Genomic DNA, 70,899 nt, shown 5'->3' on the forward strand with positions numbered 1-70,899 from the left:
TGGATTTCGAATTTTATCCGAATAACTTTCATCCCTAAGCTAAGCGTGATAAGTTAGAGTGAATTCAATCTCAAGTCTTGGATACTATACAACACCCATACAAGACTTTACCTTCTAAACTAAATACATTCATATTTTTTCTGTATATATTACTTTCTCTTTTTCTCTCCTACACTATAGAGATTTTTTTTTTTGTCTCACAATAATTTTCTTATTTTTATTCACATTTTAACGCTACAAGTGTAAAAAAAATAAAAATATTTTAATTAAACAGAAAAAAAAGAGTCAGAATGTGTGAGTCAACTGCCCACGAGGCTAATCCTTGTAGACAAAGGGGAGCAATACGACAAGAACAAGTCACATTCTGTTTTGTCTGTGACTATAAGTTACGTGCCAGCACCAGTGACATTATCACTGACCGTAAAAAACTACCCGTTCTGCCCAACAAATCTGCCCGGATTTACGTTTAACCCAAACCCAGTTACGCCTTTCCTTTTGCCGCCTAGTGGGTCCTCCTCACGACCCCATTTTTTTCTCCTTCAATTGTTTTTTCCCATTTTTCTGTCTCCTCTTCTTTTCCTCATTTTCCCAAACTTTCTCTCTCCTCCAAATTTCACTTTCTCTCTCCTCGATTTTTTTTTTTCTGCTAGATCGGAGTTTTCTTCTTGCCGTGTGGCGTAACCTCACTCGTTACTGCGATTTTCTCTCTCCTCCCGGATTTTTTTCTTTCTCTGAAATCTCTCGCAGATCGTCGATTTTCGCAAATTTCGTCTTCAAATCTACGGATTTTCTTCACTTACTTGCTGTTTCACTGGATCTGAAGCTGTCTACTTTTTTCAATCCCTAATTTGTTGGGGAAAAAAAGGAAGAAGAAAAGTTAACCCTAATTTTTAATCGCGAGAAGAGTAAGTTAGGGTTTTGTGTATCTGAGATTGAGTTTATTGAAGATACGGTTGATTTTTGCGGAAATTAGGGTTTTTCAGTGGAGAAATTAGGGTTGAAATTGATGGTGGAGGGTGAAGAAGGAGAAAATGCAAGGGTATTATGCATGGGCGGGAAGGCGACGAGAATAGGAAATTGAGTTGGCATATGTTGTCAGTCCCTTCTACGACGACTGTAGCAGGTGGTGTTAGTGATTCTAATGGTTCTTCATCTTCTTGTTTCGTTAAGGTATTTTTGTCTCTTTTTTGAAGTTTTTATTGCTTTTTTTTACTTTAGAAGATTCGAGGTTTGTAGATTTTCCTGTGTATTTTTGTTTGAGGAGTTGTTTTATAATTTGTACACTTGTTGGTTCTAGTTACAGGCTTGTTTGCAGAAAGTTGTACTGTAACGAAATGAATTGAATTGAATTGATACTGTGTTAATGTTAGAGGTGTCGATTTTTGTTTCGCAACGGAAATGGCAAGAAACTACATTCTCTGTTTGTCTACTACTATCTTGAGGGCTTATTTTCTTGGGGAAGTACTGAATTGTGTTTCGTTTCGTCCGTATTGGAATAAGTCATTACTGATGAATGGTGTCACTAAATTTTGCGGTTTATCGTTTCAGTTCCGTACTTTTATATTTGTATGTCCTGATAATTAGTTTCAGAAGGTCGACAAGGAGTTCTATGACTTAAAGGGGATGGTAGTTTTTGAAATACAAAAGCTGTCGAGTGTTTAGCTACAAGTATAATGCACATCAACGCTGTTGTAAGCTTGACATTCAATAGGTTCTGGTAGAGCGTCTGTAGAATGTTCATATCAAAAGCTATGAAGTTCATATCCAGGACATCTCTCTCTCCTCAATCTGATTGCCTGTACTTTGTAGCGCCAGGTTTTATATGGTCAGAACTCCCAGGCATGGCTAATGTTTCCATATCATACATTGCTGTCATATTAATGTTTGTGGTGAAGTTGCAACAAATCGTTTATGTACTGTAACAGAGAGGCTGATTTTGTTGGATACGGGGTTGAAAGTTGTGCTATTTTGTTGCAATTTCCAAGAATTAAATACAAGAGAATGGACATACACAATGAACACTTTTGCTCTTTTGTTAGTGGCTTTTGCTATCGACTGCTAGATTACTTTGTGGGTGATAACAAGATGAGAAACATGGAGATGCCATGGCAGTTGTGGATGCATTTGTTATTTCTTTTGATACAGAATAGATCCAGAAAACGTCTACAAGGAAACTTTTCACATCATATATATTTTTTTGTCACGTTTTGTTTGGAAGCCTCTAGCTTCAAGATGGTGTGTTTGTGCTTAGTTTGGGGGTATGAGTAACATATGATACGCCGCATATTGGAAGATGACATAATTCTATACCAGTTTTATGTGTTCATTACAATAGTGGAAAGGGATAGAGAATTTTTGCATCAGAAGGCTGCTCTTTGTGGCTTTTGTGATATGATTCCTGTTGGAGGTTCAGTTGTGCTCTTCTTAGCAAGGCGCCAATGAAACTAAGCTCTCTTGGATTGAATGGACCCTTCATGTCACCTCAGGTTGCAGCTTCTTCAGGGGTACCAGGGTATTGAGGGGAGGAGCCACCCCGTGGAGTATCTTATGGGGAAGCATATTCGTTATTGGGTGTTGTAACTTGTAAGGAATGAAAGTTCTTTGGCGTATGCCGTTATTTTTTTCGGTGTTCGTTGATGGGGAAAAGAATTTCAAGAAACAATTTGAACACTATCACCTATTTGGTTGTTTTGCTTAACATTCATTATTTGGTTTCTTGGCTCTTTTTGAATAAATTATTGAGTGATTGTGATGGATATCTATATCAATAATTTAATATTCCCCCTCCCTTGACACAAGCGCTCGAGGGCTTTAATGCCGTGGAGTTTATTGGAAATTAGTATCACAGATGAAGCTGAACTATGACTAGTGACTATAACATGCACAGAATTCTGCCCGACATTACTAACTGTAGAGGACTAAAAATTCAAGCCGCTTTTAGATTTACAAAGTCTTGATTTTTTTTTTCCTGTCTCTCACCTATCATGGTTAACACGCTTGGAGAACAAGTTGCCTGCCCTATGTCTCTCGGCTTGCCCCTTAGGCATCCTTGTGTACGAAGTCGTAGCTTGTGATATATGCTACCATTATTTTATAACCTAGAGTCTCACTTTGGTAATTTTAGCGCAAGCATATGAGTACAAAGTAACAAGTGTCTAGAGCTATGATTGAGTAATAGACATAGGAAGAAGCACACTTCTGTTTGTTCCTTTGCTATGTTTAGCATCATGTACAAGTCGTGCTAAGCTTACGTACTATGATTTCTTTCCCCATTTGGTAGCTAAAGAGACCCATGCTTCCTGCAGTGCTAAGCTTTGATCATTGGAATCAAGGTTTAGGGAGTCGTAAGTTTTTTCTTTAAAAGAATTTATTGTGAACTCTAAAAGCTTCTTCTTTTACTGTGATGAGTAATACATCTTTTTTGTTGGTTTTGCTATAAAATAGGTTTTCTTAGCTTTGATCTTTTTTTAATAGTGTTTGTTGCATTCACTCTTTGTCGAGGATTTTCATACCTACTGTGCTATTATGTATGTTTTGTACCTCTTTGAGGTGTTCAATCTTATTTGTGCCTGTTTCCACCTTTAACCGTCTTCTGAAAGCCACCTTGTAACTCTTTTTGGCTTCTGTATACCTTCCGCAGCCTAATCCTACCTTGTTGTTGTTTATGTCTAACTATTGAGATGCTGAAAATCATGAAGCTTCGTTTGGAATGAGAGCTGGTTGACCGGTTACAACTTACACGTTTGACCTCCTATCTATCCGGCACAAATTTGATTCCTACTGTTGGGGGGGGGGGAGGTTTCCTTGAATAGGCTGTGCTCTAAGTTCTAACATCAGGTAGGTGGACTCCACCGAGGGCCAGGTCTATCTATTCAATAAATACGAATGATGAAGATTATTTTTTAGGTTTGCCGTTGGTTCTGTGACTTAAGGAACCATATATGGGCTTTTGGGATAATTGATTTCCATTTTATTTTGGGTTTTCAATCTTGTCATCCTTTTTTCTTGGCGATCTTTTAGTGCTTTTCAAGGTTTGACCCATGTAATTGCAAATGTCAATTAGGTTTTTTAGTCTTCTATCAAGGTGTAATAGTGATCATATATGATTTGCCACTGTGAAATCTGCATATACTATTAGCACATAAAACATTGACTTCTGGATATTTTGGTAGCCAAACTTCTCTGATTTGCTGCTGTGTTAATTGTTTGATGCTTTACGAGTTGCATGAGTGGAAATTCTTGATGGCAGTTTTTATATGAAAGACCTTATTGTTTCTAACTTTTGTAGGATGGTCGCAAGATCAATGTTGGTGACTGTGCTCTTTTCAAGCCTGCCAAAGACTCTCCACCTTTTGTAGGTTTAATTCGTTCTTGGACATCTGAAAAAGAAAGTAACTTAAAGCTCCGTGTGAATTGGCTTTATCGACCCGCTGAAGTTAAACTTCTGAAAGGCGCTGCACTTGAAGCTGCGCCGAACGAAGTTTTCTACTCATTCCACAGTGATGAGATTCCTGCTGCATCACTACTTCACCCGTGTAAAGTTGCATTTTTGCCTAAAGGTGTTGAACTCCCCCCAGGGATTTCTTCGTTTGTTTGTCGGCGAGTTTATGACATTACAAACAAGTGTCTGTGGTGGCTGACAGATCAGGATTATATTGATGTAAGTTCCTTTGTAATGCTGTTTGACAATTTGGTTGAACTGCTCCTTTTCTTTTTTGATGTTGTGTTTGCTACCTCTTGCTTCTGGCATTAACTTGTCCTGGATAATTTCGCCAGGACCGGCAGCAAGAAGTAGATCAACTGTTGCATAGAACACGTATAGAAATGCATGCATCGGTAGAACAGCAACAAGATCCCCGTTCTCCAAAACCAGTGAATGGTTCAGCAGCAACATCACCATTGAAACATAGTCCGGACAGCGTGCAGAATAGCAGCTCTAACCTTTCTTCTCATAGGAAGGGAAAAAAGAGAGAACGAGGTGATCAGTCTTTTGACGCTGTTAAACGAGAACGATCGACGAGACCTGATGATGGGCACTCTAGTTTGTTGAGATCAGAAAGCATGTTGAACTTAGAAATTGCTAAACTTACTGAGAGAGGAGGACTTGTTGATTCAGAAGCTGTAGTGAGGCTGGTTCGACTCATGCAGCCTGAGAAATCTGAGAAAAAGATAGACTTGACAGGACGATCCATGCTCGCTGGTATTATAGCTGCTACCGAGAAGCTTGATTGCCTTAATCAGTTTGTTCAGCTTAGAGGTTTACATGTATTGAATGAATGGCTCCAGGAAATTCACAAGGGTAAAATTGGTGATTCAGGAAACTTGAAAAACAGTGATAGATCTGTGGATGATTTCCTCTTAGTGTTACTTCGTGCACTAGATAGGCTTCCTGTGAACCTTAATGCATTACAGATGTGTAACATCGGCAAATCTGTTAATCATTTGCGTTCTCACAAAAATTCAGAAATTCAGAAGAAAGCAAGGAGTTTGGTTGACACATGGAAGAAACGTGTTGAGGCTGAAATGAGTGTCAATGAAGTAAAACCTGGTTCAGGTCAAGCTGTTCCATGGCCAGGCAAATCCCAGCACGACAGTTCTCATGGTGGGAATAGGCACCCAAGTGAATCTGATGCAGCCGTTAGGAGTACCGTCACACATCACACCTCTTTGAAATCTGCTCCAGTGAAACCTGTGCCTGGGGAATCCAATCCAAAATCTGCATCAGCGCATCCTGGTGCTGGAAGATCAGCATTGTCACCTACTTCAGCTACTGATAACTATAAGGATGGACAATCCAGGATAACTGCTAATGGTGGAGGCTCTGAGCCTCAGACAGTGGCAAGGGAGGATAAAAGCAGCAGTTCTAGCCAGTCCCACACAAATAGTCAGTGCTCCAGTGATCAGGGTAAATATATGGTTCCATGTGGAAAGGAAGACACTAGGAGGTCTACTGCTGGGTCTGTGAGCTTGAATAAAACTGTAGCAAGTAGTACCAAGCACCATAAATCAGCTAATGGTCCTACTTCTGGTGCTCACAGAGAACCTGCATCAAATAAAAGCTCATCGATGCCCAGAAATTCAGTTGTAGAGAAGGTATCACATAATGCTATTGATGCTTCCGGTCAAGAAAGCAACAACCATAAGCTTATTGTCAAGATCCCTAACCGAGGCCGGGGTTCTGGACAAAACAATACTGTAGGCTGTATGGAGGATTCCCCCTGTAGAAATAGTAGAGCTTCTTCTCCCGTTCTCCCAGAGAAGCATGACCAGGCAGATGTCTTTGTGAGAGGTAATAAACTTGATTCTCATCAATCTCCTGTGGTTGATGTAACTTCAACTTCTGTACACCAAAGAACGAGTGACGCAAGGAGATCACCTAATATTTCAAAGATTGCTAGTTCACCCTCGAGAAATGAAATCAAGTCTAGAAAAACTTATGATTCTTCCTTCAGCTCCATGAATGCTTTAATTGAAAGCTGTGCTAAGTTTTCAGAAGCTACTGCGTCTGTATCAGCTGGAGATGATGTTGGGATGAATTTGCTTGCCAGCGTAGCTGCCAGAGAAATCTCAAAGTCTGATAATGTTTCACCTGCTGTCTCTCCTCACAGAAACTCCAAGAAGGTTGAAAAGTCCTGTAGCAACCATGTTGGAAATGAGAAGCAGCTGCATGTTGAAGATGTCGTTCAACAAGGTCAGTCAACTAATGTTGCTGACACTGAAAATCATATTAATATTGCAGGTCTTTCAAAAGTTGATGGGGAAAGTAATGAACTGTCTGTTATGACTGAGAATTTACATCAAAGTGTGGAAGGCTGCTTGAAGACTAATGGGACATTGGATGAAAATTTTGGTACTGCTTGTCCACCTGTGTCTGTCGCATGCAATGAAGGAAGGATTGTAGGTGATCTTCATGCTGAAAGTGTCACCGGAGAGCTTATAGCTTCCAAAGAGGAGATTCAGAACGAGCTTCTTGTTGCAAATCAGGGATCTGGTGGTTCTTTGGAAGCTGAAGATAAGGTTAAGGCTGCCTCTTTGGATGTTGAGTTTGAGAAAAAAGTTCACAGAGATATTGCATTATGCCCTGCTACTAATGATGATGATAGAAAAAGTAACGTTGGCCAAGGGCTTCAAAGCAACATTGCCTTGGAGCAAAATGCACTTGCTGTTGCAGTGCAATCTGATCCTGTGAATAAAATTGAAAAGCCGTTGATGGTTTCTTCTGGTAAAAGTCATCAGTCGGCTGCAGTAATTTCAACTGAAGTTAAAACTCAAAAACTTGAGTCTGTTGCTTCTTGTGACCTTGCCAGGCAGGCAGGCAATGGGTTATTAAAGAAAGAGACTGATCCTTCTTCTGCATCTGTGAAACAAGGTGAACCTGTAGTTTGTTCTGCTGATGTAGATCCGGACAGAATATGCAAGGATCAAAATTTAGAAAACACAGATGCACTAACGCAGCAGTCTGGCAGTTCAGCGTCACAAATAAGTTCTGCAGTTGCTGTTCCGGAAGCAGAGTTACATTCAAGTTCAGAGGTAACCAAGTCAACTGCCGTGGAAGAGAAGAGTCAAGAGAATAGTGGATTTGTTACAGAAAATGTTGCTCAGCCACCTGCTTCAGGGTGTCCAAATGTGGATGCACAACTTGGATTCGACTTGAATGAAGGCTTTAATGGAGATGAGGGGAAGAATGATGAGCCGATTAACTTGGCTGATCGTCCATGCCCAGATATTGTCTGTTCTGTCAGCCCCTTCCCCGTCTCTTCTACATCATGTGGTCTTCCAGCTTCAGTTACTGTTGCTGCTGCTGCCAAGGGGCCCTTTGTTCCGCATGATGACTTGCTGTGGAATAAACAGGAACTTGGATGGAAAGGATCGGCTGCTACCAGTGCATTTCGTCCAGCTGAGCCGAGAAAACTAATGGAGGGGCCTCTAGGTACCAGCAAAGCCCCTCTGCTGGATGCCCCTGCTTCCAGACCAGCTCGGTTTCTTTTGGATATTGACCTTAATGTGGCAGATGAAAGTTGTGTTCAGGAGTTCAATGCTAGAAATAATCCTGTTTGTGAGCTTATGTCTACATCGCTGCGTAGCTCTGGAGGACTTGACCTTGATCTGAATAAAGTTGATGAAGCTCCTGATCTGGCTCACGTGGGACGATACATGAATAGCAACATTCAGAGAGCTGAAGTTTCAACTCAGCATGTCAAACCATCGACATCCAATGTTTTTTCGACTGGTGCAGCAAGTGGTAAGAGAGATTTTGATTTGAATAATGGGCCTGCGACCGAGGAAATACCATTTGAGCAAATTCCATCAAGTCAACATAACCGTGTCAACATTCCGCTCCAAACTCCGTTGGGGCCCAGAATTAATAGCTCTGACACAGGGAATTGCTTTTCGTGGTATCCTCCAGGAAACAGCTACTCAGTAAGTGTGACACCATCAGCTTTACCTGATAGAGAAGCTTTTTCGATCGTCGGGATAGGTGGTGGTCCGCAGCGTGTTGTGGGCGGTCCAGCCTCAGCCTTAGCGTTTAATCCTGATGCTTACAGGGGTTCAGTGTTATCGTCTTCTCCTGCTTTGCCTTTTCATGCATCCCCTTTTCAGTATCCAGTCTTGCCATTTGGGACTAGTTTTCCTCTCCCTACATCTGCGTTGGGTGCTGGATCATCTGGGTACATGGATCCAACTGGTGGTGGGCGGATTTCTGCTATCCCTTCTCAGCTGGTTGGAAATGCAGCTGGAGTTTCTTTCCAGTATCCTCAGGCATATGTTGTTTCTAGGGCTATCCCAGATGCCAGCAATAACAACGTAATTGAAAGCAATCATAAATGGGGAAAACAAGGTCTAGATCTCAACTCTGGTCCTGGAGTTTTGGATATGGAGGTTAGAGATGAGTCACTGCCAATTGTATCCAGGCAAGTCTCCACCATGAATTCACAGTCCCTTGCGGAGGAGCAAGCAAGAATGTATAGCATGGGAGGCCATGTGAAAAGGAAGGAACCTGACGGAGGATGGAATATAGATAAGCTTAACTTTAAGCAATCATCATGGCGATAGAATCACATGATGCTGCCATAGTATAGTGACCCTTGAAAATTGGAAGTTTTTAGCTATGTAAGTATCCCCTCTGATATCTGTACAACGTTTTGTGCTTGATCTGCTTGGAAATTATTTTCTAGCTAACTTTCTTCCATCTTTCTATTCATTCTCTTCAGTTCCTTGTTTCCTTGCAAATTGCATTTTGTGTAATTTCATGTTATGATTGCTGGTTTCTATTCATGAAAGAAATATTAATCCTAGGAGACAGACTGGCATGGTTGTTGATAAAAGAGACTGTTATTTATAATTTGAGTGATGTATGGCATAATTATAGAAAGGTAGTGTAAGGTTGAGCCTATGATCCTAGTACATCTCACTATAGCTTGTGGTCAGCATTTGTTACTCATGAAAGATGCCTTCCCCAGTCCAAGGTTTTGCTGCCTGGCCTGTGGAGTTGTGTTAAGTTTATGAAGCCATGCCACAGTCCCATAACGAAATGCAACCCTTGGTTCCTCAGCCATGAAAATATTCATCTCTGGGAGATGCCATCTTCCTAACATCATTCTACCCCCCTTTCATGGTATTGTATGTTGGCTGTTACACCAGATATTTAATTGCGCAAGTCATATGCACGTTGCCACATTTTAGCCAAAATGCTCTATTTGTTGACAATTGAGGTTGTCAGATCTATTAACTCTGGGACCACACCGATGGTTGTCAAGTTTATGATGGTCAGACTATGAAAGCATATCAGATTTTAGGTCAAAAGAATACCCTGTTGTAGTTATAGTTTCCTAAGTCACAAACCAATTGTGGAAGCTGTCAAAAGCGTGAGCAAGTTTAACCTTGTTAATCTAATACATAATATAAATGTAAAATTTTAGTAAGCTTTAACTTCTGTATGGTTAACAGCTTCGTTATATAAATTCTGCATGCTGGCTTTTTATTTTTGGAACCCGGAACTTTTTGTTAGTTCTATCACTGTCGTAAATGAATTTGTTGGGGTTGTACACTTGTACTGTTGCACAGGTTGTCACTTCTTGAAGGAGTATTCTTGTCTTATCCTTTGTTGCCTTTCTTGTTGTCATACGAGTTATTACCTGCATTGCCTTATATCAGTTTCTCTTTCATATCTTTTGTGTTTTCCAGTTTGTAGAAGATGGACCCAGGCTAACTACCAAGAAGTCATCATCTAACTCTCCTCATAAAAGGATGGGTGGTAAGTGAGTAAACTGATGTGTTCATAAGTCTCTGACCCCCATCTGCTGCTGTACCAATTCAGTTTACTTGAAATAGGAAAAAAAAATTATGTTGGGGGTTCTGCTATTCATGAGTTGGCTATTGGTTAGTTTTCCTTCTGTAGATAGAAACTATTGAGAAAAATGCCTGTATAGCTTTGATACCATTTGTTTCTTTTTCAACCTCCCAGCAATGGATGTTGAATTTGTATACTTCTCTAAGCAGAAGTGTTTGTATGCGCATTTTTCTTAATTTATCCATTCTTTCCCTGGTATCGCTCTTCCTAACTATATATGATTTGTCTGTCCGCCTCCAAAATAGTCGCGACGTTAACGTTATTACTGATATTCACAGGTTATTAAGAATTTTATGTGCTAATTCCTCTTCATAAGCATGTAACTCAATCCATTTAAATTTCCCAGTGTGGATTTCTCAATCTAGTAGATCTGCTACCATATATTGAGCAGCCATACGGAGTTGCAGATGCTTGACATCAGTCAGTAACCATAGAGTGCATGTTCTAAATGCTGTTCAATGTGTGAACGCTTCCTTTCCTTCCCCTTGGGTGGGGAGGTACAGATTCATGACTGTATTCTGATGGCAATCACCTTATGAGTTAGAGCTTCATTTGTTTGGTATTTACTGTTTAAATAGATGTAACCCCCCTTCACCATACATCAACTATATTTCTGTATCATAATCGTGACAACTTTGGGCTCCTGTTTATTCTGCTCCTCTGCCTTGCGTTCGGTGTTGTAATATTGGTGGTTGCTGTTTAGTGGTTCTGATGCAAAGCTGCTCTGGTAGTTCGCTTATTATACTCCTAAGTTGGATAGCCGAAATGGTGCATGCTTGGATATCTGTATCTTGGTTGCTTGAATTGCTGAATATCTTGAGACTTGATGTAGGTCTTTTGATAGCTTGGTTTCTGCTTAGGTTAAAGGTCTCGGTTTTCATCTGAAATGATTCTGAGAATTTTGGCTTGCAGTATTTGACTGCGTGTTTGTGCTCGTTTGCAGTCAATGTAAATAGTGAACAGTTAATAGTGGCTGAGTTTTGATCGTAGTTTCCCACTAGCTACAGCCTACAGGTGACGGAGATCATCTCAGCGACTAAATTTAAATGTTTAGACTTAATCAGATACTTAAACCATTATCTCAATACCACTTTATTATTCTAACACATTTCTTCAAAAACTGAGCAGTTTTATCACTTTATGTATGAAGTTGTACCTAGAGTACTAGCGCAATCGGGGGAAGTGTCAGATTGATGCTATAATTTGTCGCAAATTAGATGAATACCTTCAATGTCCTCAAGGTTAATCTTCTGCTACCATCTGGTGGATCCTCAAGAGTTTGTAATTGGTGGGACCACTAACATGTTTACTAATTATTATACAATCTTTCATGCACGCTTAAATGATGGTGCAACATTATTAGTAATTCATTATGTGCGTTATTATTGATCTTATTTGTGCTTGTCAAGAAATTGGCTTATGATAATTACTAACCTATATGCTTTATCACTGTTGTCTATTTCTACCTATGATAATAAGTAATTAGGGATGATAATGGTTCAGGTTCCTATCTAGATCCGTCCAGACCCTATCCTAAAATTAAGATATGGGTCTTAATTTTTTGGACCCTATGAGTAAGGGTAGGGTATGGGTTGGTACTATCAGGTAAGGGTAGGGTAATGGTCCACTCCTCAAATACGCAAACCGTATCCATGGACCTACACCAATTAAAATATATAGGGGTAGGATCCGCTGAAAACACATTTTAATCTGAAAACTGAAAACAAGGGTAACTTTTAATCCCTTTAGGGTAACTTTTAACACTTTTAGGGTAACTTTTTCCAGTTTTGGGGTAACTTCATTATATTAAGGGTAGTTCTATATATTTCAAGGATAATTTTATTGATTATAAGAGTAACTATTACCAGTTTTAGGGTAATTTTTACCATTTTAGGGTAACTTTTAGCAATTTTAGGATAATTTTATATATATTTCAAGGGTAACTTTTAACACTTTTAAGGTAACTTTATATGCTATAAGAGTAACTTCTTACACTTCTAAGATAACTAAAAAAAATATCAAAACAACAACTCGATTTATCAACACTTGCAATAACATTCAACGAATCTAGTATAACAATTACTCATCAAATCACAAACAAACCAGATCTCGACAAATGAAATTGTATATATTTGAAAATAACACCAGGCCAATCCAAATCAAGACCACGATTTTGATATACGCCATAAACCCATAACAAATTATGCTGACATCCAAGGCCAAGATCAATCAATATTTATTTTCTTAGCTTAGAATAAAGTTTTGCAAGTTTTTTCTATAGTTTCGCCCAAATACTTAGAAAGTTTTTCAGTTTTGCACATATTAGATGGAATATTTTGTTTTCCAAAAACACCTCCGACGAACTCCTCCCCACTATTCTCATGGTAGTCGACGAACAAATACCTGAGTATGAAATTTCCGGCGAATTAGCCGGCGATCATGAATCGCGCGAGGTGTTTGGATTTTACTCAGAAATCTAGTAGAAATTATCATCAGATTGCAGGTGTTGAGTATAACTTGCCTGAATTTATGTACGATGATGCGAATTTGGTGGAATTGGTTACTTTTTTATGTAGATTTTCTCCTCAAGGATTATATAATTGGAATTTTTTGAAGTTACTGAGTATAACGAAAATTGAATTAGATGAGGAGATGATTTCTAGGGTTTTGTGTGGATTTTACTCAGAAATCTACTGCTCCGATCCCCGCATGTTGGCGTTGTTGATGCCGCCTTGTGGTGGTCCGACAAAGTAATAAAGGGAATTTCCCTTCCCTGTGTTGTGTGTGTTGCGTTATTGCAGAGGAGTAAAGAGAGAAGTAGAGATGCAAATCTTTTCTGCCATTGATGAAGGAGGAGAGAGAAAAAAATGAAAGGCTAAATGTGCGTGGGTTAGATATTTAGAGGAGAGAGAGAGGGGCAAAGTTTTATGAGCAGAGAGGGAGAGTGTTAGAGTGGGATAGAGGGAAATGAAAATATTGACCGCACGATCAAAATCAACGGTCCAAATGTTTTGTTTTCAGTTTACATATCAAGAGTTGTTTTCACAAGATCTTGTTCCTATATATATATATATATATATATATATATATATATCCTTCCGGTAAAACTAAAACCCTCCCTCACCCAGGAACCCTAGCCGCAAGTCGCAATCACGTCTCATCTTTCACTTTAATCTCAGTCTTTGACTATCATAGTATCACTTTCTTGCTCTTTTTCTCTACTCTCAGTCTCTCACTATCACAATATCACTCTCTTTATTTATATTTTGATATATGAGACTTTTGGGATGTGCAAAAACTATGTATTGCTATGAAATGTGAATATGTGATATTATGTATGCTAATTGCAAAATTAATATATAGAATTGTGCTTAACGATTCTATATACACTTGAAAATGTAAGTGGATTTTTTTTTTTGTGTTAGACCCATTTTAGATCCTAGACCCTACCCATACCCATATACTCTATCAGACCCTATGGGTAAGGGTCTCAAAAAAGTTTGGCCTATGGGTACTGCTAGGGTATGGGTCTACATCCAAAACTTAGGGTATGAGTATGAATCTAGCCTTACCCTACCCAGACTCTATCCATTGTCATCTCCATAAGTAACTAATGTCACCCCAATAACTCCAAGTCTCTAAGTGTGGCGTCTTGCAACTAACTTCTTATTTTCCCGCTTGATTACACGTATAATTAAGCAAAAATCTCTCAAGGGCTTAGGGTTTTCAATCTATGAACAAATTTGAGTTATCGAATTGGTTGTTCTTTAGGAGTTGCTTAATTGAAAACATAATGCATTTTTTGTTTTTAAATCGTGCATTGCACAGGATTGAAAACTAGTTTAGAAAAAGAACTTTTAGATAAACCCAAAACAAGTCAAAGGATTGATACCAACCTACATGTTTGTGCTTGGATCTCGGATTGGCCTTAGTTGGCATAGTTAGACTGTGGATTACCATGTGCAGGTCCCTAGTCAAAGACCATCAACACCACCAGGTTCAAAGGCATTACAATTTGCACGCGTGAATGCCCACCTATCCTAAATAGTAAAGCCTCTTGCACGAAGTATCGAAAATCTAGGATCGAATCCAATTTACATCACTACCATATTCACTCTGATTACATGTATGTCAGGTCTGAACCAGTCTAGTAGCCGTAGTCCAATCTTCATTCGTAGATCAAAATAATCCCTGATACAAGTTACGCGGTATAATCTTAACAGAAGGTAAAGGCACTTACATAAGGAGTGTTGCTTCATAATGTCAGAATCCTTGCATGAGTTCAAACGAAGCATTGAAAGCAATATTAACCAACACTGGAAAACTGCAAAATTTTCACCAGAATACAGGCAAGAAATGTTGATCCTTTTAACTTAGGGAGGAAAAAGCTAATCAGTGTTGCTTCCTAGAGAACACAACTATAATCATCAAAAACGAATTAACTACGAACTAAATATCAGAGAGTGGCTTTACAGGGAGAAACATGTTGCACGACTGGACTACTACTATTGACAGCATCTACATAATGAATTACAGTTTTTTTAAAAAATATCATTCGATCGTCTGGAATAGTGAAGAGGTCAGAGAAGGCCTGAACGCTGTATCTGAGTATATCTGCTTCTAATCACGAGAAAGCTGTACTTGTCGAGAACGAATTCATTTGAAACACAGGAAGCTCCTTCTACCAAATACATTCCTGCAGAAACAGTTAAAGAAAAGGAAGAACATATATTTTTCAGTCTCATGTAATCCAAAGTTATGTTGCTTATCGCTCCAGTGTTTTTTTGATGGGTTATTGCTCCAGTATTTTCAAACATAATCATTTACATAGAAGCAGAAGAGGATGGAAAATAGAGTGCTTAAACATCAATCACAAACCTCTACAAGTAGAAAGAATTTTAACTGTATCAACCAAAATATCACCATAAAGAAGCAGAAAATAATTGGCCATTGTGGTTAAATCCACAGTTCCCATCCTGCAAAGCTGACGTATATGTTACACTGATGCATTTAAAATTATCAAGCAGCAGCGTTGAGTGACAGCTATGGAAGATGCACGACCTAATGTCGTTAATATTGAAGATGAGACCTGTTGTTTTGATATTAACATAGCATCAATTATGCACAATCTCACTTCATTGAGTGGATTATGGAATTGCCAATAGGACGACGCCTCGAGTCAGTTACAATAAACAAACATGTTATTATTCTTAAATTTTATAATTTATTTTGCTACTTTTCATATTTTTTGTCCATTATGAAATTGAAAAATTTAGGTCATGACGTGATAAGTAAAAAAATTTGAAAGGTTTGAGTTTGAAAAAGAATTGTGATAAGAGAATATGACGTTAATAGTCTCTTATTAGTCATGTAATAAGAGTTATAGAAATGTATATACTTTTTTAAGTCTTTTTAGTTAAGTACAATTATTATAAGACTTTATCATATTTGTTTGAAACATTAGACGATAAAACCATAGTGTATTGATGGTTAACCTCTTACTTTTTATTTCAAAGGTGACGTGTTCAATAACTTACAGTTACACAATATTTATATTTTTTTATTGAGAAGTACTCATGGACATAAAGCATTTAGAAGTTTGAAGAGAGTGTCATGTGGCATACAGTGTTACTCTGACACCTTCATTTACCTCAAAAACGGGATGTCGTGTCGTGTCCTGTCCTTTACTTGGATACTTCATTTTATACTAATCACTTGACTTTTTTCTACAAAGTAGCCGAATCAGACACTTAAACACCTGTATTCGTGTAGACACTCAATCTGTGTCTGAGTAACATAGGTGGCATATAGGCGTTCTTAGGCACGCCTTTTAATATATTTATATAGATTTAGTAACTAAGTTAACCGCAACCAAGATATAATTGTGGTACTTAATAATCTTTAATCTTAGTATTGATCGCAACAAATAAAAGTTTAGATTAATCAAACATAGAACATATTAAGGATGTCTAGGGGTTTTAATATTTAGTTTATTTTTATTCAATAAATGTGAACCCAAATTATAAGAGACGTATGCTTTGTTTTTAGGTAAGTAGTAGTTTTTGCGAAAGTAGCATGGTTATACTAGTTCCTTAAGGATTGGGTCTTAAACGTGACAAAAAGATTGTTTCTTGCTGCAGATAGCAAACCTAGTTATCATAGGATTAATAAGTTGTGTAAAAACATGTGTGAACTTGTGAGACGCGTGTTCATGAGAGGAAGAGAGATTCTTATTCACCCCAAAGCGGTAGCGTAAGCAATTTCGTTCCCTTAAGTTCAGTTGATCCCGAGATAAGAGAGGCTTGATCATGTCAGCACATAATGGATACAAAAGCTATATGTAAGGAAATACTACAAGATGGAGGCACTCACATAGTGCACCCTTGTTTTGACTTCTTTTTCTTCTCTTTTTGTTTCTGAGGGGGCTTGATAACTACTTTAATGGCAGAATCGAAAACAGCTTTCACATTCTGTAATGGTACAATGAATATAGAATCAAATGAAGGCCCAAATCAATGCAAGCAGATAGCAGTCATAGCACACTAATAAAGTGACCTTGCTCCGAGACTGTACTACAAAGCATAAGCCATAAATACATCAGAGTAATGTGTGACGAGTGTTCTCTATCTATAGGAACAGCAATGACATTTTAAATAACTATATTTATGATGTCTCAGCGTCAAATTGGTCTACTAAAATCCAGAAGTTTGGCGAATCAAGAAGTATAGCTTCAGAAGCATAAACCTGGCTAATCATGAAAACTCTTGGCTGGTTTCCACATTGGGATTCTCCATATAGAGTGAGTGTATTTATTTAAATTATAACAAAAACACAAGGAGGGACAATGTATCAAATTCTGCTAACTATTTTAGACCCCTTTGCCCATCAAGTAGGAGAGCAGAAAATACTTTTTGAGTAGAGAGTTTGTGTGGGCCGTGAGGGGTGCAAGTTGAGGTGTGTAGTGGCCATACTCAATAGGTTTGTGGGGGTTGAATGTTAGAACAGGTAAGGATTTGGCCCGGACTCGGGAAATAATAATTGATAGTAGTCCTAAAGACATTGTAATTTGTACCTACTACTGTTGTCTTTCTGGTTGCCATTGTACAATTGATATAATGATGGTAGAATTAACATATGCGGCGATCCAACTGTGGCTTTTCCCTTAAATCTTATAGAGGATTTTCGCACATAATAAATTCTGTCTTTTATGTCAACTAGGCGGCTTTAGATTTATAAAGACATCATTGTTCTAAAGTCTCCAGTAATGCAAATTAAGAGAGCACATGCTTGTCTATAAAAAAAAGGAAAAAGTATACGGTGTAAGAAATTTTTAATAAAAATTAGAAAACAATAACCCAAATAACAAGTTCACTAGTCATTATCACCTGTTGAGTCTTGGAGCTGCACTCAATGTAGTATGAAGCACCAACCTGCTTCCGCAGTTCCTCTCCCTAGATGAACGGGATATGCTAATCTTAATACAGTTTAAGAATTAGATTTAATAAGAGCATACAAATAAGTGATGAGAGATTGTACCTCTGCTGTGGTAACTGGCACTACTCCAGGATGATCAGCCAAGTAATGCTTGTCCTCCCGAAGATCTGAGTGCACAATTGCAAAACTATCCAGTCACAAAGATAGAGCAGAGAGTAAAGAGACACAATTCAGAATTTTTTTAGTGCAGAGAAGATGGAGAGATCAGGGCTCTATTTTTCTTTTAGATCACTTCTTGTGTGTGATATAGATTTTTTCCTATACAATGTTGCACCACACGAGCAATAGTAGACAGTAAAAACTTAGAATGATGGTTGGTTAACTTCCATATAGACACACGAGCAATACTACACAGTAGGAAAGTATCTCATAATGTAGAACCTGTTATAAGTTGAGCTTTTACATTAATTATAATTATGACTCTCACAAGTCACAACTACACCAGCACATACCCCCTACAGAGTACATCAGTACAGAGTAGCAGAGCCATCCATTTTGTGGTTAGTGTCAAACAATGTCACAGGCTCACAGCACATAATCTATGTGTTGATTTATAACATGGTGGAATTTAGGAGATGTATGTGACTGTTAATGTAAAAGGGTAATTCACAATTAAATTACAAAATTGATACTTTAGTGAGATATATACTTTCTCGGTCAGAGGGAGTTATTACGACACTAACAAAGAAAACTAAACTACTACAGATTTTGCCGCCTACGAAACACTTCCAGGATAAAAACTCATCAAGAAAAATAGCAACTGATATCTATCAAACTGTAAAGCAACATGGATGAACTTAACTATGAATATAGCTATCTTACCCAATTTGGTGCCAACCAGAACCATTGGTATTCCAGGAGCATAATGCTGAAGTTCCGGGACCCACTGACCAAGAAATTATGCGTCAAAATTTGCATAAATCCAAGTAATACATACCACACAATGCCTAATTAAAAGTCTACCCTACAATTTAAAACTACATTGCCTTCGATTTACAAAGACTCATCGAGAATGTACCTTCTTTAGCACATTCTCATAGCTCGCACGACTGACCAATGAGAAAGCCAAGACAAAAACATCACCCCCTCGGTAGCTGAGTGGCCTCAACCTGTTGTAATCCTCTTGGCCTATAAAAGAATTTAAGCGGAAACATCAATATGAGGGTTCTTATAGTTAGAGCTTGCAAAAGGTGACATGATTCAACACGAGCCGGATACCAAAATAAAAGGGTTAGTGTTGAGGATTTCCTTTAATTACACGAACCAACACGACACATCTTGTTAAATGGTTCATGTTATTGTCAAGGGATTTTGAACCTATCTATAATCGACACAAGCATGACACAAATACAACCTTATGCCAGCTGTACTTATCGTCCAGATGATCATCATATGATTATTAAATCTCATTTCTAAATCTATGTACTCTGAAGAAACAAGTATAACGTAATTCGCTATATAATTCGCTTTTTCAGTTTGCAGTTCGCCCAAAATGGGCAAAAATAGGTGAACCCCTGCCATAATTTGCTTTTTTCTGATCGCAGTTCGCGGGAAGATTAGAGAATTATGTTACACTGGAAGAAACCAATTTAACAACAACAACAACACTACTAGTAGAACACAAAAAATAGTGATCAGTGGTCTAAAGACAAACTCACCAGCAGTATCCCAGAGGCCTAAGTTCACAGTTGTACTCTCCACAACCACATTAGCACTAAAATTGTCAAATACTGTTGGGATGTAATCCTGATAAACAAACAAACAACAAAAAACTCATAAAATTTTCTTCCATAAAATATGAAGTCAATATAACAGGAAATAAGAGAACTTTCACAGGCAGACTACAATTCAGAAAAAAAAAAAAAAAAAAAAAAGATTTCTTCTGAAGTGATCCTTTTATTTATTAGATAATGATGGAAACTTTTAGGTTAAGAAACCAACATAAAGGCCAAAAAAAGCTGCAATACCCAGGCAAAAAAGCATATTGAAATTATAAAACAACAAAAACAGGAACAAAAAGCTTCAAAATTGAGATACCCAAATAGGAAATTTGGCAACTTACAGTGGGAAATTTGTTACTAGTATAGCAAATTAGCATACAAGTTTTACCAACAGCTCCATCTCCAACAGTTACACATTTGATGAACTTTGAAGTATTTGAAGCCATACCCAGTATCCAAAAATGGAAACCCAGAACTATTTTAGAGAAAAAAAAATAAGATCTTCCAATAGAAAATGAGAAAATTGTAGATATTTCAGTAATTAAATGATCTGGGTAAAAAAGGTATATTTTGGATATTGAAGAAGAAGAGAGAGAATTTTTAATCAGAGGCACAAGTCACAAGAATCTCACTCCTTTTCATCACAAACAAAAACAAAAATACACTCCTAATTCCTAAATGTGCTAGCTGTTTTGCTTTGATCTTTTTTACCCTGGCAGTAATAAAGACAGTCTGACCTGCTCAGCAGAAAACCAAAACACAAAAGAACACCCCAACAAATAAAATAAAGAAGATGGATTTCTATGCAACAAATATAAGTATTAAAGTAGAAGTTTTTTTGTTTAGTTCTTTTCTTTGGCTGTATACTATGAAGTGTGAACTAGGAAGGTGCCTTTATTAATAATTTTCCTTTAGCTAATTGTACGAAGATATTGTTGTGTAGGAGAGAGAGGTTGAGAAGAGGGTGTATTTAATACTTATTGATGTGCGTTGGTTCTTTAAATTTTCCTACTTCAGCGGTGTTTTGCATTCGGAACCGCCAAGGGGAGCTACGGTTCATCCGTGATTCCTCATATGTTGGATGTAGTTTTTTTTTAAAGACTCATCTCCTCCTATTAATCAATCTGTAGATGCTGTAAATGTCCGTATATTGAGTAAGGTTCGCATTTTTTTTTTAAAGGTAAGATGAAGTCTAATGGGGAAAATTGGAGATCCCTCCTTGCAAGGGGGTGAGACTCGATCCTTTGACTTTTGGGATTGGAGGTGATGCCAATACCGTTAGGCTATCACATGTTGCTTCGTAAGATCCGCATATGTATTGATATACATGACTAACAAGTCAAATGTACATAGCTAACAAGCAAAATGAATTCAAGGATAGGAGTTGGCTCAAGTGGGTAGAGCGCTCCCTCTTGGCCCCTAAGGTCAGGAGTTCAATCCTTACCTCCTTATCAGTCAATCTTTGTTAGTATATATTCATTGGTATAGGTTTTTATGTTCATAATTTAGTGCTTGATGTTCATATTGTGCACCTTACTCACCATACGAATGTATGCACCTACTAATTGCAATACTTTTTATGTCTGGTTATTATTTTATATTAATTGCGAGACTTTTATTCTATATATGAACATGTTATTTTTTATTTTATTATTTCTCACTCTAGAAACTAAATTTCGCACGGCCAAACCTTTACTGAAAATGTATTTACTTATATCGTATATACACTCAAGTAGGAATGGCAACGGGTCGAACTTGGACCGGATTATGCATAATCCGACTCCGACCCTACATAAAGTCGGATTTTAAATCCCAATCCGACTCCGAGATCCGACTTTGAAAATCCGAATCCGACCCGACCTAAAATCCGAACATCCGACTCCGAGATCCGACCCGACTTAAAATCCGAACATCCGACTTAAAATCCGAACATCCGACTCCGAACCTGATCCGACTTATTTCTTTTCCAATTGTTTAATCATTTTTTCTGTGGGAAAAGCCTATATAATACAACTGGCTGAAAATCGAAGTCAGATTATACATAAATAATACATTACATAAATAAGAAAAAAGGATTGATTGACTCAAAGTCGGAGTCGAATTCGGATGACGGATTATTTTATGAGATCCGACTCCGACCCTCCTCCGACTCGGAGTCGGATTTTTTAAACGGAGTCGGAGTCGGATTACTTTTTTGTCGGAGTCAACTCGGATTTTTTCCTTCGGATCGGAGCGGACTAGTGTCGGATTCGGATTGGATTGCCATCCCTACACTCAAGGCTAGACAAATATGTATATATTCAAATGAGTAAAGTGTAAATTTTTTGCAGATGAGTATTTGAAATGAGTGTGATGTTTTAGCAGATGATTACGTTTATTTGCAAATGTGTATATTGTTTTATCAAATGAGTATATGTGGAGAATATATATTGTTGATATATCGTTTTACTGATTCTTGTTGTTACACAAATGTGTATTATAATTTGTAAATGTGTACAATCTCTTGAAAATGATTTTTCTTCATACTTTCAGAATGAGTATTTGATAGTGTTATGTCATCTAAGTGCAGCGGGCTATGGTGAATTAATAGAGAAAGTAAAGAATTTTTTATACTCATCTAAAACCTATTGTACTCATCCAAGGTTTACATAACTTATATCATCCTAATTTGTTGTGCCTTGAGAATTTTCATACTCATTTAAACAATATATGCATTTCAAATTTGGAATAATGTGTATGCATTTAAAAAAAATGCATATTTATTTTGAAAATTTGCATATTCAATTTGAAAATATGCATTATGTTCAATTAAATATTTGATTGTTCTTTTGATAAATTTTAATTCAAAATTTTGTACTCATTGAAAGATACACATCCTCATTTGAAAAAGATGTATATTGATCATTTGATCAAATACATACTTATTTAACAAGATACATACTCAGATCATGGCTCTGTTTGGCATTAATAGCTGAAAATAAAGTGAAACTGATAAGATAAAGCTGAAACTGATAAGGTGCTCAAACTGATAAGGTAACTAATTAGTTTAACAGTTTGACAAAATTAGTTGATTAAGTTGATAAATTATTTTAGAAAAATTAGTTGTTGCCAAAATTTTGGAAAGATTTTACAAAATTTCAGTCACCTGATTGTGAAAAGGTAAATTTTTTAACTTATCATTTAAGTCATTTTAGCCACCTGAAATTTTATTTTAGGTGCTCCCCAAACACTACTAATCATTTTAGCACCTAAAATATGTTAGTACCTTATCATTTAAGGTAGCTAAAATGCTTCCCCAAACAGAGTCCATGTGTGTACATAAAGCTATGTACATCTGGGATTAGATGTAAATGCGGTGAAAAGGATTAAACAATAGATAAATAATTTCATACAAACACCACCCCCAATTAAAGGACTCACACAATTTAGCTATAATTTAAAAATATTCACTAACTTCAATCAAATCAATTTTAATAATAAAGAAAATAAAACGCATGTGCATAAAGGTTCTTATTCCAAAGTTCAAGTTATTTTAATAGTTGATATGCATCAGTAAATTTCATTCATAATACACCTGAATGTATCATGTGCATGATACACTTAAGATTAATTTATGCTAATTTAGAACTCTCCTTTTTAGTACAATTTGCTAATTTAGATGATTTTAAATTAGCAATGAGCAAAAAAATAGCATTGGGTGTACACGGTACACCCCAATGTATAATAAAATTTGTCCGCGTGACATAAAGGTTTCCTTTGTTTCACCAACTTATTTCATCCAAACATTATTGAACAAAGATGCTAAATTACAAAAAAAATCCTATTTTAGATACCGTTTGGTCTTTAATTAATAAAATATCTCTTTATAAAAAAAAAAACTATGAATATGTATATTAATCGTAAACCAAAGAACATGTAAGTTACACGCTCGCGGTCTAGCTAAAAGCATACTCTATATTGAAGCCCTAATATATATATGTAATCCATAAACAAGTGGCCGGTATAGTACACCCAAAGAGGAGTGCTCACTCTAATAATGGAAAAAACTATCACACATATAGGTGTCTAAGGCCATGTAGGAGAGGATGATCAGTAAGATGTGGGGAAATTAGGTAAGAAGGAAAACTAATTGAAAAGGAATGGTTGGCCCTGTCACTTTGTTAATTGACAATTTGGCATCCTCGGCTCAAAGTTATGTCCAAAAATTGAAAAGAACATAAATTCAATCATTTGCAACATAGTTTAATAAGGTGATGCTGGAATAAGTAAAGACTAAGCAATATGATAACCAAGGCCTAAAGTTCTTAGGGACCTGAGTTTATCTTAGCTAAACAACAGCAATAGAAAAATCAATTATCCAGCCCAGCTCATCATGGTAGATTCTTTATTTTAATTTCAAAGCAATAGTATGGACCATAGTAGAGATCCATGCAAAAAAACAAAATGGTACAAAATTATACACCTAGTTTGATTTATAATGCATGTTCTGCTGAGTTGCTGTAGGAAAGATTATAAATCTCTACAGTGATGGGGTAACTGGCCACCTAAAGGATAGCAGGGTGAAGCGGATGCGCAGGCGGATACTTCAGCCTCGTACTCGTATCCTCTTATATCCACCACCAACTCATTACATATGGCGGTTAAAAATCCAATATTCCTATAGGGTTATTGTTGGGCCCAGTAATTTTCACATTGGCAGCACGTTGCATTTTTGAAATGAAAGATAAGGGAGGCCATTTATCCAACCACGTGTAGGGCATAACAACATGACCCACGACTTGGCAGTTGAGAGAAGAAATGAGGCAGTTGCATGATTTACTGATGTGGTCCATCTCCTGCGGAAAACATCAACGATTATTAGCGAAATAGGTTTAGAATATAAATACTCTCTTTTGTAACTAATAGCATAGGGCTACTGGTCACTGAGCTCACATTCCTTCTATATTGATAGTTAATCTCCTTCATACTCTCATTCTTACATAGTATTCACAAGATCATCTTCAGGAATCATTGTAATCACCTAATTGTACTGACGGTGTTACTATCATACTGGATTGGTGATCAAGAGTGTCATCACCTGCGATCTTTCCCTTCAATTGGATTTTCCGCGTCAACAATTTGTTTGTTCTCCTTATAATTATTTATTTTGTTCTCTTTTATTATTCGAGTTATTTATTATTAACATATAAATCTTGTTGTTGGTTTCCCAATTCCTTTTGCATACTTAGTACAAAATCGACATAAACAGTTATGACTGCTCATGTGAGCACACAACTATATACGCCTCATATCTACCTAAACCACCTCCTAGATACTTTACTTTTTGAGAATTTTAAGTTGTTTGAGATGTCGATTTTCACAACTCAAAATTCACAAAACAAAGAATGTTTTGAGAATTTTAAGAATTGCTTCTTTGAGATAAAGCTCGTTTAAGATTGTGTTTATATTTTAGGGAAACCCAAATTTCAAAAGTACATGCTCATTATTTTTGTAAAAATGTAAATAGTGTTTTATATTTATTAGCGGGTTTGGTGGATATGAGGCAAGTAAAAATCCATTACCTACTCAATAAGTCAATATCATGGTGAGTATAATTTTTGATTTCCATTCTCGCCTATTACCCACCAAGGTTATATCCATAATCGCTCAAACTATGGGGGAGGGTGGAGAATTTTTTTTGTTACAATACAACTTACAGCAATTGCTCCACGTGACGTTGCACTACAACCCTCTCATAACCATGGAAATATAAAGAAATTTTCGGAAATTCGCGAAAGATTAAAATAACTTTCATAATATTTTTATTGCCTGGAATGATTTGGTATTACCACATAGGATTTACAACGACTATGAAAAATGTTTTTTGTGGAGCGATGTGAGACCCACCAATTTATACCCACTTGTCAAAAAATATTTTATGGGAAGTGACGTGAGAGCCACCAATTTATACCCACTTGTCATCCCAACTAACAATGTTGTATCGTAATAAGTTATGAAATACTACCCACCTCCTTTATTTAAAATTCTGTTTTATAGTTGTTGAGGTCCATATGTCGGGCCCAAGAAAACTCAAGATACAAAAGGTAGTAGCAAGGGTGCATATTGGGCCAGCCCAAGGCCCCTAAACCTATCCTTCACTCTATATAGTCCATTTGACACCAAATAAAAATAACTTCACTCTAACTAAACAACTCATATATTTGACAATTCTCTCCACTCTCTTGCTTTATATTGCTTAGCCGACTGACTTGAGTATCAGACAAGGTTCACCCAAAAACTCATCGATTAGTCTTCTTGTTTTGCAAGTGACGACCAGTCGGAGATTGGACACCACATTCCTCAGACTTATACCTATTTAGTAAGGTCCGACTTGCCATCAACAATCACATGTTTTTAGCAGAAACAATAGTGTTTATACTTTGATATATAATGTCTATGTTGAATATATACTATAATAATTGTCTATAGTGTATGATGCATATATTTGTAACGATTGCAATTGGCAATTAAGCCACAAACAATGAAACAATAACTTTTTATTCTCCCAAAAACTTTTTCCTGGGTATAATAACCTTTTTTTTTCCCCTATTACTACATTCATATCTCAACAATACTTCCTCGTTAGGACGTAAGTCGCATTACTATAGATTCGCAGACAATGCAACGTATAAGATGGCAAAAAGGGTAATTTTTATGGGGGTAAAGGAAGGTTAATGAAACAATGGTTAGTCAGGTTACTAGTGAACTTTGGGTGTCTGATAAATGACTTTTGACGTTTTCACATGGTTAAATCGTCAAATAAAAGTGTTTATAAATAACCATATGTATAGTTAAATAGTCACTTTTCGACCAAAAGTAAAAAAAAGTGGTTTTACTAGCCTTTTTTTTTTAATCTGGTTTTACTAGCTACTTGTGTTGGCTTGTGCCTTTTACATTCCTATTTCACCAAGTAAATAACATCAAGTAAATATAAATAACAAATGCACAAGAACGACAAAGTGACAAATCACCTCCAAGACTTTCACAACTGTACCCCTAGCATCTATAATAGAAAAATCCAGTCCGAAAATATTTGGACTCGAAAAGTTGAGTACGAGTCCAGTCCAAAAAATTCCTAGTCTAGTTGATTCCGACAAGTTTGAACTGGACTGAATTGGACTATGATCTTTTCGCAATCCGTCTACACCCCCTAGCTTCTATAATGAAAAATTACGAGGTTGAATTAAAAGTTGGTTAAAGTGTTGGAGCGAGTTGGGGGTCAATTCGCTATACTTGAATTAGGGGGTTCAATTGCACAATTAGGCTCCGTTTGATAGGGCGTTAAACGTTTTCCTGAAAAACCGTTTTCCTCTATTTTCAGTTTTACATTGTTTGGTTGGCAAATGAGTGTAAAACCATTTTCCCTTGGAGTAAAATTACACTCCTAATGATGGAAAACCATTTTCCCTTCAAAATGAAGGGAAAACTATTTTTCTTATCTCTCTTACACACTCCTCTCACTACCTCCTAACTTCCCCTTTCATATTTGTTTCATTTCATTATTTTTCTTACATGGAACCAAACAACGGAAAACTAATTTTGGAATTGTGTATTCCATTGTAAATTATTTTCCATGAAAATCATTTTACACTGAAAATGTTTTACGCCATACCAAACGGAGCCTTAGTAAAAGTCTCAAACGATCAAGTTAAAGAACCAATTACCAAACCCTAGTTGCTAAAAACCACTTTAAGTGATTTCTTCTGGTTGAGTAAAAGAAGGTGTAACAATTTAAAAATCAAAATCAAAGTGTTGTATCTAATTAGAAGACGTGATTAAATTGGTTAATTCTTTTAAAGCCAGTTTGAGCTTTAGCAAAGATGAAGCTTCTCTGCTCTAACTTTCTCTTGTCCAGAAACGTGGTATATCTTTTTAATTCTATAACATTACTATGCTTTAATTATTTATTGGTGGTGGATGTTCTGAAATTGAATTCCCAAATGATTTTTTACTTTCTTCAGTTTCGAAGTTCTTTCATATGGGAAATTGCTAATTTAGCTGATGTATGTTGGTGGAACTTTTTTAAGTTGTTTAATGCAAGAACTTGTCTAATGAAATATGGAAATTCAAGTTGAGAATAAGAAATTGAACACTTGGTTTGGTGGGTTTTACACGTTTTCATGTCTACTAAAAGAAAGATGATTATTATGGTAGTCTTTCAATAATAATTAAGAAAGTGGTTAGTTCAAGTCTTGTACTTTCTGGGGTTCTTAGTGCTATCTTTTTAGTAAAATTTGGTGTCCATGAAATCTTGGGGGTGCAGAAAGCAAAAATGTTTACATTTTGGGAATATGATATGAAATCTTTCACACATTGTACTCTGTAGTAATGTGAATAGACCAACATTTTCTCAGTCCAATTTGACCAACCATGTCCATGTCTACAAGAATTTTATCAGTATTTAAATGCTCAAGAAATGGATCTGAAACCATTAGAAAACGAAGCAAGATCCTAAACCCAGTGTCTCCTTTGTACTCCTAGAAGCATTAGACCCCGTCACTAGCCGTCTAGCATTGTTTTCGGACCCTGGTGTTAATAATCTGGAGAAAAGCAATTGTCATGGAGAAGAATGGTAGTGGTGATCACAATCTGGCAACAGTTTCAGCACGTGTTGGGCCGTTGATGGACTCAGTGGTGAAGGTGTTCTGTGTTCATACAAAGCCGAATTTCTCTCTTCCGTGGCAGAGGAAAAGGCAGCATAGATCCTCCAGTACTGGGTTTGTCATTGCAGGGAGGAGGATTTTGACAAATGCTCATTCAGTGGAATACTATACTCAGGTTAAGCTAAAAAAGCGGGGGTCTGATACCAAGTACTTGGCGACTGTTCTCGCCATTGGGGCTGAGTGCGATATTGGTATGCTTTTGTTCCCCTTGATGTGAATGACGTTTTGTTTTCTATCCATTTGGGTTTTGGAATTGCTTTATTAATGCTCTGAAGTTGTTAGCTTTATCGGTTTTATCATTGGTTAATTTAACTGCAATTTTATTAGGAGCATTACTTCTTGAATATTTGCTAGGTGTATATGATTTGCAGGCAATGGGATGAAGGGGTAATGATTACTGCTGAGCTAAACAATGATAATTTAGATAGATCAGGCTGTTTGGAGAGGTTGGATGTATGCATTGGTATCTGTAACTCTATAATGAGAATAATTGGTAGTGATATTATTCCAAATGACCTACAAGAAAACATTTTCTAAAACAATATAATGGAAGTATGCTCAGGCAAACTCTACAATCATATATTAACTTTTGTAGATTAATGTAATGGTCAACAAGAGTAAAAGTATATTCTTTACAGAAGTGGTAATAGTAGTAATTGTAAATTGTAATAAAAGCGGTAGTGAAAATGGCAAGGGGGAAAGGTAGTTTCGTCAAGTATAAACTAGTAAATACCACATGTTGTTGACAGCTGATGTAAAAGAGCAAAGGACATAGAATTGAGTGGGACAATACTTGGTGCTGGTTCTGGGTGTATGGGGAGGGGTCCATGTATTCTTCTTCAATTGAACATACCTTTGGCCTTTTGAAGGTAAACAGGAAGAAATAGGGATGAAAAACGAAATTACCACCAACCATTGGGATGGAGATTTTCTAGTTCTTGCTGTAAACTAACAATAATCAAATTTGCTGGACCTTGCTCTGCTGGCCCCCCTTTTAATTCCCTGTTGAGGGCCATCCCTTTGATAATCTGCGAGTGGGTTAAATCCTAATTCCTACTTAGCAGCCTAATTTTTTTTTACGCCCCCCTCTTCTCCTACAATGCCATGGACTAATCTTTTTGTACATCTAACTAGGAATCCGTATTTTGCTACTTTGTGTGTCAGAATGATCTAAGACTGATATTGTGCATCTTAACTACAATAGGAGTGATCTATCTTACACCTACTTTTTTCTGTGTCACAATGTGACATTGGATCTAATGTCTCTTGGTAAAAGTTGGAAGTCATCTGAGTTGAAAGTCATTGCTTGTGAATTAATACGGCATCTGAAAACAGTATCATCAAACGCCGAAAGGATTTTTTGGGTATAGATCAGTAGTACCTCAATGTTGTACACCATTGCTGGTGTATGAATTAACAACTATCCCCCCCCCCCCCCTAGTATGTGAGTCAGTTGGAAGATGTATCAAAGCAATAACAACTGTGTTGGCATGTGCTATGCTTTTAAGTTAGGTACGAGCGATGATACATATAGTGAATATTTCCTTTTGCCTCATGATATGCAGAAGTCAGTAGAACTTGAGGAATAAGCGATCAAGCTCCCATAAATCGTGTGTGTGAGCTAAAGACATTGGTTTCATGAAAAAGATTCCAGCTCTTGTTGAATAGCTCTAACCCTAGCCATACTAGAAAATTTCATGGCAAGGCATGGGATGTTCTAGTGTGTATATTGTTAATGAGATTCTTGATTGGAGCATGTAAATTTGGTGTTCGTCATAGATAAAGAGCTGGTGTTTAGTTTTTGGTCGGCTTCTAATATTTGGCTAATAAGAGTTTGTTTGTTTCACCTTATATATCCTCATATGATCTGAACTTTATGGACATCGAGCACTATTGTTAGTATAAGTGTTCTATATGAACTTTTTTTATTTGAAATTAAGGTAAACTAACTAAAGCCTGAGTTGGCTTCTTCTTTGAACAATTTATTTATTTCACTGTACTTTGTAGAGTGGTCCATATATTACAGAGTTTGAGAGCAAAGAAGCATGTCTTTGCGCACCCTAATATCAAAGGAGAGGAGAGGGAAGTCTCGTTTGTCCATTTTTCTAGGAGTATGATGATTTTTTTTGGTGTAAAGGGAAGAATTTGCCTATCATGGCAGTTAGTTCTACCGATTATGTCGTCGTCCGAGCTCAGCCAAGTTTGTTTTGTGGTATATATGGAAGTTTGGGGGAATTGATTTATTGTTGATAAAAGTAAGAGAGGGATCTTATTCTAGTCTGCTTATTAAATATACCCCTATTACTCTGCCACGAAAAGGAGCCACTTTAGAAGCATTGGGGAAATGTCGATGGTGATTATGTCTCATTGCCTTAATGCCCTTTGGGATATTGGACTCATGTTATTGAAAATATCTACTGGTATTAGACTAATTTTGTTGACTACTGTAAGTTCTGGTTCTTCAGAGGCTTTTATGTTTTGATTTTCATGTTGTGCCAATGGGCTTTGGGTTTCAGAATATTCTGGATTAAATTTGTACGTGTCTTTATGCAGCTTTGCTTACTGTCAAAGATGATGAGTTCTGGGAAGGCGTTTCACCAGCGGAGTTTGGTGAATTGCCGGCCCTTCAAGACGCCGTGACTGTTGTGGGTTACCCAATAGGAGGAGATACTATCTCCGTGACTAGTGGAGTTGTCTCACGTATGGAGATCCTTTCTTACGTTCATGGATGGACTGAGCTACTAGGATTGCAGGTTATGGATAGAGGATTGTTTTTGTGGTTAACTTTGGCCTTGTTCTCATTTTGCTGACTTCATTTTCCATGATGCGTTCGTAGGTAGATGCTGCCATAAATTCTGGAAATTCTGGTGGTCCAGCCTTCAATGACAAAGGCAATTGTGTGGGCATTGCATTTCAGTCAATGAAGCATGAAGATGCCGAAAATATTGGTTATGTTATTCCTACACCTGTCATCATACACTTTATTCAAGATTATGAGAGAAATGGAGCATATACTGGTAGGTTCAACTGACAAGACTGGCCTTTTTTTATCCCTATGGTACTGTACTGTTGATCTCAGACACACCTGATTACTGTTGAAGTGACTTCATTTCTGGTATATTCTAGTCTCTGATTGTGCTTTATCTAAGACGCAAGATATGTATTCATGTTAGGGTTCCCAATCATTGGATTTGAGTGGCAAAAAATGGAGAATCCCGACTTACGTATGGCAATGGGAATGAAATCTGATCAAAAAGGTATACTTGTTACACGAGTTGAAGCTACTGCTCCTGAAGCTGTGGTTTTGCAGCCATCAGATGTTATTTTGAGTTTTGATGGGGTTGGTATTGGAAATGATGGAACAGGTAATTATCTGTTAGAAATGTACTGTTCCTCCCCTTGTAGTTTATCTCAACATTAAAGTGTACTACACTACTACTGCATACATTTTCTGTATATATGATGTTGGGGTTTGCCATATTATGAATATTACATGTTTATGCCGAACTTGAGATGTCCTTAATATCTTTCCCATTGAGAGTTTGAGGCTCTAATGAGCTTTATCAAAAATACTCATTTCCGCCAAATAATGAATTTGGTATGCCTGCTTATTCATCTGTTTAGATCAAAGGAAACTTCAACCTTATATAGGACAATGATACAAACATTATCTAATCCCAGGCCACTATTGAAAGTGGTGTGTAAAAAGGATGTCATTTTTGGTCTATGAAGGTGTTGTAACTTGTATCTAAACATTTTGTATTCTCCTTTATCCAAGGCAGTTGAAGTTTGCACAGCTAGTTGCACCAAAACAAACTAGGTCTTGGTAATTAATTGCTTTTCTTCATGGTGCTTGATAGATGTCAATTAATTTGAAGTGCAACTGTCCAATTTTTTCTCTAGGTACACGCCTTAGGCTAGGTTCCATGTTCCCTATGGCTTCACTTTGCCTTAAGCCTTTAAGTAAGAGAGAGAGAGAGAGAGAGAGAGAGAGAGAGAGAGAGAGAGAGAAAGAGAGAGAGAGATATTGTGTGTGTGTGTGTGTGTGTGTGTAAGAGAGAGAGAGAGAGAGAGAGAGAGATATTTTGTGTCTGAAAACAGTGCATGGTCAAGTAACGGTGATATATAGGGTGTGTGCTATACATGTATTAAGCTGATTTTCATTTGTCTGAACTATCTTTTTTTTTTTTTTATATACAATAAGTTGAACATAACACACTCTTGCATGGTTCATACACAGTGGAACTTCAAATTGCTTGTGCATTTTCAAGAGCAGAAACAAACATTTCCTTTTAGCGAATTTTCTGGTCCTAGTATATGAATTGATGCCTGCTTCTTTAATCTGCTGCTGATTTTTTGATACTGTTATCTCGGTATAACTTACAAAAATTACTTTGGCAAAAGGAACAAATTCAGAATCATACATTGAAAAGACTGATTGGATGGGTTGAACCAATCCTATTTCTGTTGTTGATACCAATTTTGACTTTTGTTGAAAGCCTACCCTGTTTGATGAGTGGTTTGGTGCAATGTTGTATCTATAATTAACCCTGTGTCTATCATTTTGTAGTTCCTTTCAGGCATGGAGAGCGTATAGGTTTCAATTACCTTATTTCCAAGAAATATACTGGGGATCACGCAAAAATTAAGTTACTTCGTGATTCAGTGATGCATGAATTCGACATTAAACTTGACCCGTACAAGAAGCTCATTCCAGCGTGTATTAAGGATGGACCTCCATCATATTACATATTTGCAGGATTTGTTTTTACAGCTGTCTCAGTCCCATATCTTTTTTCAGAGGTCTCATTTCTGTTCTCTTCCCTCTTCTCTCTCTGTTTCTCTGTATATATATATATATAGTTATACACACACACATGCGCGTTCGGGAACACCTTGTGCTTACATATTTTTTTGTGCCTATACACACATACACCTAAATGATTCATTCTCCTTGGATGTTCTAGTTTCTTGTCTTTGATCTAACAACTAAGCCTGAAAAGTGAACAGGTCTGCCTTGAACATGTAATTCTCACCCCAGCTTGCTGACCTTTTTGGACTAGTATCCAGGGCCAGGCATCATATTTGATTATATTGTCCTAAGAACAACCGTCTGCAGTTCCAAATAGGATATTACTCTAGTTTCATGATATTGGCTGTGCTTTAGGACGTTTTGAAGATGAGACCCCATTGAATTTCTATCTCAAGACTTATGCTTGATCCTTGTTTTTCATTCCCCTTGATAAACTGTCATATGAATTCTATGATTACCTGTGGTGGGCATGATATCCTGGGTTTATGATGTTTGTGACAAGCTTGTGGTTTACGGATATGTTATTTCCATTGCTGATTATGCTGAAAATGATGTCTTCTAGTTGTTGGTACACTTCTGTTGATCGATGCTCCAAAATTACTCTAGTTAGTGTTTAATTTGATGGTGCTGAAAATGATGTCTCCTAAGTTGTTGGTACAATTCTGCTGATTGATGCTCCAAAATTACTCTAGTTAGTTTCTAATTTCTAGCAATAAGTTGTTGAGTTGTTTTTAGATGATTAGCATGTATTAGTTTCTTTTTGAGGAGAATAGTTGTTGGTCACGTCCTCCATTACATAGTCATTTCTCTTGTTGTTAGGTCAGTTTTTTGTTGGATGCTTTAGCCTATTTTAAGGCTTCTGGTGTACTTTACAGTTTGGATTGTATATGTTTTGCTTCTTTCTTTCCCCTCTTGCATATTCTTTAAAGTTCAACAAAGTCTTGGTGGAAATTAGCCCAAATCGTTTTGCTAAGCTGGAAAAGTATGTGACATCTCACAATATGTATTGTTAGCCAAGTTAAGCTATTTTATGCCAGTATAGTTGCTAATTAGCCAAGTTAATAGACTTATATGCACACGATACATGCGAAAGGAAATAGTAAGTTAAATTGCTAATTATATCTATCTAAATCCTTGTTATAACTAAAAAAAAGAGGTTAATGAATGAGAAACTACTTTGAGATTTGATAGAACTGTCGTGTAATTTGGCCTTCTTTTGTTTTTTCTTAAGAAGGTTAAAGATGAGTTTGATTGTTTTTACATTTGAGGGTACATATATGTGATTTAGGGTGGATACCAAGTCCTCCCTCCCCTCTTCCCTTATATAATAGAGATGTCTACTTTCCCATCACCTGTAGAGACTTCCTTTTGATATTAGTCAGGTACAATATCAGTATTCTCACTTTACAGTTTTATTGTTGTATGAACTAATGGCAGTATTCAGACGAGAGTGATGTACCTGTCGAGTTACTGCACAAACTTCACCATTCAATGGCAGATTCAAAAGATGAAGAGCTTCTTATTATATCTCAGGTTCAGTAGATTCCTCCTCGACACCAACCTGAATTAATAATATGTACATGTAAGTTATAGCATTTGTGATTCTTATTAATTTTTCTCAGGTTCTTGTGGCTGACATCAACATCGGATATGAAAATATTACTAATGTTCAGGTATATTTCAGCTTTTATTAGAAATAGAAGATGCTTTCTATTATATTTGGGATGGTCAGTGGTTCACTTTTCATTTGAAGTTCCTAGCACTAGATATACCGTATTTTACCAGTTGTTTCTTCAGCTCTAGTCCCTTCCTCGCTGAAAGGTTGGTGATTTATGTCACCATTTTCATATTGCTGCTTTCCTCTCAGGTTACTGCTGTCAATGGTAAGCCAGTGAAGAACCTAAAAAGCTTCACCAGTATGGTGGAATCCTGCAGCGAAGAATATTTGAAGTTTGATCTGGAGTTCAATAAGGTTTTTCTTTCACTCCTCTATTCATCTTTCCTAGCATCACATTTACAATTATCAATATTAGCATGAGCTCATCCGAGAGGCATAGACCTGGTTATTGAGCGCGGTAATAGGCCAGCTCATATGGGATGCAGGTCATTAAAGGGTAAAACCTAAATCATACCCTTATAAGTGATCTTATTAATTTTCTTTTAACTGCATCTTTGTCTCTTTTACAAAATCCATCTCTAGAGGCATCACAACTAAAAGCAGTTAGCAATTGATCAATGTGTTTCTTTGGACAGAAGGTCGTCCTTCGGACAGAGACTGCTAAAGCTGCTACTGCAGATATCTTGGCGACACACTGCATTCCTTCTGCAATGTCTGATGATCTTAAAACATCATCTGAAGTTTGAAGCTCCGCTTCCGTTAATAGATGTTTGTGCAGCTGTATGCTTTTCACCTGTTTACCATGTACCAATTTAAACCCTATCACGTGTATATTACATAATAGTGTGTATGTCATCTGTTTACAGTCCACCAGCATATAATTCTTCACAAATGTAAAGGTCAAATATATGGTATGGCCTACTGTATATGCAATTGATAAACAAGTGCCCATTATAGCTTATAGCACCCCATAGATTCATTGTATTAATAGGGAGAACTAGGACACATACAAAGGTTTCTTAGGCAATGTACGATAGGATGATCATTGATCAATGTGATGTATGGAAATTGGTTACAAGAGAAAACTTAGTAAAAAGGAGTGATTGGCCGTGTCACTTTTGTAATTGGTATTCTCGGCTCAAAGTTAAGTACACGAAACGAAGGAAACCGTTGATAATAATAATTCTAACTATGGTCATCGTGCTATTATAAGTCATGACTGTTAAATGTTTTATAGTATGTCAAATTTTCATCCTTATTTTACAAGTGTGGTCTAAGTAGATCATTTATAGTTGGTGCACATGACCTAGCATAAAGCATCCCTTTCCCTTGCTTTTCTCTTCTAATTATCACTATATGTCATGCTAATCTAGCGAAGTCTGGTATAAACGCCCAATTACTTCTTCAAACCGTAAAATTTTACCTAGTAAGCTCAATTCCTTTCAAAAGCTCCTTCAATTTGGTACAACACGAGGTCGGAAAGAAGATGAAATGTAGCTAGAGTGAAGCAAAAATCAGGGAGGAAAATCAAGGAAGAGAGGATGATAATGCCGCTGAGTAAATAAAGATCAATTGAGCATTAGACATTTGAAAAAAAAAATGGAAAAATAGTTTTTACATGCTTAAATGGTCACCACTCACCAATCATGTGGGACCATGCTTGTAATATAAGGATGTAAGAGCACCTACATTAGTGGGATTTTAGGTTCTCCAAAGCACAAAAATACGAATAGAGGACATTGCCATTGTTGTTGGTGGGTTCCCTAAAAAGTGGAACATCATTAATTGGGAAACCTTCCCATAACTAATATCATTAGGACAAGATATATACACTAGTTGAGACTTGTTATGACAAGATACCCATAGCTAATATCAATAAACTAATATCGTTTTTATCATTAAAGATGTAACACCAACAATTGATTTTCCATGCATATTTATAAGCCGCATACAAAATTCTAAACTAATAATCAAACCAGCCAATAACCAATTGTCGAAATGAGAGTAATTTGAATCTATCTAACTTGTAAATCAAGTGATTATAATGTAATAAAAGGCACAAGAAGAGTTTGAAAAAGGGAAAATTCTAAATAGTGACCTCTATTTTCCCTCCACATGATTAATTTTTTTTCTTATTCAAGATGATGACCCTTAATTTTTTATAGAGTAACTCTTTTGATCTCTGAATATTCATTAATTTTTATTTTGAAATTAAAACTTAATACATTGGCAAAGTCATACGACATCTACAATAGATTGCAAAATTAAACAAACATATCAAAATGAAATAAATACATATTCTAATATGACAAAACCACGATCGTTAAGTAGATCTAACACTTTTGAAAGCCATCGTCTTTCACATCGCTGTGTGATGCAGCCTTCTCCACAACCCTAATTTTAAACCTAAAGGTTACCGCTTCCCTTTTGGGCGGTGGTAAACCCTTTTTTTTTCCTTTTGTTACTAGTTTTTTTATGTTATATTTATCCATATATTGGGTTGTATTTCTCTCCATGTGAGAGTTTGAAGACATTCGATATTTTTTACATAATTCAAGAGATTGTTCAATCTCTCTTTCTAGCTCAAATCTTCATAGTTATCCACCACTTCGTCAACGCCGTCACTATTTTGTGTGCACTTTGTTTGAATTCTATTGCTTTTGAACATTGTAAAATTCTCTTGCATTATAGTACGTGATAATGAGTCATACTCAATTACCCATGATAAACATCTAACCCAGAAATTTGTTTTGAGAAATCATCTCCTTCTTCAGTTAATCTGATGGGGCTTTCATCTGGAAATTCTCAGTATTTTTCATATTCGCTAATTTTTAGTTTAATCGAAGTTTAGTGCTGAAGGTTTCCTGCCATGTTGGATCATAGTTATGTGTTGGTATTATTGTTAATACATTTACAAAAGTGTCATTATTTATCAATCATAAGAACAGTCAAAATTCTTAATTTTGTGGAAATTCTAATTTGGCCATGTTGAGCCATTGAGGTGTTCAGCTGCTAATTATGAAAATCTAGTTTAGGGAAGTTTTTCTTTTTCACATACAAACATTTTTTCTTAATTAGTTAATGGTTTATTAAAGGATTTTTTTTTTTGAATGTTTGCTAAAGGAATTCAGAAAATAAGATGAGAGAAGTTGCTTCTTACAAAAATTAGGTCACCATCTAAAATCAATTAAATTTTTTTCCATCATCTGGAATTTTCTATAAAAACAAAAGACAAGAGTTCCAATATTCTATAACAATACTAATTCATAACTGTCGTTTTTATCATACACCCGGATATATTGTGAGCATGTACACCCGAGACTTATTTTTTTGCTAATTAGTCGTTTGAAGTCCTCCATTCAAGCAAAATTGACATAATAGTAAGAGCTTCAATTAAGCAAAGGATAGCATTTGGTATACTAGTGTATAATGAACACACTCTTCATAGTTGATTCCCTGCTGTAACTGTTGTTTGCTTGTACATGTTCTGCAATCTGATTCCAAATAATTTGTTAATTTCTTCAATTCTGGTGTCCCATATAGCTGATGTGTGCTATTACTTGTCTTTCTTAATTTGTTTGATTAGAGTGTTAAATCTTCTTGAAGTTTCGGATGAACGATTAAGAAAAGAAAGAGTTGGGTCTGGTGGGTTGAACACTGTTTCAACTTTCCATGTACTTTCCATGTCAAGTCTATCAATAAAAAGATGATTAATATGGTGAAGTCTTTCATTAATATTTAAGGAAGTCGGTTAGCTGAAGTCTTCTACTTTCTGGTGTTTTTAGACCTTAGTGCTACCAGAATTTAGTAAATGTTGGTGTCCTTCAAATGTTGAATCTTTAGAATAATATTTTATTGGGGGTTAAATACGAAGATTTGTTTATAATTTGGTAAAAATGCTATGAAATCTTCAGACATTATTGTAGACTTGTAGTAATATAAAAAGACCAACAGGCAACAGTTATGTCAGCCCAATTTGACCAGCCTTCTTTCATACAAGAATATCAGTATATAAGTGCTCAAGAAATGGGTGGCATTGGCAACCATCAGAAACCAAAGCAAGAATATAAGTCTTCTTCATTAGCATTTAGCACTGCTTTCGACGGTGGTGAATATAATCTTAGACTAGACCAATTGTTATGGAGAAGAATGGCAGTGGTGATAACAATCTGGCGACAGTTTCAGCACATGTTGGGCCGTTGATGGACTCAGTGGTGAAGGTGTTCTGTGTTCATACAATGCCAAATTTCTTTCTTCCGTGGCAGAGGAAAAGGCAGCATAGTTCCTCCAGTACTGGGTTTGTCATTGCAGGGAGGAGGATTTTGACAAATGCTAAATCAGTGGAGTACCACACTCAGATTATGCTCAAGAAGCGAGGCTCTGATACTAAGTACTTGGCAACTGTTCTGGTCATTGGGACTGAGTGCAATATCGGTATGTTGTTTGTCATCCTTGATGTGGATTTAATAATGCTTCGAAGTTATTAGCATTACTTCTTGAATATCTGCTAGGTGTATTTGTTGTGTATGCAATGGGGTGAAGGAGTACTGATATATGCTGAGCTACACAGTAATAGTTCAGACAGATCAGGCGGGGTTTGGGAGGTCTGATGAATGCATTTGTATCTCTAATCAGCAAACTGGTACTGATATTGTTTCCAAATGAGCTACATGAAAACACTTTGTAAAAGAAGTGGTGAATATTATCCTCAACAAAACCCTACAATAAAGTTTAGGTTAATACTTAATTTGCAAAAGTAATAGTAGTAGACTAGTAGTAGTGGTATACTAGTATTAGTAGTAATTGTAATGTAGTGGTAGTGAAAAACTGAAAATGACAAGGGGGGAGAGTAGTGTTGTCTAGCATAAACTAGTGAAAGACCACATATTCTGACATGTTGCAATTCATATGAAACTTCCCCAAAAGGTATATGTTGCAATCGTAAAAGAGCGAAGGAAGTATAATATTGTTGGGGTTCAGAATTTGGTTATTGTTGTTAGTTAGGTTGTTAAGAGTTCAGTAGTATTGTTAGTTTGTTAGATGTAATTCTAACATTAGTTTTGTTACCTATTGTAATTAGTATAAATAGGTAGGTTGTAATATTTATTCCTTCTTACACAATAACAAAACTAACCTTACATTTCTTCTCTCTCTTCTCTCCCTTGCGTTTCTATACTGTTCTTCAACCTCAAGCTCATCAATGGCGTCATCTTTTACTTCTTCTGATTTTCGTTCTCCCTAACCACGAATTCTAACAAATATTGTAGCTTAATTGATGAAAACATTGTCCAATTATGTATTTCTAGTACATTTTTAGTGGTTGTTTCTCCGGTTTTGACTGCTTAGAGAATTGCCATTTCTCTATTCATATTTCTGTTTCCATTACCTTTCCACACTAGGCTTCATGAATGTTCTTTTCATTGCTGCTCCACCTCTCATGTAGCACACAGTTTTTGCAGGGGTAATTTGCATACTAGTATTCTACTGAATCCCCAACCAGGAGGAGCCTCTTTAGAGGCATTGGCCTGATTGGGGTAATATCGATGGTGATTATCTCTCATTGCCTTAATGCCATTTTGTATTATGCACTCATGCTATTAAAATTTTCATTGCTGCTGTCAAATTTTGCTGACTACTGTAAATCCTGGTCCTTCATAGGCTTTTATGTTTTGATGCCCGTGCTGTGTACAATGAGCTTGGGTTTCAGAATTTTCTGGATGATACTTATGTGTGTTTTATGCAGCTTTGCTTACTGTCAATGATGACGAATTCTGGGAAGATGTTTCACCAGTGAAGTTTGGTGAATTGCCTGCCCTTCAAGACGCCGTGACTGTCGTGGGTTATCCAATAGGAGGAGATACTATCTGTGTGACTAGGGGAGTTGTCTCGCGTATGAAGATCCTTTCTTACGTTCGTGGATGGACTAAGCTAACATGCTTGCAGGTTATGGATATTAGGATTGTGGTCAACTTTTGCATTGCTCTCAGTTTACTGATTTCCTTTAGTTTTAATGATGCTATTGTAGGTCGATGCTGCCATAAACTCTGGAAATGCTGGTGGTCCAGCCTTCAATGACAAAGGCAATTGTGTGGGCATTGCATTTCAGTCAATCAAGCATGAAGATGCCGTAAATATTGGTTATGTTATTCCTACACCTGTCATCATACACTTCATTCAAGATTATGAGAGAAATGAGGCATATACTGGTAGGTTCAACTGACAAAATTCGCCTTTTCTATACTCTATGGTGCTGTACTATTTGTATCACACACGACTACTGTTGAAGTGAACATAATTTCTGGTATATTCTAGTGTCTGATTGTCTTTAATCTAAGATGCAACATATTTATTCTTGTTAGGATTCCCAATTATTGGATTTGAGTGGCAAAAAATGGAGAATCCTGACTTACGTATGGCAATGGGGATGAAATCTGATCAAAAGGGTATACTTGTTACACGAGTTGAAGCTGCTGCTCTCGGATCTGAGATTTTGCAGCCATCAGATGTTATTCTGAGCTTTGACGGTGTTGATATTGGAAATGATGGAACAGGTAAATTATCTTTGTAGATTATCTCAACATAAAAGTTCTATATAGTACTGCATACATTTTCTATATATATGATGTTGGGCTTTGCCATGTTATAAAAATCACATGTTTAAGCCGAACATCGCTAAGTGTCCATACTATGGAAGCATGATCGAGAACTCAATGCAGTGTCGCAGGCTCTTATCTATAAAGAAACATTGTAACTTTGATTTTCTCTACTCTTACAAGTTCCGTTTAGTTTTTTGCTTTCACTTTCCTGGATATATCCGAGTCACATGCTGGTTCTGCACTTCTGTGCTCATGCCTCAGGCTCTCCTTTAATTATCTGGCTTTAGTAAGTGTTGCACATTGTACCTGATTTTGCATGAGAGCATTATTTTGTGTGCTTCAATTTCTTTCATTGAAACGGCCAAATATTGAATTTTGGCATACCTGCTTATTCATCTTCATCAAAGGAAGCTTCAACTATATAAAGCAACAATGATACGATGTAGAATTTGAAGCTAGGCCACTGTTAATGGACATGTAAGATACGAGTTATGTCGTTGTTGAGATGGAAAGTATCTTTTTCAACTTGTTATTTTAGCTTCAATTCATCTTTCTTCCTTGAGTATCCTAGGAAAGTAGAGAGAGAGCAAAAAGAGAAGCCGGTTAAAGCCTTCTATTTTCCTTGTGACACAATGTTCTTGGTCTTGGGAAGTGTTTGAAACAATTTATTCTAATCAACTCTCATGTCCGATGGTGATATGCTTGTAATCTCCATCACTTCATTGTTTCAGAGTAAGTTGCACTTATGTAACTCCCCTACAGTAAGCACCGCCTGTAGTTGTTGAATCCCATTGATGACCACATGTGAATGTCCCACATTTGAGAAAGAGGGGAGACTAAACCACTTTATAAGCTTTGGAGTTACTCATCCTATCAACCAATTGGTTTTAGGATTGAACCTCCTTGGGATTGTAAGTAGGCTAAACTCTCCTCCTCCTTATTGGGTTATTCAGGCCCATTTCATATAATCTGAAAATCAACATGGTATCAGAGCCTGGGTTGTGAGTCTCTTCTAAACTGCCCTTTAATCAAGCAACTGCATAAGGGTTTACCTCGACAGGATATCTTTCTTATTGGGTTACCTAGGCCCATTTCATATAATATGAAAATTAACAGTAATCTTGGATACAAACTAAGTTTAGCGGGAAACTAGACGGTTCGTGAAGGTGTTTTAACTCGTAAGCAAACAATTTGTATTCTTTTTTATTCATGGTAGTTGAAGTTTGTACAGCCGTACGCACAAACAAGCCATGTCTTGGTAATCTATTGCTTTTAATGTCCTTTTCTTTTTTGGTAGTAGGTACATGCCTTATGCTAGGTTTCATATTCCCTATGGATTCACATTGCCTTAAGCCTTTAAGTAAGAAAGATAGTGGCAGTCATTGTGTGTGAGTGTGTGTGTGTGTGTGTGTGTGTGTGTGTGTGTGTGTGTGTGTGTGAGAGAGAGAGAGAGAGAGAGAGAGAGAGAAAGTTGTTGCGTGAGTGAAAGAGAGATATTTGTGTCTGAAATAAGGCATGGTCAAGTGATGGTGATACTTAGGGTGTGTTATGTTTAATTGAATTTGACTTATTTGAACTTATGTGAACAGTTCTATTAAGAAATTGGTTAATACAAGCTCACCATAACACACCCTTGCCAATTTCCTGCACAATGGAACTTTTTTTTTGAAGGGCAGAAGCAAATATTTCCTTTTAGCTGATTTTACTGGTCCTAGTATATGAATTGATGCCTGCTTCTCTAATCTGCTGCTGACATCTTGATACTGTTGTCTTGGTATAACTTACAAAAATTACTTTGGCAAAAGGAACAAAAACAACTATATAATTATACCTTGAAAACAATGATAGGATGGGTTGAACCAATCCTATTTCTATTACATTGTTAATACCAATTTTGACTTTCTTTTGAAAGCCTAGTAGCCTACCCTGTTTGGTGAGTGGTTTTGCAATGAACTGATGTAAGGGGAAGGGGTAGCTTGGGGAATAAGCTAGGGAGTTTGTTAGTGGAAAATTAGTATATATAGTGAAAATTAATTAGAAAGATGAAAAGCATGTTAAAAATTGTTGAGAAACTGGGTGAGCTTTTATGAGTTCATTTGGTGTTAAGGATACTAGCTTAAGCTGAGTTAGTTGTTTAGCTTCCTTTACAAGCAAGTCAGTTAGCAAGTTAGTTTGTTAGTTGTTAACAGAATAATGAGCTGGCATAGTTTGTTATTGTTCAGCTCATTCTAGAAGTTGTAATATAAATAGTGTTTCCCTTGTAATTCTTTTCATTTATTCAATACAATCTCTCTCTCTAAATCATAATGAAAGTTATTTTCTCTCTCTCTATGTTGAATTCTTAGAGCTGAAGTGTTCTTCATTTCTGTTTAATTGAGTTCAATCTCAAATCATCACATTTGGGAGAGGAAACAAGTCTCTCGAAAGCTTGTTACTATCTTAATATTTTCTGCAATTTCATTTTATTAATAAAAATCCTTTTAATGTCCTTAATTATCATCTAAATCCAGAATTAGCTATGTCAGTTCATAGCAGATTTGTGCAATGTTGTACCCATAATTAACCCTGTGGCTATCATTTGTAGTTGTTTTCAGGCATGGAGAGCGTATAGGTTTCAATTACCTTATATCCCAGAAATATACTGGAGATAACACGAAAATCAAGTTACTTCGTGATTCAGAGATGCATGAATTCGACATTAAATTTGATCCTCACAAGAAGCTCATTCCCACGTGTACTGATGATAGACCTCCGTCATATTACATACTTGCAGGATTTGTTTTTACAGCTGTCTCAGTCTCATATCTTTTTTCAGAGGTCTCATTCTGTTCTCATTCCTGCCCCTCTCTTTTTCTCTCTCGTTTTCTCTGTATACTGTGTGTGTGCGGGCGCACACAGACCTTGTGCATATATATCTTTGTGTTTACTCCTGTAACTTTTCTCTGATGTACTGTATGGAATTACTTAGAACAAGAAATGTGAGAGTTTGGTCTATGCAAGGATCCAAGATTATCCTGCAGATAATTCCCTGCTATACTTGGCTCTTGCTGTTTGAACCCCTAGCTTTGATGGGCAATATTTATTAGTAATAAACTAAAGTGCAACTTTCTAACATATTCTCAAGATAATCACCTGACTTATAGATGGTTGATACATTTGTTAATTGCTCACCAACAGTGGACGATTTTAGAACCTGTTACCCTCCGTTAGTTTCAAAACAGCTATGCTTCAGGAAATTCGTTTTCTTCGAGTTAAACAACATCAAAGGACATGGTGTATGAGCAATGATCTCTTTGGTTTAGGTGTGAAACTTGTGCTTCCGTTGCTGAATTTCTATCTCAAGATTTATGCTTGATCCTTAGTTTTCTTTCCCTTCTAAAGTAATGTCATCTGAATCCTTTGGTTTCCTGTTGTGGGCATGATTGCCTGGGATTATAATATATGTGATAACCTTGTGGTTTCAGGTATGCTACTTTCATTGCTGATTGTGCTCAAAATGATGTCCGCTAAGGTGTTAATACAATTCTTGGTGGAAATTAGCCGAAACTGTGCTATTTAACTGGCAAACTATGTGACATCTCACATGTGTATATTGTTAGCCAAGTGAAGCTATAATATGTAGTTATATGCCACTGTAATTGGCTTACCTGTACTTTCACATTGCCTACAGAGAGTCTAGAGGCTGTATTTTGATATTAGCCAGTTACACTATCCGTATTCTGATTTTACAGTTTTTTGCTGCATGAACTGATGGCAGTATTCAAGCATGAGCGATTTTCCTGTTGAGCTTCTGTACAAACTTCACTATTCAATGGCAAAATCAAATGATGAAGAGCTTATTATTATATCTCAGGTTCAGTATCTTCCTCCTGGACACTACCCTGGAATTAATGAAAATATATATACTTTCTCTTAGATTGCACATGTAATCCTTATTCATTTCCTTACTCAGGTACTTGTGGCTGACATCAACATCGGATATGAAGATTTAACTAATGTTCAGGTATGTATCAGCTTCCAATCGAAATAGAATTGTCTTCCATCACATTGGGGATGATCCGTGGTCTACTTAGTTGTTCAGTTCTAGTCCCTCTCTGACCGGTGGGTGATACATGTTGCCATGTTCATAGTGCTGCTTTCCTGTCAGGTTATTGCTGTCAATGGTAACCCAGTGAAGAATCTAAAAAGCTTCAAAAATATGGTGGAATCCTGCAACAGTGAATTTTTGAAGTTCGATCTAGAGTTCAATATGGTCTCTTTTTTGCTCCTCTTTTAAGCTTTCTCTAGCATCACATGTACAATCATTTATATTAGCCTGAACATGTGCGAGGGGCATAGACCTGGTTATTGGATGGGGTGGACTGGTAGCGGATCACCTTATTACTGGGCTGAAATGGCCTTGCTCATGTGGGTTCAGGTCTTTAGCTGGTAAAGCTTAAATCACATCGTCATACATGAGTTAATTTAATTTCATGCTTTCTAAAATGTATCTTTGTCTCTTTTACAAAAATGCATCTCTAGAGGTATCACAAATGAAAGCAGTTAGCAACTGATCAATGTGTTTCGTTGGACAGATGGTCGTTCTTCGGACAGAGACTGCTAAAGCTGCTACTGCAGATATCCTGACGACACACACTATTCCTTCTGCAATGTCTGATGATCTTCTAATATTATCTGAAGTTTGAAGCTCCGAGATATTTGCACAATTGTATTCTACATTTCACCTGTTTACAGTCCACCAGGCAGTCAGGCACAGCATATAAAACATCATATTTAAATTTGAACAATTTTGTGGGACACCTGAAAAGGAATACGAACACTATATTATAGGACAATGAGGGAGTATTATAATTTTTTGTGAAGGGAGGGGAGTATTATAATTGATGTTGGTTATTTATAGGGTGACTGAACAGCATAAAGTTGGTAGTATTAAGACTCGATTTTATTCACGTGAAATAAGTCAATTTGATATGAATTTATTAAGATCTGTTATGGTCTAGTTTGAATCATTTTTTGATCTGGACTGATCTATTAATCTCATTGAATTTTAACCATATTTTTTAATGTAATTTTTACCTATAACATATTCATGTGATCAAATCTTGATTAATTTGCATTAAAGTGTATTAAAAAAAAAAAGTAGCAGGTACAAATGAATTTCTTGTGTTCATAACAAAAGGGTTTTAAAAGCAAAACCATCACAATTCACCAAACGTGAAACACAGTTGTAGAGAAAACGTACTTTATACCTTCTAGAAACAATTAAACAAACATTACAACTTACAACAGAAAGGAGAAGCACAAACAAAGTTACAATTTACAACCAACTTTCCAAAAAAGCACTACTTACCTAAAACTTCCTATTTCATGGAGTTTTCCACTTTCCAGTCCAACTTATCGATAAATGTTTGGTATTAAATTCAAAAATAAACGATTTGGTCAAGTAAAAAGACAATATGCAGTCTTACAAACTGATAGAGTATAAAACTATTTGTGAGACTTTAACCATCCATTTAAGCTTTTGGTTGAGTTGGTTTTTTTTGACATCAGAGTCAACGTGACATAAATGTCATGGATTCAAATTTTATCCGGCCCTTCTTTTTAAGTGAAATATTTAGCGTATTCCTGGAACTCCAATCATCAGCTCAAGTTTTTGGTTGAATTGATCCTCTTACATAAACTAAAAAAAGCAACACTCGTTTTAGGTAACAACCCCAAATATATATATGGAACATAAATACAAAACATCCCCACTAAAAACAAATAAAGTTGAGTTTCCAAACATTCTAAAATAACGTACGATATACATACGAGTATGGGGAAGAATGCTGGTGTGAATAGGTTGGAGACCATGGACGCAGTGGTGAAGGTGTTCTGTACTCATTCGAAGCCGAATTTTTCGCTTCCATGGCAGAGGAGGAAGCAGTATAAATCTTCAAGTAGTGGGTTTATTGTTGCAGGGAAAAGAGTTGTAACAAATGCTCATTCAGTAAATTACTATACTCAAGTTAAGCTTAAGAAGCGGGGGTCTGATGTCAAGTACTTTGCCACTGTTTTAGCCATTGGAACTGAGTGCGATATTGGTATGTATTATCATATACTTATTATGCTACATATCTTTAGATTTTGGACTTGCAAAAGTTGGCAATGTTTAAGAGATTTAGTTTTCATTAAGATCAGAATAATTGATTTTCTTTTGTTTCATATATTGCTTAATTGCTAGTTGTGTTAGAACTTAGCATGGCCACCCATGAGGATTTACCATCCTCATGAACCATAGTACTCAACTACTCACTACTCTCTATGCTCTATGAGGAGTTTCTCATGGATGAGGGAATACTTATAACTTATAAGGATGCTTAATAATGAGGATGGAGGAGAGAAGCAAGAGAATTCTCCAAATATGGAACATTCATAATTTCCACTAGACTTTATTATTTGGCGTGTAGGTCATGGTCGTGCGGGTCGGAAGCAGGTCGTTGTTTAGGCCAAATTCTGATCAGGCAGAACTTAGCTGAGGATCTACAGCTAATGGAGATGCAATAACAAGAGATGCTAGCTACGGAATTAAAAGAGGATGCAAAGAGAAGACAGAGACACCAAGAAATGGTGACGCGGAAAACCCCAGGAAGAGGGTAAAAACCGCAGGTGGAATTGAGTCCACCAATCCACTATGTAAGAAGATTACAACTTATAGCTAGCAGCTAGCAGCTTGCAGCTTGGACTAAATACACTTGTAAATATTTGTGAAAGTAAAGGGAAGAGTTTTTATGTAAGTGATGCCAATGAACTGCCTTTCCCCCAATACTTCTACTCCTATTTATATCCATACATTTATTGTAACGTTGCTTTACATATTTACGTTGCATAACTAATCCCCTAATATGATGCCATGATCTCCTAACATCAAGGAGTATCTCCACTTCTGCTTAATGACTTCGTCAACCCTATTTTGTAGGCGCAACAGCATTATTTGACTTGATCTTGATCAGTATCCAATGCTCTTTGAATCAAATTTATTCAACTCCCTTCGTTTCTGCTTGCTGTAGCTGCTACCTGATAATTTCTAGCTGGGACAGATGTATATCCTGCAGATTCAGCTTAGCAAAATTCTTAGGACATAACAATTGCCCCTAACTTGTGATGCCAACCTAGGCGCAACTGAGGTAAAATCGCAAGTTACCAGCCAAAACAAAATATTTGTTAGCAAAAAGTTCAAGATTAAAATAAATTTGTACTATCTTAGAAGATTTTTATCTTTTTCTTCGAGAAAAAACGTTTGTGGATAAAAATTTTTCTACTTTAAAAGATAAACTCATCTAGCCACTTGAAAAGATAATTTTCTTGGGAAAAGATAAAACTCATCAGATAATTGATTACTTATCAACAGTAGAAAGATAAATTTTAAGCAACATTAAATACTTATCCGTTAGCTTAGGCTACCGTTGAGCTACCAGTATTTAAAGACCTCTCAGCCCTTCTTGAACCTTTACTTTACTTCTCTGCGAACTCCTTTTCTCCTCAGGTAAACCTTCTCTCTTTCGTTTGTTTCCTCAGGAATTTTCTTTTAGATCTTTCACTTTTTTCTGATGGGCAGAGCTATAGATGACGTTGCTTCATCTGATACTGAGCGAGACATAGAGGTGCTCAAAGTTTTAGGGGGTTTCCCTGAAAATACTCAGATCATACTCCCCACTCCTACATGCAGACCTGAAATCTGCCCGGAAGACTACATTTGCTATTATGAACATCCTTTCTACCTAGGGTATAATTACGAGTTTTCTCCCCTCACTAGGTCCTTTATGGAGGTTTTACACCTATCCCCTGGCCAGCTGATGCCGGCTTTTTGGAAAACTTGCTCGACTTTAGAGACCCTAACTAAAACATGGCACAACCCCTTTTCTTTAAACGAGCTTTTGACCGCCTATAGTGTTAGAAAATCAAACAAGGGTTTCATAACTTTTAGGGCTAAGGCTCCCCTCCCCCCATTGATAGAAGGTACAATCGCTTCTGACTCTGTATGGAAGACTAGGTATTTCTTCGTAGTGAAGGATTCGCTGGGCGAAGCTGGGAACCATCTAGTTGGGGGTTGGTCTAATAAAGGTACTTATCTGTTCAATTTGCGTTTTGCTCCTAAAAATGAATTAACTAGGTTCTTACCTTGTTTTTCTTGCAGGTCTTGGCCCCGTTATCTCCCAGATCCCTGAACAAGCTGAAGATTACCTGAACTGCTCAAGTTTCCTGTTGAGGAACGCACCTTCACAGCTCCTACCGAGGTTCTACCCTTAGATTCCAGAGCATCTTCTCGCACTAACTCGATGTCAACAGGTGATTTTAGTTTGCAAAACTTTTATTTATCTTATGGTTCCCAGGTATTAGACCAACTAGGCTTTCTCATTCATGCAGCTCTAGCAAGATCCAGTAACTTGTCCGACGAGGATGCAATGGACAGGCTAAAGAATAGGAAGAGATCAGCTGCTTCTTCTGGGCAGTCTCAGATTGAAAGAGTTCCTCGCAAGAACCTACGCTCATCTACCATCCCTACCACAATTGACATCATAACTGACTCTCCTAGAGACGAAGTCCTTATGAGTTTCCCTGCAGACTTCTTAGCTGAAGAAGGCCTAGAAGGCGGGATCTGGCCCGCAGCTGACAAGCTTGTATTCCCAGCTGCGCAAAAGAGGTTAAAAGGACAAGACCCTGAAGTTGTCCTGAACCATGCCGTTCAGCTTTCATTACAGGTTAGAACCATTTTGCATTAATCTATGCAACGAATATTACAGTTACGGCTTATACTTAGCTTTTCATTGATGCTGCCAGCTTTCCAGATTGCATGCTGCTAGAGGACAGCTTGCGGACTGTGCTACTCTCCAAGAGAAGGTGGCACGTCTGCAAAAAGACAACTTGAGCCACCAAACCAAGCTGGAGAGGGAGAAACAATCTCGGTTGGATGCTGAGAGCAAGTTAGCTGCCGAGCAAAAATTGATTGAAAAGAGAGCTGGAAAAGATGAGAAGATGCTGAGCGGGAAAGAAAATGCACGCCTGGCTGCAGCTGTAAGAGAAGCTGAGGAGAGGGCTTTAGACATCCAAGCTGAAGCAAAAATTATCGAAACTGCGAAGCTAGCTTTCCTGATTAAGTTCAAGAAGCTAGATGACAAGGGTGTCAATTTCTATATTGACAGATTCCTCAAGCTGGATTCTATGACCGCTTTGGAAGCTTTAGCTACAGGTGGCAAAACAAATGACTCGGAGAAGTCTACAGCTGAATCCCCTCCTTCTCTCAACCAGCCAGAAGGTGTTGTTCTTGGTGACAAGGACAAGGTTGCTGGCGATGACGCCAGCGTGATCTCTTAATTTCTTCAGCACTTTCATCAGTTTTTCTTTTGGAACAATTTAGTTTTAATTAGCTTGGGTACTTTTACCATTGCCTGTGGGGGCAATGCGTTTTTGTAAGAACATATTTCCTTTCAGCAATTTAATCGTTTGAACTTATGTCTTTGCCTTTTGATCTTAGCTATTGATACTTTGATGAGTACTTAAGTTACATGCATGCTTTTGTCTTAATATTAGAACAACATATTTACCTGGGATAAGCGTTGTTCAACTTAGGTTGGGCCCGTTTCCTTGGTGCTACGACCATTCAGCTAAGTTTGGGTGGTCCAACCCTTAGCTGCTTGATGCTGGTGCTACGACCTCATAGCTGGATCTCGAAATCCCAGCTACCCACCTGGGTGTTACGACCCCTTGCGTTTACCTGCGTATGAAGTGGACTTTAGATGGCTTGCTGCTACGAGCACATAAAATACTTAAGTCGTTAGTAGAATTAATTTGTTGTTTACCTGGTGGACCAATGCTTTGTGCAAAACAGTGGTTGCCTTTAAAGATTCTGGCGTCTTTGGCCCGATAGTAACCTGGTAGATGCCCCAGGTTAGAAATGATATAGCTTAAGGTGAGAAGCGTTCCAGCTTCTAGGTACTGCTTTTCCATCTTTAGTAGTTAGCGATAAGCTCCTTTTCCAACTACTTGATCGATTAGATAGGGGCCTTCCCAGCTGATCCCTAACTTACCTGCATTGACCTCTTGGGTATTCTGGAAAACTTTCCTTAGAACCCAATCTCCTACCTTGAATACTTTAGCTTTGACATTCTTGTTGAAGCTACGAGCCACTATTTGCTGTTGTGCAGCCATTCGTATTAATGCATTATCTCTCAAATCTTCGATGGAATCTAGGTCGTAGCTAAGCTCTTTGTCGTTGGCTTCAGGAGTCATCAATCCATATCTAGCTGTAGGGACAGCTACTTCCGCAGGTAGCACCGCCTCGCATCCATACACAAGTGAAAAAGGAGTTCTTCCTGTGGCGCCTCTTGGTGTTGTTCTGTTTGCCCACAGCACCTTAGGTAGCTCTTCTACCCATCTTCCCTTCTTAGCTTTTAGGCGCCTCTTAATGCCATTGATAATTACTTTATTGCTGGACTCAGCTTGTCCGTTAGCTTGCGGATATCTAGGTGTGGAAGTTATCAAGCTGATGTTCCATTCGTGACAGAATTGCCTTGTCTTGTCACTTATGAATTGTGATCCGTTATCACAAATGATTTCGCTAGGTACCCCGAATCTGCAGATAATGTTAGTATGCAAAAAGGATATTACTTCTTTATCTCTCACCTGCTGGAATGCCCCAGCTTCGATCCATTTGAGAAAGTAGTCCGTGAGTGCTAGCATGAAAACTTTTTGCCCTGGAGCTACAGGTAATTTCCCCACAATGTCCATGCCCCACCTCATGAAAGGCCAGGGTGTTAAGGTGGGGTGCAATATCTCAGCTGGCTGATGTGTCATGCCTGCGTGTTTCTGGCAGCTTTCGCATTTTTGCACATACTTCTTAGCATCAGCACGCATGGTTGGCCAATAATACCCGTATGCTAGGATTTTGTTTGATAAGCTTCTTCCAGCTGCATGAGACCCGCATTCACCTTCATGGAACTCCTTGAGTGTGGGCTCCCATTGGTCTTTCTCCAAGCATCTTTGTAATAGATCGTAGCTGGCGCAAGCTCTTTTGAATAGAGTGCCAGAAATAACATGATATCTTGTGGCTTTCATTCGCAGCTTCCTAGCTTCCAGCTTATCTTCTGGCAAGATGCCCCTCTCCAGAAAATCGATGATTGGCTGGGTCCAGCTGTGCTTCCTGCCTGGCTGTCATCTGATTGCACCATGTTTACCTCTTTGCTGATAGCTGGCTCAGCTAGGTGGGCTATAGGTATTGATTTGAAATCGCATTTTCTGAGTGCTGATCCGAGGTTAGCTAGGGCGTCGGCCTTGGTATTCTGGTCCCTTGGGATCTGTTTTATGCTGAACTCTTCGAATAACTTGGCTTTGTCTTTGGCTAGCTCAGGTAAGAGGCCATTTTAGAATCTTTAGCTGCGTACTCTCCATTTACCTGGCTTACTATTAGCAACGAATCACTGAAGACACGCAAACTGTTAGCTTTTAAATCATGTGCTAGTATCATACCTGCATTAAGGCCTCATATTCAGCTTCATTGTTGGTAGCTTTAAAATCGCAGCAGATAGCGCGTACTATCATGTCCCCTTGTGGCGACTTTAGCACTATACCTAGACCAGCCCCTCTGAAGTTTGAAGATCCATCACATACAGCTGCCATGAGCCTGATTTACCTACTTTGTTAACGTGGCGCACTTCTTCCTCAGCGGTAGCTGCTAAGTCAGGGCTAAAGTCTGCCACAAAGTCAGCTAGGGCTTGCGATTTTATAGCTGTCCTGGGTAGATACCTAATGTCATGTGCACTCAGGGATATGGCCCATTTGGCCATTCTCCCTGAATGCTCAGGTTTTCGTAATACTGCTTTGATGGGGTAATTAGTCATAACATGAATGGGGTGAGACTCAAAATAGTGCCTCAACTTACGAGATGCCATATATAAAGCTAATACTAATTTTCAAGTGATGTGTACCTGGTTTCAGCATCCAGCAAGGATTTGCTAACGTAATAAACTGGGAGTTGTTGATTTTCAGCTTCCCTGGCTAGTACCGCACTTACCGCTTTGCTGCTAACAGCTAGATACAGCTGGAGAGTCTCTCCTGTGGATGGCTTTGATAGTAGGGGAGGTTGAGCCAGGTAGGCCTTCAGATCCTGCAATGCAGCTTCATGCTCATCTGTCCAATTGAATCCTTTATTCTTTTTTAGCACGTTGTAAAACAAGTGGCACTTGTCGGATGATCTGGATATGAATCTGTTCAGTGCAGCTACCCTTCCTGTCAGCTTCTGGACCTCTTTCAGGTTTCGCGGTGACTGATGTTGATTAGTGCTTGCACTTGGCTGGGATTGGCTTCTATTCCTCGCTGGGTGACTATGTAGCCCAAAAACTTGCCTGCTGGGACACCGAAGGAACACTTGCTAGGATTGAGCTTCATCCCATACTTCTTTAAGACTTCAAAGGTTTCTTGCAGGTGGTCCACATGATCCTCTGCTTTCTTTGTTTTGACCAGCATGTCATCTATATAGACTTCCATCGTGTCCCCCAGCTGCTTCTCGAACATCTTGTTGACTAGCCGCTGGTAGGTGGCACCCGCATTTTTTAGCCCAAAGGGCATTACCTTGTAACAATAGATGCCTCTTTCAGTCATGAAGGCGGTCTTTTCTTGGTCTGCAGGATCCATTAGTATCTGATTGTAACCTGAGTACGCATCTAGGAATGTAGCCTTTCATGGCCAGCTGTAGCGTCCACTAATGCATCAATATGTGGCAGCGGGAATGGATCTTTGGGGCACGCCTTATTGAGATCTGTAAAATCGATGCACACCCGCCATTTGCCGTTTTTCTTTCCAACAACCACCACGTTAGCTAGCCAGTCGGGATATTTGACTTCTCGGATTTTGCCAGCTTTGAGTAGCTTGTCCACCTCCTCGTTGACTATCATATTTCTTTCTGGAGCAAACTTCCTTCTTTTCTGCTTCACGGGCTTTGAGTTGGATCGACGTTTAGCTTATGGGTATGATGTCAGGCTCAATGCCTACCATATCTTCATGGCTCCACGCAAAACAGCTTACATTTTTCTTTAAGAATTCAATAATCCGCTGCTTCTCCTCAGCTGGCAGGGATGCCCCAATCTGCACGGTCTGCTCTGGCTTTGCTGGGTCCAACGCCACTTCATCTACATCTTGATCTGTTGGCTTGGCTGGCGCTGGACCTTGCTGTAATTGCTAGATAGATTCCTTTTTTGCTTTTAGAGATATGCTATAGCATTCCCTAGCCAGCTTGCGATCGCCCCTGATTTCTTGTACTCCCCACTTGGTAGGGAACTTAATAGTCTGGTGATAGGTGGAAGGTACAGCTCGCATTTTGTGGATCCATGGTGTCCCCATTATGATGTTGTATGCTGAGGGACAATCTACCACATTGAACCTGGTTTGGAGGTTGACTCCTTTTGCATAGTGGGCAATACGATTTCCCGAGCGTTGTAGCTGGCTCGCCATTGAACCCGAACAGAACGGTTGCTTTCCTGAGGATATCAGCTTCCTGCAGCCCCATGCTTTCTAGAGCACTTTTGAAAATGATATTAGCTGAGCTGCCATTGTCTATCAAGACTCGCTTCATGAGGCAATTGCTGACGGTGAGAGACACGACGAGGCCGTCATGATTATCGGCTTCCTCATCTCCATCTTCTTCGTCGAAGCTGATGGTCATGCTTCTGAGCTTTTTCTCTTCAGCACTCCTCAGCGGGCTAGGTGCAGTTTTGGAACCTTCTCGAGCAAATCTCTTGGCTGCAGAGTATGTTAGTCCACATATTTCGAACCTCCAGAGATAGAATTGATTACCTTATCGTGTAGGGGCTCAGGTGGCGGATGAGGCTGTTGCTGGCTGGGGCCAGCTTTATCTTCTTGCTGCCCCTTCTTCCCCATCAAGTGCTCGAGATAGCCCTTCTTGAGCAGCCATGCCACCTCCTTTTTGAGAGCATTGCATTCTTCTGTTCGATGGCCATGGTCGCCATGGTAGCTACACCACTTGGTGGTGTCCTTCTCGCTGTCTGGTCTGTCGCTTTTGCGAGGCCACCTAACTGTGGTTCCCAGCTTTTCAGTGCGTTTACTACGCCTCCTGCATCCACGTTAAAACAGTAGGAAGCAATGGAAGGGTAATCATTGTTAGATGATTTACCTGTGGCCTTGCTGGCTACGTTATTACTTTCGCGCTTCTGATATGGCTGATGGCGCCAATCAGTCTTCTTCTGGTTCTGGGATTTCCGATCGTAGCTAGGCTCGCTCACGTACCTGGACGCCTCGTCCTCCTCGACACGTATCTCAGCCATAGCTCTGGCCCTGACCTCTTCGAATGTGCCACATGGGTACCTGGTCAATTCATAATACAATCTAGATTTATAGGTTAGTCCTCTCCTGAATGCTTCGATAGCTGTGGGAACATCCAGGTTCTTGACAGAGATCATTTCCTTGTTGAATCGATCCAGGTACTGCCTCACAGCTTCATTGGCTTTCTGGGTGATGCGGTACAAGTCGCCGGTGTGCTTCTCTAGGATCTGCTGCTTGCAAACTGCATATAAAACTTGTTAATTAAAGCAGCAAAATTTTGAATGCTACCTGGCTTAAGACTTATCAGCCATTGTAAAGCAGGTCCAGATAGGGTGGCCCCGAAGGACTTGCACATGGTGGCTTCTAGCAGATGCTCAGGAATGGACAGAGTCCACATCTTCTGTTTATATTGAGCCACATGGTCATAGGGATCCGCAGCTCCATCATACAGCTTGTGAGGCTGGGTCACGTTGATCTTTTTGGGAATCCTGGCTCTTGCGATTTCTTCCACGAAGGGGGATTGGGCGTAGCCATCAGGAGATTCTTCAGCCACAGGGGTAGGTGCTCCAGGTAGCTTCGTCAGCATGCGAAGTATTTTCCTGTTCTGAGATTCTAGGAGCGCCATTTTCTTAGCTGTGGGATCAGCTTCATCTGCTTCATCGTCGGATCTAGCTGCTCCATCTTCACCTTCGCTGGCCTCGGAATCTTCGAGATCAAGCACCTTAGGAATTATGTTCCGGATACGCTGTTTGGGGTTTTGTTACTTTTGACAGAATCCAATTCTTTTCTGAGGCTGTCAATGGTCTGCTGGGCCTCAGATTGAGTGCGGTGAAGGTCCTCTTGAGCCTTCAGCAAAGCCGCTTTCATTGCCTCAGCAGAATCGTCAGCCATTTCAAAGTTGGGTTGAAATGTTCTTTTTTTGGGATTTTGATGAGAGTTTAGCTGTAGAGCCCCACGGTGGGCGCCAAACTGTTTAGGCCAAATTCTGATCAGGCAGAACTTAGCTGAGGATCTACAGCTAATGGAGATGCAATAACAAAGATGCTAGCTACGGAATTAAAAGAGGATGCAAAGAGAAGACAAGAGACACCAAGAAATGGTGACGCGGAAAACCCCAGGAAGAGGGTAAAAACCGCGGTGGAATTGAGTCCACCAATCCACTATGTAGAAGATTACAACTTATAGCTAGCAGCTAGCAGCTTGCAGCTTGGACTAAATACACTTGTAAATATTTGTGAAAGTAAAGGGAAGAGTTTTTATGTAAGTGATGCCAATGAACTGCCTTTCCCCCAATACTTCTACTCCTATTTATATCCATACATTTATTGTAACGTTGCTTTACATATTTACGTTGCATAACTAATCCCCTAATATGATGCCATGATCTCCTAACATCAAGGAGTATCTCCACTTCTGCTTAATGACTTCGTCAACCCTATTTTGTAGGCGCAACAGCATTATTTGACTTGATCTTGATCAGTATCCAATGCTCTTTGAATCAAATTTATTCAACTCCCTTCGTTTCTGCTTGCTGTAGCTGCTACCTGATAATTTCTAGCTGGGACAGATGTATATCCTGCAGATTCAGCTTAGCAAAATTCTTAGGACATAACAGTCGTGTCTTAAGAGGGTCACATCATAGAGGGCTGGTAGCGGGTCGATAATGGTCGGGTCGGTAAACAGATAAGGAAAATAAGGAACAAAGAGAGCTAAAAGTGGGTATAAATGAATACGAATCGGCACATATAATATTATTTAAAAAATCTATTTTATTTTTCAAAATTATTGGTTTTTTTTGGCCCAATAACGATCATGTTCAACAAAGCCCTGTTCAATAAAAGTCCTATAAATTTGACCTTAACCCTTTAGCCACTGAACTACCCTGTTTAATATTCAGGTTTAATTTCGACTAGTATTCCAATGGGTGGGGACAAAGTGATTTTTCTTTTTCTTTTTAGCTCGTACTATTCATATTTGGTGGGGTCAAAGCAAAAGAAAAAAAGCTATGATTTCCTTTGTTATTTGTTCCCAACTTAAGGATCCTCATGGGGTGGGAAGAAAATGGGAGGAGATAATTAAGGAAAGAAGATGATATAACAAGGAAGATAAGAGTATTGGACTGGGTAATTGCTAAAAGTAATTTTTTTTTAAAAATGATGTGAGGCATAAGCCACTCAGATAATTTTTCTTTCTTTAAAAGTCCTTTAAATAGCATGTTGGAGTATTTTTTTTTTTTTTGATAGGACATGTTGGAGTAATTAAAGTAAAGAAAATATGTCACATAACGTTATTGTAATCACAAACATGATATATGTAGCATATAGACTGTTTGCATGTTCATTAGCCAAATACTTCCTCCGTTTCTTAATAAGTGCAACATAGAGAAAGTGGGGGAATACCAAGGAATGTAGAGAGAGAAAGTTGGGACCACAATAAAGTAGAGTAATTCAAGTGATGAAACAAAAAAGTAGTGGTCCCCTCTTGCTTTTTGGTGGCATATTTGTAATAATATTGAACTTTTTTTACCATTTTGAGCTTGGTTGCACTTATTGTGACTATTCCAAATAAGGGAAATGTTGCACTTATTAAGAAACGAAGGTAGTATTATGGCTATGTTTAGTTCACCTGAAATTTTCTGATCTGATCTGATCTGAACTTATTTTTTCTGATCTGATCTGATCTGAACTTATTTTTTCTGATTACAAGATCTTATCTTTTAGATTTTTCTCAATATATAAGAAAAAATATAGTCATGTGAGGTCTTGTTTCATTCATCTCAATGAGTACTTAATTAATATTCAATTATTATAATTTTTACTAATATGTAATGAAAGATATAATGATTTTTAAATATAAGCATGATCTGAACGGATCTGATCTGAACTTATTTTTTCTGATATGATCTGATCTGATTAGATCTAAAATAAGCAAAAATAAGGTGAACTGAACATAGCCTATGTTACAAGTTGAGTTATAAATACTTTTACCAGTGTATCAATTCTCAATTAAATTTCATTTACACTTACACTTACATTTCAAGTAACGATTTTAGCTTTTATGTTTTTCATATTTCTATGACTTTATACTCTAGAAAGCCATGTTCTTATGTTCTTATACTCTATACAGTTTCAGTAAATTCAATTCAACTCAACTAATTTCCTAGTTAGTTTCCTCTTATACTAGCCTCGTATGAACGCGACGCGTGCGACAACATATTGGATTAATATCGATATTCGGAACCGTGAAAAACATTAATATTAATTTGAAAAATAAACATGTACTTCATACTTACAATTTACTTTTACAAAGCATAGGATTAAAAATGAAGATAAGAGAAGTTGTTTTGAGCTTTCTTTTTCTCATAAAGTTTAACTATTTCGCTTGAATAATATCGTCTTGACTACGACAATCGTGAAATCGATCGATAAATAAAAAGATGAGTTATACTATTTTATTTCTCAGTAATTTTATGAACTTTTGATTTATGTTCTTTGTAATTGTTATTGAATATTTAGGTAAAAGAGAACTTTGTATTTTTGGCTTTACAATTGTTGGAAAATTTATTTATTATGTTATTAGTTTCCTCATCATAAGTAATCTTTTAATGGCAATATTTAACTTTTTTATGTTAGTTTTCTCTTTTTACAACTTTCCTTATTATTATGCATAATTGTATGGTAAGAAATGATTGATAAATTTTTATTAGGTTTTTTTATGTTTTAAATTAGAGGTATATAAGTATATTCCAAGGGGGACACCATAGCTCCCCTTTGGCTTATATAATAGAGATTTTTAGTTTATCTCACTTTCATTAAGTTCAAGTTTGCCTTGAAGAACACGACCTAATTAAAAATATACCCCTTGTCTTTTTTTTTAGTTGTTACAATTGTTTTTCACACTTTACGAGATGCAACTTCAAATACCGATATCTTGACTTACATATACGAAAAAATTATAAAAATATATTTTTGAAAAATACAAATTGGGACTAATCAAACAAGATTCAACATGACTATGTTATTTTTGCACACATATATATATATATATATATATATATATTAAAATACAGTCAAAATTATCATGTGAATAGTGGCCACGGTCAGAATGTAACAACTAAAAACATACAAAGGGGGTATGAAATATGGACCTAAAAACCTACTCCACATTATTTTTACTTAGGCTTTATTTGATAGGAAGAAATTGGATGGAAAAGAAAGGAAAGGTAAAAACAAACTTTCTCATGTTTGGTAAAAGAAAATAAAAGGGGTTTGATCGGAAAGAGAGGAGGTGGAAGGAAAAGAATACTCTTAAATCCTTACTTTCCTTTCCTCCCAAAATCGAAGGAATTTGAAAGGAAAGAAAGCTAACAAGCTTTTACTTATATTTTCTTTATTTCCTTCATTTCCTTTCTCTTCCTTTACTAATGACAACAAAGCATGTAATTCCTCTCAAATCCACCAATTATACCAAATACTGGAAACTACAACTACCTTCTTTTTCTTATTCTTCCGTTCTTTTCCCTTTCTTTACTAAAAAATACGGTTAGGGTTACAACTACAGTCACGTAGCCCCCTCCCCTTCCCCCGTAGCCGTCACGCAACCCCCTCCACTCCCCTTTGCGCATCCCCGACATCCCTTGAAACCCTCGCACCTGAAACCCCTTGAAACCCATTCAAAATGTCGATTTTTTTCATTTCAAGAGAGAGGGAGGAGGGGGGGAGGGGGTTGTGCGGCGTTTGCAGGGAAGGGGGTTCGATAGTAGGTGGGGAGGGGAGGGGGTTCGCAATAGTAGTTGGGGAGGGGAAGGGGTTCGCGACAGGCCAACAATAGGGAAGGGGAGGGAGGCCAGTGGGAGAAAAGGAGGGTGGTGGTGAGTTGGTGGTGGTGAGAAGGTGGTGAGGAGGTAGTGGTGGTGGTGAGGGGGTAATGGGGCAGTAGGGTGTAAGGGGAGGGAGAGGGGTGGTTAGGATTAAAGCCCAAGTTAGTGTATTAGATCAGAGTTTGATTTAGGTTAGTTAATCAGGGTTAGGGGAGGATGAGAGCCTAATAACTAACAGAAGTTTAACACTGTCAGTCAAAAGGGTAACTGAATGTATCTTTTGAAAAGCAGAGGATATATTGTGAATTTGAAAAATTAAAAGGACATATGGTGCAATTTTTTTTATCAAGAATATATAGTAAAAAAACAAAAAAAATACCAAACAAAATATTAGGCACTTCTCAAAAAAGTTAAAAAAAAAAAAAACACACAAAAAACTGAAATCTGAAATGTTCACCATCCTTTCCTTCCATCCTTTTTAACCTTAACCCTGTCGACAGGTTTACTACGTCACTCACTCCTGTTTCAGTATAACTACTTCTCCTTCTTTCTGCCATTATCAAATAACAATCCTTTCATTTCATCAACAACATCCCATTAAAACCTCTCCAAAATCCTAAATTAAACATGGGCGACAGCAACCGAAAACGAAAACGCGCTCGTAAACCCAAAACCTCCGAAACCCTAGATTCCTCTCCTCCCACCACTACCCCCACCACCGCCGCCGCATTCGACCAAAACGACGCCGTAGAAAATGACGAAGTCGTCGAACCATCACCATCCAACCGCCGCCGCCGCCGTGGTCGTGCCCGCAATTCGCCGGACCCATCCGACTCGAACCCTGGCGCGCCCATTGGCAACGGCGCAGGGCCCCACAGTGGGGCTGGGTGGGGCCCGGTTGCGCACGTAGTGTCGGCGCGTGTTATGCCGGCGATGGATGCGGTAGTGAAGGTGTTTTGTGTTCATACGGAGCCGAATTTCTCGCTGCCTTGGCAGAGGAAGCGGCAGTATAGTTCGTCGAGTAGTGGGTTTGTGATTGGTGGGAGAAGGGTTTTGACGAATGCGCATTCGGTGGAGCATTTTACGCAGGTTAAGCTTAAGAAACGTGGCTCTGATACTAAGTATTTGGCTACTGTTCTTGCTATTGGTACTGAGTGTGACATAGGTATGTTTTCTTTTATGCCGAACCCGAGTCATTTTCGGATTAAGGCGTTGTTGTTGTTGGTGGTGGTGGTGGTGTTGGTGCTATGGTTTGTTGAGGGTGCGGAATTATATGTTGAATTATTGTCTTAAGATTATAGTATTACTCATGGAGTTGTTTTTTTTTTTGATGATGTATGGTCCGTTTGGTAATTGGGTATAGATGGTGGTAATTGGAATGAATTTGTATGTACATTTGTGAAGAAACTTATAATCTTTATTCCCATGTTTATTCTAATTGGTAATTGGTTATAGATGGTGGTAATTGGAATGAATTATATGTTTATTCCCATGGTAATGCTAATTTATGGGAATGGTTTATTTTTCTCGTCAAATTTTCATTCCTATCCAATATCCAAGGTGTGGTAATGAAAATTGCTTCCCCTCAGAAAGAAAAACCACAAGCTTAGGGGTGAGAAAGTTTCCCTATGTAGAAAAGAACACAAACTTAGGGGTTGAAATTGACTTCTCATGGAGATTGTAAGGGTGCTTCGCTTGTTATATTACATTTAAAATTCATTCATATTACCACCATTTATTAATGACTACCAAATGGGTCGTTGGTGTTTTATTGTTGACAATTGGATCTTCGGGTGCTTGTGCGTGTAGGATAGTAACAAATGATTAAGATGGGTGTGATTGCATAGGTGGTAGTGGTTGTGAATATGGTATATGTTTATTTATCTGGGAGGTTAGGTTGTTGATTTTATTGGGAATTTGAGGAATGAGCTATGTCGGTTAAGCTTATATTGGATACTTGAGGCAGAGTCCTAGAACATAGCCCATATGACAAGAAAGTATAGGCTATGGAAGTTGATAGTGGAAAATGGTTGCCTTAAAGGAGGGAGCTTTGATAATGTATTGGAGTAAAGAAAAATTAGTTTGATTATCCTAGGTGGTGTTCGATGTTATGTGATGGCTATGTATGTGCATACAATGTGAAGGATATGTGATGCCTTGGTCACACATTTGGTGCTGTTGATAATGGTGGTTTTTTTTTTTTTTTTTTAACATAATTGGGTCGTGATTAATGGTCCCTAAGCAATTTATGTTCAATACTATGACCTATTTGAGACTTTTTGGGGTTTGGTGTATTGTTGGCAGGTGAGGATGTTGGTTAATATTTTGTATGTAAGTTAATTAGTAGACTGATATCACTTGCTAATTGCTTTGTCATGTTCCAGCAGAGTTTTGTGTGTTCTATCATCTAACTAATGCGACATGATAGGGTGGCTGTTATTGCTTGACAATAAGCATGTTCAATACAAGTATGGTGGTGCTCACATGATTATGTCGTAGATGTCGATTGTGAAACTTGTTTACTAGAGGCAAATTTATAGGTGGACCATGCACATTCAGAACTCTTCTAAGTAATACAGGGTAGCCCCAAGCCAGTGTTTCTCTTTAAATTCCTATATTGTTGTTTATATTTATTGAACCCATAAACTGTTAATTAAACTTTTTTTTTACGGGAATTGAACTTTTGAATGATATGGAGACTTCAGCTTTAACGCTGGATGAGTTGCAAATGAACTGACTTTTATAAATGCTTTCGGTGGCATGCTATAAGCTTGGGCTTTTTCCTGTCTTTGACCTTGGAGAAATTTGAATTTTGAAGTTTGACGTGTTCCTCTATTTGGCTCAGTTAAAGTTTATGCTTGGTCTTGGTTCTGAGATTGGGAAACAAAAATAGACATATCTGATGTGCTGTCTCAGTTTAGCTATACTTGAGTTTGGCTAGCTTAATACATTAATGGTTTGGCAAGAATGCAATTATGCACTAGATGTCTTGTTTACACCCCTATTCTGAGTTAATCTACTGCTGCTTATCTAGTGCGATCGTAGTTATTTCACATAGACCCTTAACTCCATTTGGATGTCTACTAATGATTGTACAAATTAGCATCATACGTGCAATAGTTGTTTTGCCGAAACTAAGTAGCGTTGTCAATATTGTAACTGCAAACAATTAGAAATTTAGGCGTTGCTGTTTCTATGTTTTGTATTCAAAGGCTGCAAACAGCGAGCTTTTTAAGTTTTTTTTTCTGGGGGTTGTTGTTTGGGGGGGGGGGGAGGTGTATTAACATTTATACCTTTGTAAAGTTTTTGCATGCGGCTAATATATTTCATTTTGGTAACAATGATTTACTTCTGGTCTGTACTTTTCAATTTTGGACTCTTTTTACTGTTTACCACTAAAGAAATTCCTTTCATCGAAATATAAACACATAGTTTTGAGAAGGCACTGTTTATTTTTACTCGACTTTATTGTCTATTTATTAGGGCTTACATTTATGTGCACATGACAGTCCTTGACCTCTTTTGATATGGTCTTGTAGTTTGATATAACTTCTAAAAAACTTTATGATTTTGTCCTTTGTGTGTGTATGCAGTCATTTATTATGTCCACTTTTGCATTGTTCAGAAAAATCACATTACTTGTCAGACGGATCAATCAGGGACTAGGACTAACAACACTGTTTTGAGTGATTTTGGATTTATAAAAAGGGATTGGGTGTAGTGGTAATGTAACTAGTTGTATTTGGCTAGTGATAGAAAGCAGAGAATCACAAATATATTTTCCTAAAAGGTTGTGGCATGGTATTACTGATTTTTGTTGTTGACTAATTTCGCTTGCTCCTATATCAATTATTCAGTCGTGAGGATATCAATTATGTCACCTGTGACGCTGTAAATTGAGTTTGGTTTGGTAAATATGAACAAAATTTTGTGTATATTGGTTTTGCAGCTTTGCTTACAGTCAATGATGATGAGTTCTGGGAAGGGATTGAACCACTGGAGTTTGGGGAACTACCTGCTCTTCAAGATGCTGTGACTGTTGTAGGTTACCCGATAGGAGGGGATACAATCTCTGTTACCAGTGGAGTTGTCTCACGTATTGAGATCTTGTCTTATGTTCATGGGTCCACCGAATTGCTGGGTTTGCAGGTCTTGACTCTTGATATATCCGCAGAATTCTGATTTTCGTGGTTAGCATTGCCCTTTTGTTGCTCTAGTATTGATTCCTTTTGCATTGATTCTATTGTAGATAGATGCTGCCATAAACTCTGGAAATTCTGGTGGTCCAGCTTTTAACGACAAAGGCAGTTGTGTTGGTATCGCATTTCAGTCCCTGAAACACGAAGATGCCGAAAATATTGGTTATGTTATACCCACACCTGTCATCTTGCACTTTATTCAGGATTATGAGAGAAATGGAGCATACACTGGTAGGTCCAGTTGGCAAATTTGTTTATTTTGCCTTGGTGCTGTGTCTTTTTTGTATCAGATGTACCTTATAATTGTTGGAATGATGTTTATGGTTTGTTTCTGTTACTTTATCATTCATGATTGTTATTCTTGTTTAGGGTTCCCAATTCTTGGTGTCGAGTGGCAGAAGATGGAAAATCCTGACTTACGGATATCAATGGGAATGAAATCTGACCAAAAAGGTGTACGTGTCCGACGTGTCGACCCTACTGCTCCAGAGTCCAAGGTTTTGCGGCCTTCGGATGTTATTCTGAGCTTTGATGGGGTCGATATTGCAAATGATGGGACAGGTAACAATGTTAACCTCCTCCCCTGTGAGAACGTTCTGTTTATACCTTATGTAAGGTTTATTTGTCTGTTGATGTTATTCATGTTGTTTATGCTGATATGTTCACCTACTTATTTGGACTTGGCCACAATTAATGAGCATGGCTGCATGGGGTTGTTGAGGTGTTTGAAAATTTAAATGTTTTTAGTGTAATATGTACTGAGGATCTATATGTCTGGCGCAGTAGTCAATTGTTCACCTTGCCTATGTAGGTACAACTGTACAAGTGTAGAAGAATGAGTCCATATCATGTAGAACTCATCTGAAATACTTCTAATTGATTTAAATTCACCATACACTACAATAAAAATTAAACTTTGAATTGATTTAACTTATTGTGCATAGAGTACTTCTAAACCAAATTACACTATAGACGCTTAGGTACTCAAAATAGATAAACACAACTACTATATTAATATTAAAAAAATAAAATAGACTTTGTAATGATAAACTACTAGGCAAAGGTAAAAAATCTCAGTTTCTTTTTTTTGATTCTTCAAAGTTTCTTTTTTTTTGGTTCTTCAAACATACGGTTTCTCACACTCTCTCTCGAGAAAACCAATACAGTTTCTCACTTTCTCTCTCCTAAGAAAACTGTAGTCTCTTTGTTTTCGATCAATATATCATTGGCCAAACCTTTGTATCTACAAACATCTACACACATCTTAAAACTCATAACTTGTGTACAAAGAAGAGAATTGACGTTAGATAACTCTGAAGTACATCCTAAAAGATACTTGTTTAACTGGGGGGAAGCAAATGCGAGTAGGACATGGCGAATCATACCAGCAATTTCTTAGACTTTTGGAGGCCAACACGCCGATATAAATTTATTCTTGCAATACTTAACTCTGGATGGCCCTACAACACACCTGGAGCTCCTCGGCTACAATTCACTGAGATAACAACCCAGCGACAACTGACTGAAGCACTAAACTCAGTAACAACTTGATGTTCATCACTGCTTTCACAGCTTTTTTCTGTTGTATGAAGACCTGTCTTCTTCGTTTCTCTAAGTAAGCAAGGAAGAAGAATGCTTTTGGAGTTTGAATAGACAAATTCCGGGTCTAAAGATTCAGTCTTTGAAGTTACGTTGCTTCCCACTTCACCTTAATAACTAATAAGTGTAATCTAATTGACACTCAAAGATTCAATCTTGTGATGCTTTTGGAGTTTGAATAGACGAATTCCGGGTTTAAAGATTCAGTCTTTGAAGTTACGTTGCTTCCCACTTCACCTTAATAACTAATAAGTGTAATCTTGTAATTGACACTCAAATCTATTTTTGTTAAATCGAGATTTTGAGTTGATTATTGAAGTTTTAAGTTTTGGAGGTTGAGTCGTGGATGGTTCATATTAATTGGATGATTGAAAGATGTTTTCGATTTGAAAAGAACTCAAACTACGCATGTAGAGTGAGTTCGAATTTGTTTTGAGCTTGCTCATATTATTCTAGGTTTTGCATGATGATATCAATTGAGTTGAGTTGTTGAAGGTTTTGTTAGGTTGAGTTGTTGTGGTTGATTTTGGTTGAGGGAGTTAGGGAAGGAAGATACTTTTTGAAGGAAAAAGAAGTTAGTTGAAGTTTATGATCACGGAGTTTAGGTTTTGGGTGAAAGCACTAGCAGGGAGCCATGGATGTTTTGGGAGGATGAACCATTTTAGGCTGGTCTGGGAAAGAGGAGGGAGAGAGAAATTTATCTTTTTACTTATTTAACTAGTCATAAGTCACGTTGGGATATTTAGGGAAGACATCCCTAATAGTTGGGATTATTTTGGATAACTCATTGTTGGGAAGTTGGGATTATTAAAAATGGAACTCCCTAGTGGGATTATTACAGTCAATTTTTCCAAAAAATTTGGGCTATTACATTCCCTCGTGCTAGAAGTTCTTGGCCATCGAAAGCTTTTTCATGTGTGTGTGTGTGAAACTTGTTACTCCTTTAATGCATATGACATCGGATCGTGACTGGTTGCTGTTTGCTGAGGAGACCATAAAGTTTTCATGCTCTCTTAGTTGCTTCTAAAAGTAATTAAACAGTAAATTGAATGTCTGGGACTGGCTTAGCCAGGAAATCGAGTTTAGTGGAGTTGCTGCTTATCTTATCCTTAGGTTGGCTTGTGACGAAGCTTGTAACATTGTTGATCTCCTATTATCTAACAGTTATTGTAGTTAGCTTAGTAAATTAGAGAGAGTTTCTAGCTATATGAAAGTTTCTTTTGTAGGGACAGGAAAAGAAATTGATCTTAATTCAACTCGTGTTTTGTTGCTTCTCCTTTGCATGATGCTGGGCATGTGCCTGGTGTTACCTCTTCTATTGTGCCACTTGCTTCTGAATCTCCTCCATTACATAGCCTTCAATGTTCTTTTCTTAAGCAAAAGTATATTACATTGAAGATATCTCATTCATAAACTGTTCATTAAATGGACATAATTCTTTTTGCACAAAGGTTAATTAGCTTTATAATATGTAGTTTCTTTCCATTCTGTCTGCTTTCTAGTTGTATATCTGTCATAATGTCATTGGTTTCTGTTTGCTTTTGTCTTGTTTCTGCTAATAAAGTGTGGTCCCCCACACTATCCACATGGTTTCTGTTTGCTTTCTAGTTGTATATCTGTCATAATATGTAGTTTCTTTCCATTCTTTTTGCACAAAGGTTAATTAGCTTTATGGCTTGTTTATCAGCTAGATTGTTTCTTGGTTACTGTGTATTCAGTACAAATTGAATTTATTTGGAGTTGGGATCAAGATTTGAATATATTCTATCATATTAGAACTCAAGTATAGGTCATGCAATGCGGTAGAAGTGAGAAATAATTGTCCGTAGGCTCACAGCTCACTGCAATCACATGTTTTTCAAGATTGCATTTTGACCAGCAGTAGTTGTAAATATTTATATTTATGCTAAAATTAAATATTTTATTTCTAGAAGCTCTATATCCTTCCTAACGATATCCAATGGCACACCTTTGGCCATCTACTCCTTCCGGTTTTTGACTTTGTCATATGCTTATATCTACCGTAGATGGATGTCCCAAATTACTTGCTATATTATTTCTTCTTATTCTATCCTCCCTTTTGTCACTTACCCATACTATTTCTATGTATTCATCTCTTTTTTGTCATCTACTAATAAAGTGTGGTCCCCCACACTATCCACATGCATCTCTAAAAATCTCGTGTTACATGTCTCATCACAATCAAGTAATACATGACGGAGGGAGTATATCTTACTTTCGTAGCAAAAGAAATTATAATAAGTTTATATTTTGAAAGACACATCTAAATGTATCTAACAAGCTCCTACATGCTAAATAAAATAATGCGGTCAAAGTTTTCATGAATTATGAAAGTGATTCTTGTTACTAATCTAATAACATATGTTTCTTATAAATAGCAATGCATTTTGAAAATCATCAATCGAAGCTAATTGCTGAAATGTGTGGATGCCTCGTACTCTGAAATGGAGGAAGTGATATTCTTGAAATGAGGCGATATGCTTATTAAATATATAGATGACAATTGTTAACATGTTTTGTGTGTGAAACATGCTGCTGGATACATGGTAAGTGTGGAAAAAAAAAACTTAGATTGACTTGTTTTTTGGCAGTTCCTTTCAGGCATGGGGAGCGTATAGGTTTCAGTTACCTTATATCCCAGAAATATACTGGAGATAAGGCTGAAATCAAGGTATTACGTGATTCGGTGATCCAAACGTTTCGCATCAAACTTGGTACTCACAGGAGACTCGTTCCTGCACACAGCAAGGGCAGACCTCCCTCGTATTATATTGTTGGAGGATTTGTTTTTACAACTGTCTCGGTTCCATATCTCCGTTCTGAGGTTTGACTTTAATCTTTTTTTCATCTGTCTTACCCCCCTTGCCCCACCGAAAAAAATGAACAATATATCCCTACCAGCCTTTCTGTTTATGCAGTACTATTTGGTTAATTGAATTTAATTTTGACATGGGCAATCGTTAAAAAATAAAGCTTTGCCTATCTTTACAAGGTTCCAAAAATCTATCTTATAATTAATGTTATCTGCTTGTAGTAGGATCTATTAGCGTGAAAGAAATGATAAGATTTTCCAAGATCAGCTGTCCAGTTCCATTCTTTGTGTGATTGAGCTGTTCTTTAGCTTGTTTCTGGACTCCAGTTCATGGGTTTTTCTCTCTGATTTGACATGGGATTATATTTCCATTTCTTGACGTGACATGTGACTGAAATTCTGCCTGATTTTAGTTGACATCGGAAATAGAATGTTTCGCGGCCGACTCGTGATTTTTCTTAAAAAAATCACATTAATATGTTCTAACCTCATTTTATTTTTAGTCTATGAAGCATTATTACAACATAATATAATCAAATATATTAGAATATCATGTTTCATCGGCTATATAATTAAATCGTAAAATATTTTTGGCCAACGTTTGAAAAGAACGGATGTAACGGGGAGAAAAGCGTTCTAATGGGCGAGTTCGCGTTATGGAACGGGCAACACGGCGAGAAGTATGTGATATGTATTATATCGTTCCGTAACGGGATTTCGCGGGATGGCAAATCCAAAATCCGTTACAGAACGACCGTTCTATAATGGAACGGGATTACGGGAGAGTTTTAATTCCATGCTTAATGGTGTTTGAGTTTAGTGATTGATATTGGTTGAGTAGTTCTAAGCTTGATCCCTCTGCTCCACTGCCTTTTAAGATCATGGAGGTTACTGGACATTTCGGATCGAGATAACTTGACATGGATATTGCTGCTCCCTGCCATTCAATTCAATCTTGGAACTTGGTTGTGCATGTGCTGACTTTATTTTTGCTATCCTAAGAACAGAAACAGCTGTAGTGTTACTTAGGTTATTGCCACGCGATTCAGGACCTTGTATGTAGCTCTATTACACTGGGCCAGTTTCAACATAACCACTCTGATCGGTTTTGAATTGCTACCTTGAAAGACTTAGGTGTCATACAATATCTCAAACCTGTGGGATATTTTTGGGTTTTCTGTTAGCACTTGTCACTTTGCTATTGTGAAGTCTATGACTGCCTTGAGGTTTAATCAATTTGAGGAACTTACTGCTACCAAGGTATGAGCCCCCACATCTAAGTTTTTCTTGTGCGGTTCTAGCTGGAAATTACCCCATACCACATTTTTAACCTGGATAAATTTTTCTTTGCTTTATTGTCCAGTGTATGTTTATTTGGTTGCTTGTAAATGGTCATTTGAAAATGCTCCCTGAATACTTATATAGTGCTCATGTACTTTCTACTGTCAAGGCCATGCTCATTCCTCTAGTTATATATGCTCATTTTATCCGTGCTCATTCAACTACTCGAGCTTGCTTATTTGTTCATGTTTTGAGTACTTGTTTCGTTAGTATTGTTTTGATCAGTCAGGTCTCTTTTCTTCTCATGTTTACACACTTATATTTTACCAAGTCGGAGCATTGGTATGACACTGTGAGACTTGGCTACATTAAACAAACCCATTATGCTTTCCTATGTAATTTACCAATCCCCCACCCGTTTATATTTTTGTTGAACTGTTATAATTTGTTATTGCTGATGTGGTTTCCATTCTTTTTTTTGTTTGTTTTTTGATATCATGACAGTATGGAAAAGAATACGAGTATGACGCCCCGGTCAAGCTTCTAGACAAGCTTTTACA

General features: G+C 37.6%; 5 protein-coding genes across 10 annotated transcripts in view; 4 read left to right on the forward strand and 1 right to left on the reverse strand.

Annotated features, from left to right (window-relative positions):
• The first annotated feature begins 540 nt into the window (after positions 1-540).
• Positions 541-11,471, forward strand: LOC104894223 (hypothetical protein). 2 transcript variants are annotated; one of them, XM_010680411.4, is made up of 5 exons: positions 541-1,170; positions 4,289-4,660; positions 4,777-9,111; positions 10,186-10,255; positions 10,698-11,471. In XM_010680411.4, exons 1-3 carry the CDS (start codon positions 1,045-1,047, stop codon positions 9,052-9,054), a joined length of 4,776 nt encoding a protein of 1,591 aa, XP_010678713.2. In that variant the 5' UTR covers positions 541-1,044; the 3' UTR covers positions 9,055-9,111; positions 10,186-10,255; positions 10,698-11,471. The 2 variants fall into 2 exon arrangements, with proteins under 2 accessions (XP_010678713.2, XP_010678712.2); XM_010680410.4 differs by lacking the exon at positions 10,698-11,471 and having other exon boundaries at positions 10,186-10,549.
• A 3,224-nt stretch (positions 11,472-14,695) lies between these two features.
• On the reverse strand, positions 14,696-20,548 carry LOC104894224 (rac-like GTP-binding protein 3). Of its 2 annotated transcripts, XM_010680412.4 has the most exons (8): positions 19,908-20,537; positions 19,504-19,591; positions 18,864-18,973; positions 18,668-18,731; positions 17,888-17,952; positions 17,737-17,802; positions 16,724-16,821; positions 14,696-15,047 (listed from the first exon to the last, which is right to left on the reverse strand). In XM_010680412.4, exons 1-8 carry the CDS (start codon positions 20,010-20,012, stop codon positions 15,008-15,010), a joined length of 636 nt encoding a protein of 211 aa, XP_010678714.1. In that variant the 5' UTR covers positions 20,013-20,537; the 3' UTR covers positions 14,696-15,007. The 2 variants fall into 2 exon arrangements, with proteins under 2 accessions (XP_010678714.1, XP_048500103.1); XM_048644146.2 differs by lacking the exon at positions 16,724-16,821 and having other exon boundaries at positions 19,908-20,548.
• Positions 20,549-27,305: 6,757 nt separating this feature from the next.
• LOC104894226 (protease Do-like 9) lies at positions 27,306-35,931 on the forward strand. 3 transcript variants are annotated; one of them, XM_010680415.4, is made up of 10 exons: positions 27,308-27,467; positions 28,087-28,459; positions 30,822-31,021; positions 31,105-31,285; positions 31,442-31,633; positions 32,839-33,071; positions 34,519-34,614; positions 34,704-34,754; positions 34,949-35,053; positions 35,335-35,931. In XM_010680415.4, exons 2-10 carry the CDS (start codon positions 28,165-28,167, stop codon positions 35,443-35,445), a joined length of 1,464 nt encoding a protein of 487 aa, XP_010678717.2. In that variant the 5' UTR covers positions 27,308-27,467; positions 28,087-28,164; the 3' UTR covers positions 35,446-35,931. The 3 variants fall into 3 exon arrangements, with proteins under 3 accessions (XP_010678718.2, XP_010678717.2, XP_010678716.2); XM_010680416.4 differs by having other exon boundaries at positions 27,306-28,459; positions 35,338-35,931; XM_010680414.4 differs by having other exon boundaries at positions 27,309-28,459.
• Positions 35,932-37,196: 1,265 nt separating this feature from the next.
• Positions 37,197-46,304, forward strand: LOC104894225 (protease Do-like 9). Of its 2 annotated transcripts, XM_010680413.3 has the most exons (9): positions 37,202-39,133; positions 40,443-40,642; positions 40,725-40,905; positions 41,059-41,250; positions 43,880-44,112; positions 45,053-45,148; positions 45,248-45,298; positions 45,443-45,547; positions 45,870-46,304. In XM_010680413.3, the coding sequence occupies exons 1-9, from the start codon at positions 38,839-38,841 to the stop codon at positions 45,978-45,980; spliced, it is 1,464 nt and encodes a 487-aa protein (XP_010678715.2). In that variant the 5' UTR covers positions 37,202-38,838; the 3' UTR covers positions 45,981-46,304. The 2 variants fall into 2 exon arrangements, with proteins under 2 accessions (XP_048500102.1, XP_010678715.2); XM_048644145.2 differs by lacking the exon at positions 45,443-45,547 and having other exon boundaries at positions 37,197-39,133.
• A 14,552-nt stretch (positions 46,305-60,856) lies between these two features.
• The window catches only part of LOC104894228 (protease Do-like 9), a 15,209-nt gene continuing 5,166 nt past the window's right edge, over positions 60,857-70,899 (forward strand). Inside the window, exons 1-6 of the mRNA XM_010680418.3 lie at positions 60,857-61,592; positions 64,377-64,576; positions 64,677-64,857; positions 64,996-65,187; positions 68,838-69,070; positions 70,844-70,899. The exon at positions 70,844-70,899 is cut by the window's right edge and continues 46 nt beyond it. Coding sequence (XP_010678720.2) covers positions 61,055-61,592; positions 64,377-64,576; positions 64,677-64,857; positions 64,996-65,187; positions 68,838-69,070; positions 70,844-70,899 — 1,400 coding nt within the window. The 5' untranslated portion in view covers positions 60,857-61,054. The remainder of the gene's footprint in view (positions 61,593-64,376; positions 64,577-64,676; positions 64,858-64,995; positions 65,188-68,837; positions 69,071-70,843) is intronic.

Source organism: Beta vulgaris, chromosome 5, assembly GCF_026745355.1.
Source record: "Beta vulgaris subsp. vulgaris cultivar EL10 chromosome 5, EL10.2, whole genome shotgun sequence".
In the NCBI taxonomy this organism is placed as follows: domain Eukaryota; kingdom Viridiplantae; phylum Streptophyta; class Magnoliopsida; order Caryophyllales; family Amaranthaceae; genus Beta; species Beta vulgaris.

Bases quoted from the DNA above. Each gene is read 5' to 3' on its own strand.
- LOC104894224 (XM_010680412.4), bottom strand. From the start codon at position 20,012: ATGGCTTCAAATACTTCAAAGTTCATCAAATGTGTAACTGTTGGAGAT. The intron at 19,592-19,907 runs GTAAGTTGCCAA...TTTGTTTATCAG, and splicing joins CTAGTAACAAATTTCCCACT to GATTACATCCCAACAGTATT. The intron at 17,953-18,667 runs GTAAGATAGCTA...TTGTGCACTCAG, and splicing joins TCTGGTTGGCACCAAATTGG to ATCTTCGGGAGGACAAGCAT.
- LOC104894225 (XM_010680413.3), top strand. From the start codon at position 38,839: ATGGAGAAGAATGGCAGTGGTGATAACAATCTGGCGACAGTTTCAGCA. The intron at 41,251-43,879 runs GTAAATTATCTT...TATCATTTGTAG, and splicing joins TATTGGAAATGATGGAACAG to TTGTTTTCAGGCATGGAGAG. The intron at 44,113-45,052 runs GTCTCATTCTGT...AACTGATGGCAG, and splicing joins TCTCATATCTTTTTTCAGAG to TATTCAAGCATGAGCGATTT.
- LOC104894226 (XM_010680415.4), top strand. From the start codon at position 28,165: ATGGAGAAGAATGGTAGTGGTGATCACAATCTGGCAACAGTTTCAGCA. The intron at 31,022-31,104 runs GTTATGGATAGA...ATGCGTTCGTAG, and splicing joins CTGAGCTACTAGGATTGCAG to GTAGATGCTGCCATAAATTC. The intron at 34,615-34,703 runs GTTCAGTAGATT...AATTTTTCTCAG, and splicing joins AGCTTCTTATTATATCTCAG to GTTCTTGTGGCTGACATCAA.
- LOC104894223 (XM_010680411.4), top strand. From the start codon at position 1,045: ATGCATGGGCGGGAAGGCGACGAGAATAGGAAATTGAGTTGGCATATG. The intron at 1,171-4,288 runs GTATTTTTGTCT...TAACTTTTGTAG, and splicing joins CATCTTCTTGTTTCGTTAAG to GATGGTCGCAAGATCAATGT. The intron at 4,661-4,776 runs GTAAGTTCCTTT...TAATTTCGCCAG, and splicing joins CAGATCAGGATTATATTGAT to GACCGGCAGCAAGAAGTAGA.